This window comes from Silene latifolia, chromosome 3 (genome assembly GCF_048544455.1).
Source record: "Silene latifolia isolate original U9 population chromosome 3, ASM4854445v1, whole genome shotgun sequence".
Classification (NCBI taxonomy): domain Eukaryota; kingdom Viridiplantae; phylum Streptophyta; class Magnoliopsida; order Caryophyllales; family Caryophyllaceae; genus Silene; species Silene latifolia.
The window spans coordinates 121,827,640-121,899,728 of record NC_133528.1 but is presented as its reverse complement, the minus strand read 5'-3'; the positions used below and the strand labels follow the sequence as shown (position 1 = coordinate 121,899,728).

The following is a 72,089-nucleotide window of genomic DNA, read 5'->3' as shown; positions in this document are numbered from 1 at the left end:
TCATACAGCCCATTGTAGAACTGGTTAGACAGAAACCACGAATCAAAACCATGGTGGGGAATAGACCTCACCAACTTCTTGAAACGGGACCACGCTTCATATAACGTTTCATCAGGTGCTTGCTTGAAAGTTGTGATCTTTGCCCTCAGCTGATTGGTGCGCTGTGGAGGGAAATATCTCTTGTAAAAAGCAAGAGCAAGGGTCTCCCAGTTGGTAACCCCTGCGGCCGCGCGGTCCAAATCAGTCAGCCACTCCCTGGCTGAGTCAGTCAAAGAAAAAGGGAACAAAACCTCCTTAATCTTGTCTTGAGTTACCCCCTTTGTGGCGGGGATAGTAGAACAGTAGTCCGTAAAGACCTCCATGTGCTTCCTCGGGTCTTCACCTGCCACAACTCTATATAGATTTCTCTCCACCAGATTGATATAGGAAGGACGGATGTCAAATGTATTCCCATCCTCAGTCTGGAGATTGAAACCCTTTGGAATTGAAGCTGTTTTAGGCTCCGAGTGACTAGCAATGTTCGGCATCTTTACAAGTTGGTTTACAGAACTGAAAGTGTCTTCTTAAAAAGATGGATTTTCTGCAAATAGAAAATGTTGAAGCTCTAGTTCGAAAGTACTCAAGTCTTCCTTTCGTGATTCTCTTTGCACACGAAGTCTATGCCTAAATAGTCTCTCTGGCTCTGAATCAGCTGCAACTAACTCAAACCTATCTGACCTGGGCATACACAACACTGAAAGAAAATAAACAAGAACTGCCTCAAGGAATAAAAATTCCCTGAGACGGATAAAATAAACGAAACAAAGACAAATAGGGCAATTGCCTCCCCGGCAACGGCGCCAAAATTTGACAGGGCTGTCGTATACCTATCAAAAATAACTAACTAAACTAACTATATAGCTAGGGAAGTTAGGTCGATCTCCTCAGGGAGGCAAGATATCTGTAAGAGTCCGTCTATTTGGTCACAAAATGGGGGGTGTTTAAATTGGTTTTCTAAACTAAAAGGTTTAAAGGAAGAGAAGCAGAGAAAAGAGCAATAAAGGCAGAAAATAAGTTTAAACTATCAATAGAGAGGGGACATGTCAGGATTTCGGTTCACTACGGTAGTCCAGTGACTCAACTGTAAACAACATAGATAAATTACTGTGAGATGGATATGGAAAGGTCCTTCCGGTCCGCTTTCTATCCTAAACTTCCACTAACTTAACTTTCGTCCTCGTCAGGGTAGTCTACTGTTCTTAGCAGGTCTATTTAGTCCAATCTTCCGATCCAGGATTAAATTTAACCAGATTAAAAAGGTGACTCAGAAGCGTGCACTCAACTAAGCCGATAAATACAGTTATATTGCTATGGTGACAGAATCTCACAATTAATTCATCTAACTTATTCACTACATCGTCACATTTCTACCGTAGATACCCTAATCCCAACATGAAACAAGTTTAGCTACTCATATCGCTATTTATATCAAAACTAATAACAAACGATGAACTAACAATAAACATAATGAAACAATAAATAAATTGCATAAAAGTGAATTAGGGCAGAAATTAAATAAAGCAAAACAGTGAATTAAAGTAAACGAAAGAGAGATTATTATTAATAAAGGAGAAAGAAATTACAATCGTGAGAATCCGGCGTAAAGAACGACAAAATCCGAGCGAAATAACCCCGAAAGCAAAGTTACAGTAGAGAAGGGAAAAGCAACGTAATGTTTTTTACTGTGAATGCTAAAAATGATAGATGATAAGATCGCTAATGACCTATTAAAGTTGCGTTTAAATAGAAAATAAACTAAGTCCAAAAGCTAAAACAAGCTTACGGGCTAATTAAAGCCCACGCCAGACCAAACCACTCGATCGAGTAGAATAAATCCACTCGATCGACTAGAATAGCTACTCGATCGAGTAACCTCTCTTTCCAGCACTTCTTGATCGAGTATAAAAGTACTCGATCGATCAACCAATGACGTACAAACCATTCGATCGAGTAATAAAACCACTCGATCGAATGTTCTTCCTTCAAATCAGCTTAAACTCGTTTCCGACTGCCTCGTAAACCGTGCCTTCACGCATCCCAATGCAGAAACTCACTCCGAAAAATCCCGTCTCCTCAAAATGCATGCAAAAAGGACGAAGAATGGTACGATTCCATTACTTTCGCGTTCATTTCTACAAAACGGACAAAACGAACCAAAGTAGCCAATTCGGGGGCAAAATGCAATATAAACAGTATGAAAGTGCATATAAATACGTGCTAAAATAGGCTAAAAAGACTATATAAAATGCACGTATCACTCTTCTTGTTGGCCCGCCTAGCTTGGACTTCTTCACCGGAACGGATCCTCAACGGATCTACAATGGCGACGGCCTCCGGTCTTTTACAAGACCACATACTCGGCCCAAGTCAAGCCCAAACACGGCCCACTACCTCTTTGGGACCCGAGCTTCTCCTCTTCGGTGGCCTCATTACATCTGGGCTAACATCATCGGAAAAATCGTCAAAAAAGGCACGGTTGGCCTTGCCAACTTCTCTATTCTTCAAGTCGACAACTTCGTCCTTACGGAACTTGGACCTTTCTTCCAAGGTTTGAGCTCCTGACCACTTGACATAAGTGGGAGTCACCCATGTCATGGCAACGGGGTTTGGTACCTCCCAAATCGACCGAGTGGCCCACCACATTTCGAACACCTCCACAAGCTCGGATTTCCGGAAAACGATCTCTTGGACAAGAGTATCTTGAGCGGGCACCTTTTGTTGACACCCCATTTGCCTCATAAGCCTTTCGGGATAAATGAAGGAAGCAACTTTCAAGCCCACCACCATCAAAGAACAAGAACTAGCGGCCGAAGCGGGCAACCCCGTGAAGGGCCTCAAGTGGCACCACGACACCACTCAACGGATATGAGGACCACCATCCTCCACCAATATCGAGATCCAATAGGGCTCGGTGGATGCAAAACTATCCGAAGAAGAAGAATCGGCCGGAGGCTCTACATACCTTAGCCTCTCCAAGAGCCACACTTGAAGGATCCTTGGAGATCCAAACGAAGGAGCTTCTCCACAAGAGCCCTTCTTATCCAAAGCTTGGATGATCTCGCCAAGCACCAACCATGATGGATCACAACTGTGTTCCATTTCCTCAACTATGTGCACATGGATCATACTACCGTACCACTTTGATCCCTCCTTCTTCAAGGCATCGACAAGGAGGTATGCATGCACTAGGCAAAAGGCTAGGGCCCTTCTCCTAGACACCTCCGAGACATTGACATCCAACCAGTTTGAGAAGATGTCGATGAGAGCCACCATATCCACACCATGGGGAGCAAGGAGAAAGTTCACTTGGCTCGTTGACAAGCCCAACATTGAACGAAACTTCTTTTTGTAACACAACCGAGTCGGAGGAAGCACCGGAGTACAACCCGGCCACCCTCCAATGGCACCCACTTCTTCGGCAAGAGGGCAAATTTCACCTTTCGGGAAAACGAAAACATGATGTGTCGACTCCCAAAACCGAGAGCATGCTTCAAGAAACGAGGATTGCACCTTCACTTGACGAAGCACCAACAATTGACCAACTCCCATTACAACGAGTTGATACTTCTCGAGAGGCGATAAATCCCGACACCAATGTCGCCACCTATTTTCGAAAGCATCCATGATTTATTTTTGTGGAAGAAGAAGAAGAAAGGTTTTCGTAGACATGTTTTTCGTGTTTCAGATGATGAAACAATGAAGCACAAGCGTCCCTATTTATACAAAACAATCAGCGCTTTTTTCCGAAAAAGGGGGACGCTCATTTCCATCGTCTATGGCCTCGCGCCTCTTTAGGCTGGTCCTCAGGATCCGCACCTTGATTTGTCCCTATCAAGTTGTGTTTCTTCTTGACACCTGGAATTTCTCGCCTCAAGGCTCGCGCCTCTTCGTGCCTATCCGGGAATTTTTGTGTTTTCTCACACTCACATTTCCTTGTTTTCGCGTTTTATGAAATCCGACATGGTTTCCATGACGCAGCAAAATTCGGTGCAATTTAATTCAAACACGAATTAATTTCTCAAAATTTCAAATCAATTTCTTTTGGAAAATCCAAACGTGACGACTTGTCACGGAATTTTCAAAATTTCTTTTCGATTTCATTTTAACTTCGAGCCATCATGGTTATTTTTGTTTTCATCAAAAGCTTTTACGTGTTTACGTGTGTACGTATGTGCTACCTGTTGCCTGTTTTCTACACTAACAATGCAGGAACAAATGCCAAAGCAAAAAGGGGAAGCAGCCGCAGACCGTGCTTCTCCGAAACACAACACAAAAAAGCCAAACAAAATAAACTACAAACCAAAAACACATACATACAAACCGCCTCACGCAAAATACATCGACACACGTTTGATACGAACGACTGACCATACAAACGGGATCCGGTACAAGTATTTATCATACAGACACAGGCCTAAAACAATGAATTGGGGGCTATCCGCCACCTACCGAACTAAGCACTCCCTATCCTTCTAACCAGAAAAGAAAGGGAACAACATGGAAAATAAAGGAGTAACCGCGGAAGCAGAAATGGTTACCATGACGGTAATACCTCATTCCTACTCCGAAACAAAAAGGGGAAAGATGCCTGGCAGATTTCGGACGACGTGACAATCAGAAATTGTGACTCTGTGCATCGCCCCAACGTTAACCCCCAATCGTCGGAATTCAGCGATGAAAAGGAGCCATAACATAGGGTGCCACCCCGATGTTGAAATCCAATCATCAGAATTCAACGACGAAAGAAAGCGGCAACGTAGAACGACGCACTGGTGTTAACCCCAAACCATCAGACGTCCAAATTTCTGCAGACAACAGCCAATGATCAACACGTGATCAAAGGCCGGACAAAGGCCACCAGGGAGAAACACAACTCGACAGGGACAAGGCAACAACTGTCTCTCCTCCTCCTGGATCATCCTCCTCTAAAGCCTCAGCAACGGACCCAGTGAGCCCAGAACACTCACCTGCAATCAAGACAAAACAAAAAAAGTCAGCCGAAATTTCGGCATTACGACGGCACAAAATGGACAAAATCCAAATACAAACCACCAGCAAAAAGAACAAAACAAGGGCAACCCGCCCACACTCATCCAGCAAAAACGCTTCAAAAAATTCACAAAAAACGACTCGCCCTTCTTTTCAAGCAAAAGACGAGTCAAAACAACGACAAAAATCACAAAAACCACCCGGCACCTCAAGGCCCACAAAAGGTCCATCAAATAAACAACAAAAATTCCCGACACAACTGGGTATTTCTCACAGCTCAAAAAGGCAATTTTACGCCAATTCAGGCGCAAACATGTCAAAAATTCAAAATACGACCACAACAAAACAACATGATTTAATCACGTATCAAAGTTACCTAAACTACCGTTAAGGTCTATTTCAAAATCAAGCGGCTCAGTTTGAGCCCAAAAAGACGCTTATTTCATCAGCATAAGACCGTCTCACAAGGGCAAAAATCCAAATTTTGCCCACAACTCCCAACGAAGGTTCAATATAGCAAAGACGGTCTTCCCCGACTACAATGAGACCTAGCGGGGCACACAACTCAAGCAAACAAACACGGCATTGTGAAATAAGACGAATGTCCGTCTCATTCACGTTTTTCGAGCCTAGGGAGTGGGAACGGGGACCAAAATGCAAACTAAAAGCACCCCTATACTCTTAAACAGGTTTCTAACCTATGCAATCATCAATTTCACTCGAAAATGGGCTAAACAAAAACGCCCAAATTGATTTTCGAAAGGTTAGGGTTTCGCCCTAATTCAATCAACAAAAAGATAAATAAATTAAAGTGGAATTAATAGGATTTACATACCTTGAGATGACATAATGGATTTGGCAGAACCACAAACAAGAAAGCACGGCCGAAAATGGCGATTTTGTGGAGTTATAGTGTTTAGAGGAAGAAGACGAAGAAAATGAGGAGCTTGGCTGTCTCGCGTCTTTTTACAGAAAAAAGGGGAGCCTCCTTCCCTCGCAGGAAGGCTCGCGCCTCTTTGAGGTGCTCCCTGCTCTTTCAGCGAAACTTTGTGCTTTGGCCTAATTTCCACCATATTTTCATAAAATTTCCAATGACGGAATTAAAAACCGTTATTTCTTCAAAATATAAACAAATAGTGAAATTCAAATTCGCTATTTTCACAAATTTCAAACGACGGAACTAAAATCGTCATTTTCTCAAACAAACACAAAATAGTGAAGTTCAAATTCACTATTTCCACAAATTTCACAAACTCAAAACAACGACATTAAAAAACCGTCATTTTTCAAATACAAAAACAAAATAGTGAAATTCAAATTCGCTATTTTCATGAATTTCAAAATTCAAAACAACGGCATTAAAAACCGTCACACCTTCGAACAAGATAGCGAAATTCAAATTCACTACTCCTCACAAATTTCAAATCACGAGAAGACGGAACTAAAGTCGTTATCTCCCCGAACAAACATTGGATGGCGGAATTCACAACCGCTATTTCGACAGATTTAAACAAACGGCAATAAAAGCCGTTACCTCTCTTCAAAATTCGAAATCACCGCCGACCACGGGAGTCGAGCTCACAAGCCTATCCCTTTCCACCACCACAAACATCCAATATAAACACAGAAATTCCCCAGCGGGATATCGGAGACCTCCTCACGGAGCCCACTAACTCAACGACCTCTCAAAATAGGCCCGTCCCACACAGCAATTTGCTACTGTCAATCACATTCAACATGGCTGGTGAGCCTCAAAACGCACCTTCAACATGGCTGGCGAGCCTCACAACACACCTTGAACATGGCTGGTGAGCCTCACAACACACATTCAACATAGCTGGCGAGCCTCACAACGCACATTCAACATGACTGGCGAGCCTCACAAAGCACATCCAACATGACTGGCGAGCCTCACAACGCACATTCAACGCGGCTGGCGAGCCTCATCATATCTGCAACACGGCTGGCGAGCCTTTGCCCGCGAATAAGAAACAATTCAAGGACATATCCCGAAGATGCCTCAGGTATGACTCCTTCCTATGGCTGGCGAGCCTTCGTAAGTAGTCTAACGGACTTTAAATGACCCACACGGACAGTCGACAGACTCTAAACTGTTCCCGATGACAAGTCCTTGACTCGTTCCCCGAGTCGCCTTGGCGTCGCCCTTCTCGACGGCAGGTCCATGGCCCGAACCTTTTCGAGCCGCCTCGACGTCGCTTCGGTCTCCAGGTTTTGTAATCTTCGATTGACCTGGGGTTTATACTTTGAATTTCGCCATGTCCAAGCCTTAGTCAAAGTGGGGGCTCTATAGATACCCAGTATCTGTCGAGTCTCCAACAAACACCCGACGATTATCGGACTACAACATGCTTAGGAATCGCAGCGTTTAGTCGACAGTTTTGTACAACTATACGTCGGAAAACTCAAAACGATTTCGAAAACAAAACATTTTAAAACTTTTCAAAAGTACCAGGAGTGTTTAATGCGCGACAACGGGGTCGCAATGACACTAATTAAAGTCAAAACCGACACAGGACCAAAAACCGACTCAAAACTCAAATCCCGACTTCAAATCGAGTCAAACACAAAAAAACAAACTTCTCAAAGCTTCCATGTTAAGTATTCCCGAAAATACTTGAATGGTCAAGTACAAATCATGCCATCCAAAACATAGGATAGAACAAATCATGATTTCAATTGTGTGATAGTGACAAGACAGCTTGAAGACCCACGAAATGGCTCGCGCCTCTTCGAGTAGCCCATGCGGCCACGTCGCTCAAAAAGCACACGACCACCCATTTCTCTATAAATACCCCTCAAATGCCACCATTTGAAGGTACGCCAGTGTCCGCACCCTCATCTCTCCCTTAAAATTCTCGACTCGACCTCTTAAGTCACAAACTGACACGTATTTTCGACCTACCGATCGAAAATACAAGCCATACACATTTTTTGGTACCGTCATCGTGCATTAAATCACTTGACCGACCATCTCGACCAACTACACCATCACTAAACTTAACAAAACACTCTTTACATTGCTAAAACGGTTTTCAACCGAGTTTTTCGACCTAACAAGTTGTTACACTTTCGTCGATTTCTCGTCTCAAGCCTAGCATGTAAGTATGAGGGTGTAAAAATCCTCTTCTTTCATGTCTTTTATCTGTTTTATGACTGCTAAAACATGCGTAACATGGTCCAAAATACGGATCGAATGAGCCAAAATAGAGTTTTGACCAAAACTGAAGGCCCTAAACACCACTAGGTGCCTCGCGCCTCAATGAGGTGCCCAGGTCAGAACTCAAACGTGTTTAAGTTCATTCTTTCCATTTTACAACCGGTTTTTACCATTTCAAATCATTTTTATGATAAACCTTTTAACCATAAAACATTTTCACCCTTGGTTCCTTATACCATGGCGGTCTAATCCGTGTTTCAGTGATAATATTTGGTTAATTACATTTTAAAAGGTATTTTAAAACTTTTTATTTCATTTCTTTACATTTCAAAACCAACATATTAGTCATAAATGCAAAGTCATCCTTGGTTCCACATACCATGTCGGTTTAAACCCGAGTACGTTGATAAACATTGACTAATTACAAACAAATGAACTTAAAACAATTAGTTCATACTCATTTTTCAAAACTATTCATGTCAAACCGAACCTGACATCGAATATCATCAATACAGTGGTGATTATTCAAGTCTCGCTCCTCACATTAACACAAAGTGGTCTAGACGACCTTGTCAAACAAAGACGGGTTCAAACACCCTCTTTACAAACCATTTTGCAAACGTTTTAACAGTCAGAAGACGTCTCTTGGACAATCTGCTGACTCGCGCCTAAACAGGCCAACTGTTTTCCAATTTTCAAACTAGGACAGGCCTGCTTGCATCGCCTGATGGCTCGCGCCTCAATAGGCTGCCTGATGCAGACCCTTCCTCCCTTCCAGCACTTGTCTAGAACGATCCCGGCTTCGGTTAACCCGAATACAGGACGGATCAGATGACAAATCTGCCCCTTTTATTTTGTATTTGCAAACGCCTTTCTAAGACAAATGGATCACTTATACACCATGAACCTAACTCGGTAAATGGATGTTTAATTTCCGTCTTGCATGCAAATCAACATTAAATCCAACTTGACATCAATTACTTGATTATTTGGATAAACAACCGACATAGAAAGCTCACATGTTAGTTTAAACTTGTGGATGCGCATTCATGCATTTACCCGTTTTATCAATTTTTGCATTTAACCAACCAAGATCGATCAGTAGAGGCCGCTACCGCGGGCGGGATTAGGTGTCCGATTAAAGGGCTTCCCAATACGTACCTTCGCCTCTTACTCAGAAACTTTGGATAGTGGACGACCTTATCCAGGGCGTACGAGAGTCATTCTAGAGATAGAATGCTAAAGAGGGATGACTCCTTATCTTTAGTACCTATGTCAAACACCGCTTTTTGCTTTGGTTGACCTAGGTATAAAGTGGATTCGAACGGGTTCCAAGCATCCCACAAATGCTTGGTGGCGACTCCGAACATCTCTTGCATCGTTTCGAGACCCTTGCCGAGACGAAACCGACCAATCTAAAACGATCTGGTCGAAAGTATTTTTACGCCACCGAGCGTGGCTTTCCGACTGCTGCATGTCCACAGATTGGCTGGGCGTTGCAGGTGGCCTATGTCCACACCATCACACCACCAAGACGATCGAACCACAACATCTCCTCTCGCAAACCACTTGCCATTCCTACCGGCCAGAGCACCCCTTCATGTACAACCCGCACCACCCAAGTGGATATTTGGATCTAATGATAAAATATTTCCATACCCATGTTTGTTTTATACGCTTCTCTAACACAGATGATTAGGCTTAAGACGTACGAGTTGTTAGCGTTTTTGAAGATGGACTTGCCTTTGTCACACGTACCTTAATCATTTGAAAGTTCAATACAAACGAGTAATTGTAAACTATACCCACAAAAAATGTAGCCTTCATTCATTTATGTCGTATGACACACATTTTTTGTCCAAATAAGAAACCTTAATTTATGATACAATTTTCATGGATGATAGGTGTTAATTAGAGCTGATCAAATGGCCCAAGCCCATTGGCCCTACCCGGCCCGGCCCGGTTTTTTGAAAGGCTTGGGCCTTTAGTTTTGGCCCAAAAAAGCCCATGGGCCGGCCTAAAAAGGCCCAAAATATTTTGGGGCCGGGTTTGGGCCAAGCGTTTGGCCCGGCCCGGCCCATATTTATTAATAATGAATATTTTTCTAATAAAACCTATTAAAGTAGCGTTAAAGTTATACTCAACTCTTTACAAACTCAAGTATATTTTTTTAGATTTATAAAACAAAGTATACATAACATAAATCATATATAAGAATGCATGATTAAGCATTCTAAAGTGGTGATTTTTGTCATTATTTTATTTTAGAGAGCAATTAATATGCATTTCATCATATTTTGTGCAATTTTATACACTATGTATGTTTTAAAAGTTGTAATTGAAGGTCTTACGCTAATTATTTCCTAGGGTAAGTCGTAAATTTTAGGGCCCGAAAAAGCCCATTTAGGCCCAAAAGCCCGCATTAGCCCATAAGGGCCGGGTTTGGGCTTGCTAAATAAGCCCACACATCTGGGCCGACCCGGCCCGGCCCACACAAATGGGCCGCTTTTATTAGAAGGGCCCGGCCCAAGCCCGCATTGGACCGGCCCATGATCACCTCTAGTGTTAATGTTCTGCCACTTTAATTCAATATTTTTTCATGAAATTTGTTCCGGTTTCTTTAACCCATTGTCTCTTCGAACTTCTATGTTGCTTGTCTTTACCCCAATTCTCCCAAGCTTTATCATTGACAATAATTTTTTCAAACCCTAGTTTCATTAGTTTAAATTAATTTAATCTCCCTAATTTGATATAGCATAGTTAATAAAGGTAATAAATTATGATTGTTATTTGATCGACATGATAACTAGCATCCATGATTGAGAAATTGATGGATTTGATTAATTTTGTTAAGGAGAATTAGAGAGGTTTGTTTATTTTGGTTTTTGAGAAAGGGTAAGGTATGGAAAATTAACGGAATTACTTTTTCAAATACGGACTTTACTCTTTCACATACAATTTTTCATTAACTTTTCATATCGTACCCTTTTCCTAAACCTAGACAAATTAGATCTTATACATACCTTTTTTTCCCCTAAAATCGAATCTAATTATTTTAAAATTTTGAATAATGAATTTTAATTCTCCATTTAATGACGTAATATGTTTTATTGAAATTATTAGGATTTAACAATTGTTTACCCATTATCTGATTGGCAATACTATAAATACATTTTGAGTATTGATTGACAATGCAATACACTTGCTACTGGTACAATTCTCCATATCAATGTTGCAAGCACTACGCCACTGCGTACCGCCAATCAAATGATTGATTTTTTATTGAAAAATGTTGCAGTTTGGGGAAGAGGAGTGACGGAGATGTTGGGAAATTTACGCCAATTACCCACACGCAACGGAAGCACAATCGACAATATAAAACCAAAAGTAGTAACTGTAAACAACAATAAGACGAGACAGAAATATAGGGTAAATACCCAGGGCAAAACCCTCCAAATCCGGAGGTAAAACCCACAGCCAATCGAGCAATCCACTATAATAATAGTACCAAGATCAATCCCGCCGTCCCGAATAATACACCAATTCGGAACCACAATGATTTAGGAAAAAACCAAATCTAAACCCTAGAACAATTGACAAATTCCACCAACTGACTAGTAAGACGGTCTAGATTAAACCACCTAAATAATGTGTAAATCCGTATACAAGACCGTATACAAAGAACTATACTGACCTCGATTAACTGAACCCGAGATAAGAATCTCGACCACAAAATCACCTTGCTCCTGCCACCCAACCACACACTAACCCAAGACAAGAACCGTCTTGTATCAAACCGTGTGTGAGAAGACCCAAGAATTCAGACCCGTTTCTTGTGAGAAGTTGTGGTACCAATTTGAGCTCACGCTCAAATATGCCTGCAAGTGTATATTTTGTGTGGTGTGCTCTGCTTGTTGTGTACGCCTGCCAAACAAAGGACTCACCTTTTATTTGTATCAAACTTCCCAGCCAAATTTCCCTTGGCTTACAAAACAAGCCGTGGACTTGGTCCACTAAACAAGTCAACCTTATGTTTTATTTCATAAGACCAAGTTCTAACAAAAGAACTTTTGGGCTGGACACATATTGGGTTACGACCCAACAAATCTCCCCCTCCAGCCCAAGGGTAACCGAGGAATCAACCATTGACCTGCCGTACTTACCAGCTGCACACCCGAGTTAGTAACCTCACCCTAACTCACAACCACGGCCAATGCACCGTGTACAGCCGTACCAAGTTAGTAGCATCACTTGAATTTGGAGAGGAGCCTCTCCCCCTCACTCTTACCACCCTTGCCCCCGTCTGCAACCTGGAAACTAACATGTCGACGCCTTTCGTTTTTCCAGCCAACATGTGAGCTCTTCAGACGGTATAACCCACGATGCAACTCCCCCTTCATAAGGACCATTGAACCCTTAGTCACCTTCACCACTCCCCCATGAGCTTTGAACCCATAACCTTGAGAGTCTAATTGACTAAGTGAAATTAGATTCCGTCTCAACTTTGGAGCATAAGCAACCCGATCCAAAGTGTTCACCACCCCATTAGAAGTCTTGAATTTCACCACCCCAATACCCATGACATCCACCGTTGAATTATCCGCCAAACTCAACTTCTTAGTCACACCCAATTGGAGCTCTTCAAAACATTCTTTCCGGAAGCAAACATGATTGACACTACCCGAATCTAAAATCCATTCCTCCTTAGAAGAAGTATCGTGCCCATTTGAGACCGCAAGTAATTCATCACCATCGGTTAAGAAGCAGCTACTACTCCCTTCACTTCCTTCACCGATAACCAAGTTGGTGTCACTCTTGCCTTTCCCGCTTTTATTAGGACAAAACCTCCTAATATGCCCAAGTTCACCACACTTGTAACATTTCACATCCTTGCTTGTAGAAGCATTCCTGGATTGAGACCGGCCATGCTTTGACCCATCACCCCTGTTTAATGATCGACCTCTCCCACCATGAGCAACGGCAGCCGTATCTCCACTGCCACTTTGCACCCCAGCCTTGTCCTTCTTCCTCGCATCAAAAGACAATAGAGCTGCTTGCGCTTGATCCATAGTAATGGTATCCTTCCCGCACAAGATAGTATCCACATAATTTTCATATGTATCCGGGAGAGAGTTAAGGAGTAACAATGCTTTGTCTTCCTCCTCCAACTTTACCTCGATTTTGTTCAACTCATCTAAGAGTCCATTAAACATGTTCATATGCCCAATGAGATTTCCATCCTCATCCATCCTCAACCGATACAACCGCCGCTTCAAAAGCAACTTATTGGTCAAGCTTTTAGCCATATACAGCTTTTCCAATTTTTCCCATATCGCCGATGGAGAGTCTTCATCAAGAACGCAATTAATGACTGAATCTGAAATACACAACCTGATGGTACTAGCACACTTAGTACACATCTCTTCCCAGTCATCATCACTCATCTTTTCCGGTTTACCACTAACCCCCTTCAAGGCTCTAGCCAAGCCAAGATGAACCAAGAGGTCTTTCATCCTCCTTTGCCAGAGGGTGAAGCTACTTTTTCCGTCAAACTTCGGTACACCAAACTGAGACCCCATATTTGACGTCATTGTCAATTAAACCGCCACCTGGACCGAGCCCAAGTGGCTCTGATACCAAATGTTGGGAAATTTACGCCAATTACCCACACGCAACGGAAGCACAATCGACAATATAAAACCAAAAGTAGTAACTGTAAACAACAATAAGACGAGACAAAATATAGGGTAAATACCAGGCAAAACCCTCCAAATCCGGAGGTAAAACCCACAAACCAATCGAGCAATCCACTATAATAATAGTACCAAGATACTGATCCGCCGTCCCGAATAATACACCAATTCGGAACCACAATGATTTAGGAAAAAACCAAATCTAAACCCTAGAACAATTGACAAATTCCACCAACTGACTAGTAAGACGGTCTAGATTAAACCACCTAAATAATGTGTAAATCCGTATACAAGACCGTATACAAAGAACTATACTGACCTCGATTAACTGAACCCGAGATAAGAATCTCGACCACAAAATCACCTTGCTCCTGCCACCCAACCACACACTAACCCAAGACAAGAACCGTCTTGTATCAAACCGTGTGTGAGAAGACCCAAGAATTCAGACCCGTTTCTTGTGAGAAGTTGTGGTACCAATTTGAGCTCACGCTCAAATATGCCTGCAAGTGTATATTTTGTGTGGTGTGCTCTGCTTGTTGTGTACGCCTGCCAAACAAAGGACTCACCTTTTATTTGTATCAAACTTCCCAGCCAAATTTCCCTTGGCTTACAAAACAAGCCGTGGACTTGGTCCACTAAACAAGTCAACCTTATGTTTTATTTCATAAGACCAAGTTCTAACAAAAGAACTTTTGGGCTGGACACATATTGGGTTACGACCCAACAGAGGAAGGGGAAGTGCAGGGCAGGGGGACGCCGAGGTCGGATGGCTGGCAAAGTCGGCCAATATTAGGTTTATCGGCGACAATATTGGCCGGATTTTGTGAACGGAGTAGGCGGTGTGGGTTGGTATTAGTGACTTGCTCGTGAAGGAGATGAATGAAGAGTGAAAAAAAAATTAATTTGGTGAGTGATGAAAAAATGACAAGGGTAATATGGTAAAAGACGTATGTGAAAGAGTAAAATTCGTATGTGAAAAAGCACGTCCCAAAGTTAATGGCAAAAAGCCCATGGAAGAGTAATCTTCGTCCATGAAAGAGCAACTACGAAATAATTATGTGAAATTATACAAATATCTCATTATTATGAATATGTCAATTACGTGAGTAAAATTAAAATAAATACCAAAATATATCAAATATGATCTCTACTTGTAGAGAAATAAAAATTATGGATAATGGTATATCTTTTATTATTTTCTAATTTATGAAATTTATGATTTATTTATTATAAAAAAAATTTATTTATTATAAAAAAAGTTTACCGTTATTTAAGATTAACGATTGGGTTACATAGGCCTGATGATAGATGCTAAGCCCATCTAACAATGCATCCTGGCTGTACAAAAGAATCGAATTGTTTTGGGCCCAATAAAATGAAAATGTGCTAACCGTTTTGGTGGGTTGATTTGTTCAGCAGATCCGTGTTCGAAAGTAAAGAGGTGGCAATCAGGTCAATTTAGTCGGGTCAAGTCGGGTTCAAGTCATTTGGGTCAGATCGGGTCAGCTTACCCTTTTGGTCAGGTTGTTATTGGGTCGGGTTATTTCGGGTCAAATGATGTATTGGTAGGGATGTCAGTGGGGCGGGTTTTGGCGGGTCTCGCCCCGCACCCGCCCCACTTGGGGCGGGCGCGGATAATGATTTGACGGGTCATGGGGCGGGGATGGGTTTCAAAAGTATCATTCGTCGCTGGTCGTGGGGCGGGGATGGGTAAGAATGCTAACGGAGCTTTAGATGATTTGAGGGAACAATGAGTGAAGCTCTGTTAATTTGATCAAGCAGCTTTGTTTACTTTGGACAGCGTTTCATACTTTCATTATTTGTAAAACTCTTTCATGGTTTGAAAAACTTGTGTACTAGTTAATTGAATGTATATTTTGCGAAAACTTATTTGTATAAGTAGTACGACTACTCGACTAATATGTTTTAGATTTTAGATTTATATTTTTAAAAATTGTTTATGAGGAGATAGGTAATTTGGCGGGTCAACGGGTCCCCGCGGGGCGGGGACGGATTTTAAAAATTCAACCCGCCGCGGGTCGCGGGGCGGGTGTGGGTACGCATTATAGACTCGCGGGGCGGGTACGGGTTACCCCTCCTTCGCACCCACCCCGCCCCATTGACATCCCTATGTATTGGGTTAGGTCGGGGTTTGTGTCGGGTCATTATCGGATCTGGTTACTTGTCGCATTACTTCAATTTTTGACCATTAAATTTAGTTTTTAACTATTGTTGGGTTTAATTACTTCATTATTAAGTCAAACATATCAATCTAAACACTAAATCACTTTCATTTTGTTCAATATTGAGCTTAATAGTTGTAGGGTCATCAATTTAATGTGTCAATATCGGGTCGGGTCAAAATCGGGTCAAGTTCGAGTCACTGATTATCAGGTCGTGTCGGGTTACGGGTTATCATCGGATAGGGTCGTTTTATGGTTGCAAAATTTTCGAGTTGGGTCAAGTTTGCTCGGATTCGGTCTAGTCAGACTTGACACTGGAACCAAACTACTTTCGAAGAAAAGGGTCATGCTACGGCTATGTTTGGTAAAATTGACTGAAAAGGTAGCTGAAAACTAAAAAGCTAAATGAAACTTAAAAAGATAACTAATAAGGTAACTGGAAATTAACAGCTAATAAAGTAATTGTTTATATAAAATATGTTTGACAAATTAGTTGAAAAGGTAGTTTATTTTTGGTAAAATGACGTAAAATGATATGATAATTATTTAATATTAGAGATTGAAAGGGTAAGAAATGGAAGATAATTTATTTCAGGTGCATGAAATCTAAAATGCTACCTAGAGTATCATTTCATTTCAGGTAGCTTATATGGACAAATAAGCTACTTGTCAAACGTTTCCAAAAAAAAATCAGCTGAAGTTTTGATCAAATAAGCTACTTTAGTTAAATAAGCTACATAAAGTGTCATGTTAAACAGAGTCTACGTCTAAAGGTAGTGTTTGGTAAACAGCGGATTGATAAATTTTCAGCATATTCAAGCCTATTAGCATGTTTGACTTACCAATCTACTATTTTATGTGTTTGGTAAATGACATATTGAAACAGTAGATTGAGCTCCAATCTACTATTTTCCAATATGCTGCACCCCCCAGCATATCCAGTTTCGTAGATTGCTAATAATGAATCCGTCCGTCATTTACACATACATACAACAATCTATTAACTTAAATCCGCTAATTACCAAACACTTCTACTAAATCTGCAAACCTATCAACCCAATCTATCATCTAGGTTGCACGAAAACAGACACGGACACGACACACGACACCCTAGAATAAGAAATTAGGGAAAATTGATTTTGAATAAGAAATAAGAAATTAGGGGGAAATGATTATCCTGGAATGTGGTGTCGACGACGAGATGTCGGCGGCGATGGTGATGAGGTCTTGTGTCGGCGACAAAGGGAGGCTGTTGGGGGTCGTACTGTTGTCCAATTGGGTTTTGTTGTTTTAAAAAGGCATAAATGTTGCACAAATTCTTGTTTGTGACGGCACATATCCGTCACTCTTGAGTGACGGATACCATTTTACCTCACAAAGTACCCACTTTTTCTCTCTCTGCAACACTATTCATGTGGTCCCCTTTCTCCACTAACCCATTTTGTTACCATTTTATCTCACAAAATATCCGTCACAAATGGTAACCCGTCACAAGGGAGACCAATTGTAAATGTTGTGTCCACCAAATACGGGCCGTGTCCAATTGTTATAGACCGTGTCCGACACGCCGTGAAATAAAATAAAACCGACAACACGGTTTTTGAGGTGTCGGACACATTTTGAGCCGTGTCATAGGCGTGTCCGTATCGGACACGCGGAGGCCATAAATGAGCCGTGTCCGTGAACCCAGACTGTCACTTATAATCTGCTAGACAAATCTGCTTCTGCTAACTACCAAACAGGGCATAAATGTCTAATCCATAAACTTACTATGTCTAACATATTCAAATACGAGTACTTGTTAATAACTTCAACTATTGGAAAGCAATTGGTCTCCCTTGTGACGAGTTACCATTTGTGACGGATATTTTGTGAGATAAAATGGTAACAAAATGGGTTAGTGGAGAAAGGGAACCACATGAATAGTGTTGCAGAGAGAGAAAAAGTGGGTATATTGTGAGGTAAAATGGTATCCGTCTTCACCTTGTGACGGATATGTCATGTCTTCAATGAGAATTTGTGATTGGAAAGTATGTAAAGACTAATATGATGATTTGGATGGAAAACGTGACACATTTTGTGTCTTTCAACTTTCCTCTCATTAGTGAAGAATTAAAGAAGGCAATTTCTTTCTTTTTTTTTTTTTTTTGGGAATGAGAGAATTCGCAGCCGCTATTTTCGGTGTAAACTCTCGGGTGTACGAGATAACCTGCAAATTACGTATACCAGGTAAGTCAACCGAGGGTGACAGACTCGAAGTCTATTAGGGATGGACTCAGACCAAGAATGCTCCACAAAATTTTGCTTTTGAGGAGGCTTGAACTGAGTATCACCCAAGTTTTAACCACTAAAAAACAAAAAAAGATAAAATTTGGTCATGCTTCATTCAATGCGAATTAGAATCCTCTCCGTTAAAAAAATGTTGGGTCGATTTCCTTCTCACAAAACAATTTTATATAGTTTCTCTCATTCCATGTCCCTTTAGCCTTTATTTTTTGTGATTTAAGGTTAAATTATTTTATCGTCGTCAAATCGTCGTGAAATAAAATTTACACCACCCTTCATTTTTAAAAGAAATGAAAAAAATCCTAATTGATTCGATGCTTTATTGATTGAAGGAAGTTAGGAAGAGGTAAACTTTGATTCTACTAAGCAACAATAATACAAAGGGTTTAATTTCATTTTCCCTTCACTTGATTAATGGTGTTACATTAAATGCAACTAACAAAAAAAAAAAGGAACGTATCCAATCTTCAAAATGGTACACGAAGAACTTTAGGTAAGGCTTCATGGGTTGATATAGGCATTGTCTCAAGCTTGCAATCAAGGTTCAAAAATTGAGCCATACTATTTCCATCTTCCTTACAGATAATGTCTTGGATTGTAGACAATAAAACTTGCTCAAGCTCGGCACCATCGGTCCACTCATGGATCTCGGCTCTGATTAGGCTTGGATTTTCCGAGATTAAGTCCCAAACCGGAAAGTTTTTTCTTGGCATCATATGATCACCATCCCTTAGTTTTAAGGACGGGCAATAATCTCCTTTTCCGTCTCCTAAGTAGATGATTTTCTTGTTCTCCTCCTCGGACAATATCCTTTTAATCACGTGGCTCTACGTTTTTATGCAACAAAGTTTATTAGTTTTAAGATTACATCCAATCTTAATCATAGTAGCGAAAAAATGTACTAAAAAATAAAAAATGTTGTAAAATAATACTCCCTCCAATTTCCTTATATCTTCCCTCTTTCCTTTTTCACACAAGTTTGATTATCTTCTCTCTTTCCTTTTTGGTAAGTTTCATTCATTTTTTATTAATTTCTCTCTCCTAAAAAATCAACAACTCTCATTACTTTATCTATTCTTTATTCATCATTCATTCTTTATTATTTTCTCTCACCTATAAATTTCACCATTCACAGTACTTTATTCTACTTTATTTCTTCTTTCTTCCCCTTTCTTAATTTTTGTGCCCAAAAGAAAGGGAAGATATAAGAAAATAGGAGGGAGTACTATATTGGAAATCATGTATTACCTTGCACATATTTGGAGGACATAGATTACACCCATGAGAGGACTTGGTAAAATCATGGTAAGGAAGAATCCTCAATCTCCCTTCTTCATCCACATAACCCGGATTCGTGTTAATCTCGGAGAAATACTCTCTTAATCCAAGATGATTCAATATAGTTTCAATGAAGATAAAATTTGCATCACTTACTACCCTCAAATCACACCTGAAATAAGAAAAAATAATATCCAAATTCCAACGTTAAATTTCGTTTTAAATCAATAATAACCAATAATAAAAATGAAAATGAAAATATTAGAATGTTATAAATACCCCATGGCATGAGCAGTTTTGATAGCAGGAACAACGCGCGGATGAATCGGAACTCGGGTTAAAACCTCCACAATTTGATCAATGGTAATTCCTTGAGAATGCATTTCTCTCATCGTTGTATCCTATTAAATTTACAATTAAATATTAACAATAAACTAAAAATTAATGCATGAAACAGAGGAAAACAGAGGAATGCAGGAGGGTAAGGAAAATTATGTGGTTAAAATTACCATAAGTATGTTCCATGGCATGGTAGGAAGAAGTTTGTCAAATAGCTCAGTAAAACCCAACTCATCAACCACCCAATTATCACTATCGACATCGATAATCGTTTTGTCGAAGTCGAAAATCACAACTATTCCCTCCATTGATTATGTTTTACAAAGAAAAAAAGACTTAAATTTTTTAATGGGATTGTTTGTGTTTGTTGCTTGTGTGTTTTGGTTGATACTAAGTTTGGGGGTGTAGATTAAGGTATATATAGATATGAAAAGATGAGAAGGCTAATATGCGAATGTACATTGAATATGTTTTGATGCCAAAAGAATATTACCAAGACATTCATTCCATGCCTAGTACGTTTACATTACTAGCCAATTAAGACCATGCCTTGTTGTTTTTTAGGTACATAATTTATATAAAACACGTTTATTGTTGGGCTAAAACATAGATCCTTTAATTCCAAGGGTTCAAGAAATAGGGTTGTGTATCTAGGGCTAAGCAAAACCGTATATTTTATTGGATATTCGGTTTTCAAAATCTCATTTTAACTATCCTTCTCCGAGATGGATTTTCCGTATATTCGGTTTTTCCGTATATCCGGAAACCGTATATACCGTATCAGGTTTTCGATTCAATTTATGTATTTTTATTTTTATTTTTATTTATTTTTGGTGATTTTATGATTTTTCTTAATAATTTAAAACAGTATTAAATATTATAAAAGTAAATAACTTAAAAACGTATAAGAATAGTAAGACTGAGTCATGAATATATACTCGATGCTTCGTGGTTTTATGATTTTATTTCAATATTTTATATTTAAAGAAGGAACCATATCGGAAATCATATATCCGGTTTCAAATTTTGCCGATACGGTTTGTACATAACCGTATCGTATATACGGAAATTCATATCGGATATACGAAAATCCGTAATTGAAATTGTGTACCGTATTTTATCATCATGATTATATCGTTGTTCTCCATATCAAATATACTCATTGATTTGTCTAATATTTTTATATAAAACCTTCGAATCCCAAGTTATTAAAAAACATCGAACGAAAAAACGGTAATTTAACAATTATATATACAGAGTATATGCTAAAGTTAAGCTTGAGTTTGGCTCGAGCACGGGTTGAAGCTCACAAACTTCATAATGAGCTCAATTTTTTCAAGTTCTGGTGACCTCGAGATCAAATCGAGCTTGAGTTTTATTCGGCCATTTAAGATACACTTAAAACCCATGTGATTCATACAAGAACTTTTTAATGACAAAAACGTATTATTATTATTATTATTATTATTATTATTATTATTATTATTATTATTATTATTATTATTATTATGCCACAAATCTGCCACTTCCACATGTGCAATTTGCAAGATTGAATTTACTACAAATAGAAATGATATTATTGATTAATACATCAAAAAATGGAAAATGATAACTATTGACCGGAACAAAGAGTAATCATTTGTCAATAATATGTTTTAAGATACCGAATGTTTGTCCATTTCGCTTTGCTAACATTATTTTTAGGGGAAAAATCCGGAACATGAAAAATGTTTTTAAAATTGAAGATAATTTCTTGAAAAGAAATTGGTCCCCTAGAACTAAAAAGTCTACGTCCACCATTTTTTTTATAAATAGCTAAGTTTTATGTAAAAAGTGATGCAGAATACGACAATTATAACACAAGTATATACTTATAGTGCAAATCGATATATATCATAAATTAAAACCTCGAAACTAAAACATGAATTTTATGAGAAAAGTGATGCAGGATAGTAAAATTTGTTTTTTATTAGCCGAACAATCATTTAAATTATGTTTCAAAGGAAAGTTTAATGGGGATTAAGATGGGAATACTGTGTATGTGACAAGGAGAATTTGTACCCTCGAATTAATATTGTAGCCGTCGCACTCAACAGTTACTAGAAGCTGGGGGATCTGTAGAAGTTGTATAGGATGACAAGAGAATATACTGTTTTTAATGCAAAGGCTATTCGATTCTCCACAAGGTTTTTGTCTTTTTATTGTCGCCTGTGGTTGGAGTTGAACCTACTACTACTACTACTACAGATTACGTGTTTTCATTGTACAAAGGATTGTCTTATTATCTTTGGAATGTGTTGGCTGGTACAAATCCTCTCTTAAGTTAAAGAGTATATTCTGATTTTATCCAATGTAAGAGACTATAGAATAACAAAGCCATCACGGCATTACGGGTTACGACTTGAGCACCATTCTAGCCATAATTTAGTGCCCCATGCGTGCATGCCTCCTTGAAATACCGAGTGAGTAATCACATAGGTAATCAACACAACTCGACATTTGACAACTAAGAAGAGATTTGGTTGTCAAAAAAACCAAGAAAAGAGATTTGACTCCAAATTGTTTGTGATGCAGCTCATCCAAACAACTAACCATTTCTGCCAATATACAACGTTGATGCCGTACATATATATATTGTACTTGTATGACAAATTTCGTAATTAAGATGTATTGATATTATCTTTACGCAGAGCGGTTTCTGTCCTCATTTGAAAGCACTTAAATGGTATGGCAAACCTACAGATGGAACGTCTTACCTATCTAATGAAACAAAAATTGCCAGCACCTTCGGCAACTATATTTTCCGCCAACAAAATTACCTGTAACTAAATCTCCGGAGTTTTACAGTTGTGATGACATATAACTACAGCTCCAACTCTTCTGCCTACGATAATTACGTAGAATCAAAAGAATAACTCTAGACGGCAAACGGCAGGCACAAACAGCGAAAATGCAAGAAAGCCGTCATCTCCTGGAAACGTACACTGTATTAATCAAGAAACGGCCAATAATGCGAACTGATTAAACTGGGACTGCTGACTTGGTCAAGAGAAATAGCATACACATCTATGGTAATAGAGTGCTTAGTTGAGTCTTGAAAAGCTCGCCAAGTGCTCCACGAACATCCATCTAATTAGCCCCAAAACACAAAAAAGCAAATCTAGGTTATTGGCTTATTGCACGACTTCAGGAGCACTGCTTAGAATAGAATATGCAATGACACTGTGACTGGGACCAAATGTTAAAGCCCACCTACGATAGGTAGGCGGGTAGCAAATCAAATATTCAAATGATCTGAGACCAGTTGCTAAAAGGAGACTACGCTAAAGGTAAGGAGGAGCTGCTGCAGTAAAGGCATTATGGAGAGATACTCATGACCTGGTCCAGAACCTATCGCATCCTACTAGATTTCAACAACAACAACAACAACATTACCCCAGTGCCTCAATGGCTCCCGCAAATTGCGGGGTAAGGGGGGGTCGGATGTACGCAGCCTTACCCTTGTGTTAGAAACACAAAGAGGCTGTTTCCGAATGACCCAAGATGAAAATTGCGTCGGGAACTGCATCGAAGGACTGCTACTTCACAAGAGAAAGAAGCAGAGCCACTTTAGTGAGCCATTTTGCTTTACTCCATCATAATCCAGAACCAAAGAGTAATGAGTCTTTGGCTCCATTGGAAATCCTACTAGATTTCCTTTCAACAAAATAAAATAAAATAAAGAGCAAAGTACACAAGGACGTAGGTGAGGGGGCTAGAGCATGGTATTAAATCTGGGCGACGACACAACATCGTGATTGCTTTGTACAGGTTATGAACGTTATTGAAATTTTGAAGCACCATCGGCCACATTTATAACAATGACCGAGATCCAGGCAGAATCACTGACACGTGATCAATATTAAAAAGATATTTATACCATGGGCTAGAGAAACATTTTTAAGGTAAACGGCATACATGACCCAGTTAGATGGATAGGTTCAACTTTTATAACAGGGAGAGATTTTAATATTGGGAGGGGACTCTATAAATATATATACTCCGTACCAAACAATAGGCATGTAAACTCACCTGATCACAGCACACCAGTTTAGTAAGCAATGGGTAGAAGTCTCGGAGATGTTTCCTGAAAATATAACTGTTCATAGCGGCCATGCCTTTTATAACCTGCAAAAATAAGCGCAAAAAGACATTCCTCAGCTCAGCATGCAAGCTTAAAGTTGAAGTTTGGCCAATTGATTACATTACCTATAAGGCTATAAGGTTGTTCAGTATATCAAATAAAAAACTTCAGAATAAAAAACTACAGTAGATAGGAAATAACGTTCACAAATACAGTCACATATGTTGCAGGTCACAAACCAGAAAAAGAGTCTGATATGAAAAACTTTCATGTTCCAACATACTCTCTATCAGATATCTAAGCCAGATGTTTACATTTCCTCCCGAGATAAGCATTTGTGATGTGAAACGGCTTAATTGCTGCTTCTTTTTTCTACCAACAACCCATGTGGGGCGTCTGTAATATTTTTGCACGTGTAACTTTGTTTCTATACTTCGGTTTTCAAAATCGTTTTAATCTTTATTCTCGATTTAAATTTTAAGTTTTTATAAATAAAATCCGGAACTCGATTTTAAAACCTATAAGTTTACCTTGACTTTGTATTATGTTTCGCTCCTTTTTTCGCATTTTGAGGTGTGCGTTCACCCATGGACGGTTCTAAAGGATGATTCATGTCAGCCGACCCCAAATCATTTTGGGATTAAGGCTCTGTTGTTGTTGTTGGTGGTGTGTAACTTTGTTTCTTCGAATTAAAGTCTCAGAACACTCTTTCTCCTTTCGTTGGTCTCTGAGCCAAAATCAGACGTAACAATTGATTGGGGATGGAGGGAGATCTAAAGATAGCCGGCAGTTATGGAATAGGTAGCTTTGGGAGCTAGGGAAAGATATGTGGCTTCCCCGAAAAGAAGCACTCGAATCACAAAATTACTTTTATTAACCACATGAACAAGCTTAATTAATGGAACAAAGAAGGCTTCCAAGTAGAAAATCAATAACCATACCTTTACAATTATAGGAGAACGCAACTCGAGTACACGATGAATCTCCATGTTATTGGTCCCTCCAACGGCCAACTGAAGTTCAGACGCCTCTTTAAGCACGTGTCCACAAAATGACACCAGTTTCTCTTCTGCTACCCGGTGAAGCTGCTCTTCTTCATTAGAGTAGGAAACCAGGCTCTCATGATTGTTTGTTGTATTTTGTGAATCTGGACTGTCACTTACTTCTTCACTGTTTTCTTTGCTAGTTTCAAGCTCAGACGTTGTTCTCTGTAATATGTCCAGGTATACACAAGTGCCTGCCAGCTCCTGGCGCAACAGATTTAATGGAGGCCTGCAAAAGGTCATTTGTCTTAGTGCAACTACTAGCATCAGGAACCTTCATCCCATTTATATTTTTCCTTTTTAACTCAAGTGATTAACCAATGTCAACTTGAACCATGTGACCAGATTCGCTATGAATACGCCGTTACCGATTCGCTCTTATAGAATGTGTGTTATGTGTATTTTTATTAAGCAACAGGATAGAATTCGCTCTTAACGATTCGCTATTTGTGGGGTCCCTAGTGAATCCGGTAACCCTAACTTGAACCATTAATTTCCCAATATATATGTAAAAACAAAATATAAGATAACTTATCGAAAGTCAAAACAACTATTTTCACATCAACATTTTTTATAAGTTAACTACATTGTATACAATGTGAAAACCTCGACCAAACATCACATACGTTGACTATGGACGATATAAATGGGATGAAAATCTAATATGAAAGGGTTAATTCCTGAGAGACAAGACATAAATGATAGAGGTCAGAACGACATGAAATGATGGTTAAAAGTGTACTGAATTTTATTGGGGTTAAAAGTGTACAGGACTTTATCTTTCTCCAAACAGAGGACACAGCAACATTTTTCATCGTTCTAGTAATCACGTCAATTAACAAACCAAAATAATGTTGTATTTTGCTTAAATTAAGTGGGACTACTTTTACATCCATAAGAGTTGGGAGCTATGGACCTACTGATGTCAAAGTTCCTGGATAAATCTGACTTTAAGTGTCAGACACAAGGGGGATTGTGCCGAGTCCAATCACCATAGGGACTGCTCGTAATACTAATTATAAGAGGAAATGTGTTTTATTCCTAATGTCAAATACAGGGGGTTCAACAATATATAGCTAATTTAATGAATAAATTAACAGCTACTTATAGACCATTTTGATGTAGAGGCAATATATCAAAAAAGAAAACGCAATGAACAATCATAAAGATCTTATATCTTTACCTATCTGCTGGAATGTGGTTCATGCGCAGTCGGAGGTTATTGTAGGAATTATAAGAAGCGGCAAAATCCAATATAGATAACAATATTTCCATTATAGCGACCTTTTGTTGTGCTCTCAACTTTGACCAATACTTCTTCTGTGGGTAACAATGAAAGAAAAGCTAGTTGTCACATGAGTATAAAAGACTTGTGAACGCAATCAGCAGTACGACATGTCCACATGCATATTTGAAAGGTGTCTAATAAGCAAAATAACAACAAAATATGTCAGATATGCATCAAAAGCTAAACAGAAGAAACGGCAGTTACAACTCTTTTTAGACACTTAGTGTATCTTTCATCTTGCAAACGCAAACTTAAGTCTTAGGAAGAACTCAGTAGGAGACGAAAAGGACAATAAAATCACACACAGACAGCATACAATAAGCTAAACAGAGATTTTTGCTTGTATCATCACGACCCTCGATTTAATTTATCATTATTATTGACCATTCAAAAAATAGCCTCTTTGTCTTGAACATAGGGTAATCTTACGCACAATTCTCTTTTTTACCTTCATTTGTGTTCATTGTTTAACCTCAAGTGATAACTCAAATTAGCCGATCACAAATGATTTTGGGACTAAGGCTTTGTTAGTTTGTTGTTGTTGGATATGCTAAATTGCTAACCAACATGACCACTTAGACACAAGCAACAAAACTCAACTATGCCTGGTAGAACAAGTTCTGGCACAAAGCTCAAATCATACCTGAATACTATCTATTGCGCCCAAAAGCAACAGCTGAGTGACGCATTTGCCCCTAACAATCGTGAGTAGCTGGCTTTCAGCTTCCTCTTTCAGATCAAACTCCACAGATTCAGGAGCCTAAAACAAGAATAAGTATTGGTGAAAATAAAAGTGAAAAAAATAGCAAGAGTACTAAAAGCTAGATAGTTAGGGTAGCGGGAGCAAAGGAACCATGCAAATGACATAAAATTATAAAGCTACACTGAGAGCAATTGAGCAAACAAAAAGCTATTCAAAGAGCTCATTTATAAGTTAACAGGTAAGATCACATTTCAGTAAACCGGAGACCTAAAGCGACAGCAGCTTAATAAAAATTACTTGCATACAAAAGTAAATTGACAACAGCTCAGCCCCACATAGATTTATCCTCAAAAAGCTTTCTCATATTTAAAAAGAAGTGATATCACTAGCTAAATAGCCATCACTTTAAGATAAATGCTACACAGACCTTTTTGACAAAGTACAGAGAATAGAAGGATAACAAAATTTGACGCAGTTGTGACAACTGACCCATGATACCAGAACCTATGGTTCTAAAACCATAGAAATTCCACAAAAAAGCGCTAACGAACTCTGGCTAACTTTTGGCTGAATTGCTATACATCCGTAACTAACAGCCGTAGGGGTCATCGTCTTCAGGAGAATTTTCCAGTACAAAGTCCTCCACTTTCACAGAGAGGAAGTCAACACCCTCCAACAAGGCTTTAAACCATCCATATTTTAATGGCCGCATTACGGAATTACTTTTTCACATACGGAGTTTACTCTTTCACATACACTTTTTCATTAGTTTTCCATCTAATACCCTTCTTACCTAAACCCTAAGCAAATTAACTCTTACATCAACCTTTTTTTTCTAAAATCCAAGCTAATTGCTCAAACGACTTGGACTATGGATCTTAATTTTCTAATTAATGCAGTAATTTACTTGTTTATCAATTATTAATATTACTAGTATGGGTGCCCGGCTTCGCCCGGGCTACCTGTATTTAGCATTAAAATATATTTTCAATTAACTAAAACTATTTTAAAGTTGCATAACTCATAAATATCATTAATATATATTTTTCTATTATACGGAGTATATATATTAAAATTACAGTGAAATAAATTATGAGATAAATTCACTGCTCCCGCTATTAATATTTTACTTAAATCGATTGTTTAGCTAATTTTTCATATATACTTTCTTTTGTTCTTAGAATTGTTAACTTTTATTACATTCGTTATTATTACTTTTACTTTCACTACTCCCGCCGTAATTATTGTTAATTATTGTTATTTTCACTACTTGTACATTAATATTGATAATTTCACTACTCCCGTTGTTATTTCTGTTATTTTCACTAATCCCGCTCGTTGCTAATATTGTTACTTTGACTATTCAAATGAGTGATTATTATCATATTACTATATCCAATGTTACTACAATTCTTTTCACTACTAACAAAATTACTTTTACTCTTTAAGTATCCAATGAGTGATTACTATATCCAATTAAGGCTACTTTTATTACTCTCACTACTCGAAATAAATATATTATATATGTGCATTAAATATATTACATATATGCATTAAATTAATTAAGTCGAAATAATTATGGAATATTATATTTCTTGGAAATCTAGCTTGATTTATTTACTTTTTAGTAGTTTTCAAAATATAATATACTTATATTATATTTGTTTATGTTAAAATAATTAACATCTTTATACTAATTAATAACATAAGTGAGGCATGTTTATTTTAAAGAAAATTACCATATTCCGTGTTCTCTAAATTTATACTTCAACCAAAACTATATAATATTTACATTGAAGTCTGTTGTTCGGATCCATCGCACAGTGCTATTGATTTAAAACTATATAGTATAATTAATTTGTATAAATTTATTTAATTACATTGAAGTCCCTTGGTTTCTGGAATTAATATATAGTATTGATTTGTTAGGAGTTTTATTTATTAATCAGCTTTTATTTGTTTGTGAAAGGATGAAACTAGGGTTGGTTGAGTTTTATTTAAGTAATCAAATTACGGTCGGTGGTGGTGGTTTGCGGTGGCTGGCGCGGTGGGTGGTGATGATGCGAGTTTGGGGTGGCTGATAAACCATTCAGGCGTTCGCTTTAAACATAGTCCTCTCTATTCCCAGCTGACAATATTATTCGCAATAAATCAGTTATCAAAGATTCTGTTTGCTGGAAAACATCAGCAGCATCAATGGTTATTATGGATTGAGATCCACGTCTTCCACAAAATCTAGCCACAAAGAACCAAAGCATTAAAACAAATTCATCAAGTTATCCAGTAACATCTTATTTGGGGTGGAAGTACCAATAAATAAGGACGGATTTTTTATTTGATACGCTAATCGGGGGAGGCCAGGACAAAGACATCGGAGCAGAGAGGGTAAGCCGGAGGTGGGGTAGGCCGGTGGGTGGGGAATAACGGAATGGATAATTGGTTTTTGAGTGACGGAGATGAAAAAAAGTGACAAGGATAAAATCGTAAAAAGTGTATGTGAAAGAGTAAAATGTGTATGTGAAAAAGCACAACCCTTTATCTATAGCCAATTGGTGTCAGCCTACCCTAGATTAGTTCCACAGAAATGTTGGGAGATAATACCCGTGATAGATAGATAGCCCACGAAGCGAACAGACTTGTAAAGGCAATTTTTTTTCGAGGGTTTTGCGTCGTGGGAATCAAGTGATTTTAAAAGCTCCTTAACTAAATGGGTCACGCAATTCTCGGTGTTTAACATTTGCTCTTCTCAGCAAGTAAAATCGAAAGAAGCCCTCTGCCAATTCTTTGATAGCCAATCTTCTTTACCCATATGAGATCAAAAAAAGGGAAAACAACTAACAAATACAAACTCTAGAGCTTCCGTTGGTTTCCATAAGCATTTCCTCAATTCTCAGAGGTAGGAAACTTTAGCAAATAGTATAAGAGTTCCAAATCCAACATAGACTCGTACTCTGTTTAATTACCTGAGCTTGAGATTGCACTGGGACATCAAGTTCTTGATATTTAGCTTTGGAGGTAAAACTTCTAAGGAAAACATTGCCCATTATTCTTTGACCTAAGCTTTGATTTCTTTGAAGGTCTCCAGAGTCGGTAGGCTTCTGAGAGGGAGATGGTAATCCTGCATAACAGACAGTTGTTACCATTATTCTGGTGCGACAATGTTATTATATTTCATCTACATTAGAAGCAGTCATTTGCAATTTGGGCCGCGACATGCTGGCCATATATCCATCTAGCTAATGTGACATTTTTCCCTGTAGGCAATAAACAAATATGATATTTTTGCCCACCGGCAAATAGACTCTACATCATCAGTACTAACTTGTAGACAGCACCTTTTCCGCCCCTAGGCAATAAATCATATTGATAAATGTAACTAACCATCGTATCTTTCATAATTTTGGTGATCCCCATGGTACGTAGTAAGATCTTCACTGCCGTCGAATTGCCGACTATTCACGGACTCGTGGTCAGGAGAATCTGAATAATCTCCATCCCCAACATCAGCCTTTGAATCAACAGGACTTCTGGGAGTATTAGAATGCTGGAAACCCAAATCATTCAGCAGTTCAAGCGGCTGAGTAGTGTATGAAGCATCTCTGAAAGCCAGAACAATAACTTGTCATGACTCTCAAGTCTCATGTTATATAAATGACAAAGCAAATAGGGCACAAACCTTATGCTTTTCAACAAGGTATCCCAATCAATCTCACTGAACTGATGTCCACCAACTTCTATGAGGTGCACTAATGCACCAAGCGCTATAGACACCACTGATTGATCAGTCTTTTTAGCACAATCCAGTAGCAAACTAAGCAATGGTGGTAGCATAAAACATACTTCCTGAAATTAACAAGATAGAGAAAAAATTCATGAAATTTTCAAAGCAACACTTTAACCACAACAACATAGCCTTAATCCCAAAATGATTTAATTAGTTAATAGTGAGTAACGGCACAAATCTAAAACAGCCTAAAAGACAATAAAGAAGGTGCAAGGAAGATGAGGGATAAGAAAACAGGAAATTAATAAAAGAATTGATTAAAACTAAGTGGCACTAAAGGCACTTAGCAAGATCTTTTATATACTCCCATGGAATTTAAATATCAGTTCTATCTTCTAAATATGCTAAATGGATGTATCAGGAATGTTCTAAGTATATGATATGTCATTTTCAAAGGTTTTTGTTCTTATCCAACAGTAACCGTTCAAGCCACTCCATTATTTATTCACTTCTCAGAAAAAATTCTACTCACGTCTTTGATGTTTCAACCAGTTGCTTCACTAAAACAGCTTTTCAAACGAACTCATTGAGTATATGGCTGAGAAAAATAGCCAGCCTTATTTTGAAGCATTGAAAATTCTGATGATCTGCCTGTTTGATCATCGATTCTAGGTAGGCCCATTAGCCAGGATTAAGATTCAAAATAATCTTTACTAACTAGGAGCATTTGAACATGGCTCAATTAATTGCCAAGGCCCTTTAACAAATAACAAATGTCGTATAATAGTATTTCAGCCAAAGATTTCAAGTTTCGCCTTTTGAAGCTTTTATATATTTGGAGCCATATACTCCATCCTAATCGAGATTTGAATTTTTTATTTTTTGAAGATACGATTATGCATGATAGTTTGAGAGTCTAATTTTGTACCTCTCATTTTGTTTATGGGCGTAGCTCTCAGGGTGTATTTTTGTATATGGTCGTCATATCATGACGATTTTGTAGATGGGAGCCACGTCTATTATATCTTTTGTACATAGATAACACCCCTGGTGTCGATTAATTAATATTATATCTTACTTGTCATAAAATAGTATTTCAGCCAAAGATGATGGGTATAGGTTCATTCTCATTTGTGATTGCATAGAGAAATGCTCTAATGGAAACAGAAATTTCTGCCAAGTATGTAGCTGAATCCAAGTGAGATTATATAGTAATTAAGGTTACTCCAGAGTCCAGACTGACAGGAAAAACACTGTACAGTATTATAGATGTGGCATCTAGACACTTATGTAACAAACTTGGAGAAAACTCGGTAGTAATGGGACGAGTGGCGAACTGGCAAAATGCTGAAAAACTAATTAGTGAAATGACAAAATGAATAAAGTACACTTTAATACTTTAATAGTGATTCTGACTAGCAGAAGGTGAAGATTTGTCAGCAGCTCTCAATAAAGGGCATAACGACACTGGTCAACATGAAGGAGGAAGAATATTTTCGTGTCCAATCCTATTCATGCCGGAACTCACTGTCAAAATCACCAAGTGACTGGACTTGGAAAAACTAGATTTCCCACCAACACAGTGGATAGATACAAAGTTAAGGACTAACAAAGCCAAGAAGGCATGTGCATTGGCCATTGGGCAATAAAATATGATGTAAAGGCTATAGCAGTATGGGATATCGGAATGGAAATAGCATAGCAGCACCAGAACAGGGAAAGACAGAAGAATAAACAAAGAAATAAAGCATCTTTCCCAAATTCAGATAACAAACCAATGTACAGAGCAACATCTAAGACCAATATACTATTAATGGTTCCTCCATCAATGCAATTCAAAGGGAAAGGTAAAAACACGGCATACCTTGTAGAAAGTGTTAAAGAGATTACACAGCAACTGTAGTGAGTGAATACAGGTCTCATGGAGCCACTCATCATCGGAAACAAGTGAGGTCTCCTTTCCAGCATGTCTTACATGGTCAAAGATAGGGAATAGGACTCGGCGGAAAATACTCTCCCAGAAGGTCGGAGAAAACTTGCTACCTCTCTCATTCAACAGATCAAAAAGTACTTCCAAGGCACAGTTTCTGACCTCGACCCTTGAATCTGATGTCAGGTCTGACAAACCCGCTAGCATTGGGAACCAGTAATGCTCAGTCACGTCATAATTTTCATCCAGACTTACATCAATAGGCTTCAGAGCACCACCAGGTACAAGACCCTGACAGTTCACAAAAATCAAACCTCTTTCAGCAAAAAGAAAAAAAAAAAAAAAAAAAAAAAAAAAAAAAAAAAAAAAAGCAAAGGCAAAAATATCAAAGACAGTTGTCATAACTAAAGAACTATTTTCGAGTGTTGGCATAGTTATCACCATAAGCAATATCATCAAACATTGAGAAAAAAGAGATCCATTTTTAATATCATTTTAATCTCACTCTCTGTTCACTGTGTTTGCTTGTTACTCCTAGTTGCAATGTCTCAACTCCCAATATATTGTATTTTCTTTTACAAATTACTCAAACAATCACTAATGAGTATTTATTTGTAAAACTCTCCTCGTTATATGTAAAAATGATGTGTTCACACGTAGGAACATAGCAGAAAACCAGGAATTACAAGTTTTAAGGAAAATAATTAGACAGATTTAGATAAGTAAATAATTACTGAGATAGTTTAACTTCTTGCCACCTAAACCTTAAAATTTGTATGCAACATCATTTGTTCACATGTAGCATGGTAGAAAAACAAGAATGTAGAGATTCCATGGCCATTCATTAATGAAATAATCAAAAAGGGTTCCAGAGTTTCGGAAGTATCAGTGTTTGGTGTCAACATCTAAAGAATGAAAAAACTTCTTTGATCCTTAGTAATTAAAAGAAAGAAATAAGAATGACACTACAGTCAGCTACCATGGGAGAGTGGAGACACAACAATATTACACAACCTAGGCATTCAAGATGCACAAAATGTTAACAAAAAAGACAAACCTCAGCAAGTCGGTCTTCACAAATACGCAATAATGCAATAGCCTTCAGACTTATACGATGAGAACTCTTGTTGTTGGCGAACCCAATAAGGCAGTTGACACAATCCATAAAGCAGTCACCAGCAACTTGATCAAAATGTTCAAGGATCACTGTGAATCACATGAATGCCACATAACAATCAATTTCATGTCTTAATGCGTGTAAAAAAGATAACAGAATACATATAGAGGAAATAACACCCCGTCTCACCCTGCTCCACATTCTCAAATGCGCTTTCGACGATTGCCTCTGATTCATCAACTGCAGCGGCCGTGAAAATCATGAATACACTTCGCCATCCAGACTTTATACTTCCCACCTTGGATTTTATCATCTGCAATATGACTTGCACGCTATAATTGTAGTAGTTTATCGAAAGAAAAAAAAGGGCGTGCTAGTCCAAGTTATTGCCAATAATGAAAAATTGAAAATAATGGTGGGAGGAAAACTAGAAAATGTAGAATAATAAACCTGAACTATACAATCGACTATGAGCCTTCTGGTGGATTCGCTTCGACTATTTCGCATGAGGACAACAAATGGTTTCAGAATGTCGTTTTGGAACGTAAAATTGGCAAGTTCAGCGCGCTCCAAGTACTTCATACCCAGTTGCCTCAATGAATCAATAGCATACATAGCCACCTTCTCATCATGATGACTTCCAGCAAAAATAAAGTGGTTGGCCAAAACAGACCAGATTCTAGCCCACACCTGAAAGCAATTTGAAATCCCATTATATGAAGGAAAAGGTGGGTATGTCAAAAACTTGTAAGGCTTATACTGTAAAGTGTGATCCCAATGAGAAGTACTTATTACAAAACTAGTACAATCGGAAATCGCCCTGCCATTTCAATGGACCCAATGACTCACTTTTTCTCGTTCTGGATTATGGTGGAGCAAAGCAAAATGACTTACCAAACTAGCTGTGCATTGTGCATTTTGTACTAGTGGAATAAAATCATTTGATGCAATTTTCAACGTAATTTACACGAGTCATTCGGAATAAATCTTTTATGTGTTGTTAACACAGGTGTAACGCTGCGTGCATCCAACCCCCTTGGCTCGTCATTAACGGGAGCCCTTGAGAAATTGGGGTAATTTGTTGTTGTACAATCTCCTTCAAGTACCAATCGGTTAAAGAAAACAAAAAGTATCTCGTCTAAAGAGGCATTACCATGCGTATACGTGCCATGTTGTAATAACTAATTTCAACAAGTTTCTGTAGGCTATAAACACGAGCAGGATTTTGTTTCAGTTCTTCTGCTGAGACGCCACAAAGAGCAGTGAAGAACTCAACCACAGCATCACTGGGCAGCCTCACACTATTTAAAAACACTTGATCTGTAGGTTTCCCAGCCAATTCTCTTAAGGATTGAAGAAGCGCATCCCTGGAGATCTGATTTGATGCCTGCATCACAGTTGCAGCAACAGCAGGAGTTGAGGTGATGAATTCTAGGCGAGAAATGCATTCCAAAACAGCATTCCACGTGTCCTCAAGAGCATCAGCATCAGACTCCCCTAAAGCTAACAAAGTCCGTAGGGCTTCAACATTTTTACTGCGCATTTCCTTCGGAGCATGCAAGAAAGTAAATCTGTGAAAAATGGAACACTCATAATTATTAAGCAGTCATTGGTTAAGCGCCAGACTAGAATCACACAGCACCCAGGAACAAAATTGTATTTTTCGCTTTGATGATTAGAGTAAAAATAAAGGGTGAGGTTTTGCCCGATGATCACTAGGCATAAACCATTTGTCCGATATTTAAAATTAAAGGGACAAGCGTTCCAGTTTTACAGATAATTTTTTATACATTCCAACAATCAAGCAACAGATATATTAATGTCAACCAACATTATTTCAACATCTTTCTAGAGAGTATCATAAGACTAGCAACATCACCCAGTGCCATGAAATAAGACAAGGTAAGGGGATCCTATGTCTTGTCTTCCCACTGTTGAAAACATGAACAGGCTGTTTCCGGGAGACCCACAATGAAAATTGCATTGAGAAATAAGCCGATTAACTAAATAGTGAGCTATTTTTCTTTATTCCATATTTCCATCATATCATACTTCAACAAAGAAAAAATTGTGAATCTTTAAATCTGATGGGAACTCAAAAGAAAATTAGAGTGACAAAAGGAGCAAGTAGAAAAACCGACTAATTTAATCAAAAAAATCTAAGAGAATGAAAAAACATGAGAAGAAAAAAAGCAGTACACGAGAAAGTGGCAGAGCAAATAGATGTTGGGGAGCTTGTTTTTACACAACGCACAGAACTAAACAGCATAATGAGATACTTAATCGAGAGAAGTTCCCATATTCTTTTATGAATAATGGCTTCACATCACAAATTACCTGACTAATGATGTTAAGAAGGCATAACGCATTGTATCCATTCCTAAAACATGTGTGATGTGAATTCCTGCTTTAAATCCCTCCATACAATGTTGAACCCTTGATTTATTATCTCCTTCCTCCATAATAACAGAAAATGTGGCTAGCAAAGGCCATCCAACTGCTTCAATCATCGGCCTTATGAGTTCCACTCTTTGCGAAGTATAAAATACCCCTCTCTTTCTTCCTCTATTACGGAAAATAGATTGTGTTTGCTTAATAATAGCATCACTCTCAGATTTAGTTTCTGTTGACGACTTGCTTCTGGGAAGAGCCAAATTAAGGATGCTAACAAGGCGCCCTTTTTCTTCAGTTTCTGGCTTTTGTCGACTCGTTTTTCCAATGATAACCCGATCATCTTTCATTTTTATTTCTTCCTTCACAATAGAATCATAAATCTCCTCTAGAAGTTCTGTAGGTGGGGTCTCTTCAGCATCTGTCATAGAATTCAAACGTACGAAATCGGCCTTGGACATTTTAGCTGAAACCATAGGATTGTGAGCATCAGTATTCAGCATAATGACCGCATATGCAAGGACATAAGCAGTATCTGCATTCTTAAACAGAGCTGGATTATCTGCACAATATCTGCAGAGAAGAGATACAGCATCAGTGACAAGTTCACAGCCAGCAACAGAAGAAAAAATCTTTAAAAAAAAAAAAAAAAACCAAAACAAAAAAAAACTTTGTATTAAATCACAGTATGGGTTGTGATCAAGATAATTGATATGAATCACGGTTGCGTACTGTTAAATCATGAAAAACGGGTCTGGTTTAACCTGGTTTAACATGGTATCCAGAGCCCAAGGTTCGGGTTTGATGAGTTTAAACTGGGCCCAAATCATGCTACTGGAGCAGGGCCTCTTTCAGGGTTTGTTAATTTCCACTCTGGTGCGCTCCCACGGTTTCGCCCTGGGTTTCGAAGAGACCTCACATGTGAGGGAGTGTTAAGAGCTCCTATTTGTGGAATCTCCCACATGTGAGCGTCCCACATTGGTAAAATGAGGAGGGAGTTCACTACTTTATAAACCAAATTGGTTTTAGTATGGAACCTCCTTGAGCTAATGAAGTGGGCTCTCTCTCCTACCTATGGGTGCGGCCCAAACCCGTTTTGCATGGTTTAGCACGTACAATGACATGCTGAGTCATTGCTTGGTTAACCGCAGCTTTTTTTTTCGCCTTCATATAATCCGCATATGTCTAGTATTGGTCGTACTGTCAACCCCATATATAATACAATGAACAGTAATCTACCAGACCTTAATAGTGAAAGGAACTAGGCTAGGAAGGGATCAATCTAATCCCTCTCAGTCCCAATGAGTTGATCAACCAAGGGAGAAAATCAAGAAACTCTTTCCATATTGGTATTTTGAATAACATCCCCCATCAGGAATTAAAAGTCACCTCCTCTCCTAATAAAACACCTTAGAAATGCCTTAGGAGGAAGATCAGCATAGAACTAGTAAAACTGCTGTTGTGAAAACTCAAAAAGTAACTGAAGCACTTGACTTAGGAATTGATTATCGCTATAAAGCAGTAAGAGACAAAAAATGTAAGATATTCTCTGTAATATGAGAAACCTACCAACTTATCATGGGCTTTCAGATACGACATTGAGAGATTCGATCCTAAAGTAGACCCACACACCCCGCCATATCTACATCTCACCTATGCGATTAGAAGAACTAGTAACTAATACCTCTATACCCAGGCAATCAAAAATGCAATGACAAATGATTCCACACAAATGAGTAACTGGAGTAATGAATTACGAACAGAGATTCTAGTGTAACAACACAAATACCCACCGTTCCGCAAATTTCTCCATAATACGGTCAATCTTTTGGGCTTCTCCAGGAAGTCTAAACCCACTCAGAAATTCACGTATTGCAGCAGCAAAAGTCATTCCAGAAAAATTCATAGAATCAACATAAGCATGCATGACAGACAAAGGAAATTCTTCATGTTGTCCTAAGAAATCGCCAATCATAGTCTGCATAACAATTGACAATAAAATATTAAAAAAACATCAAATTCTTCCAAAATGCAACTTAAAGTTTTATAAAGTCCTTTAATTATCTTGCCTTGTCCAAATTGGAGGTATTCTTTAGAAACTCGGCTACAGAAGCAGGTGTATTCTCCACCAACTTGTTAGTAATTAGATACTCCACACCCTTGCTAGGATGGCGATTAAACTGTGGCAGCATAGAATAGAACCAAAACATACACATGAATCTGAAATCTCAGGAAAATAAATATTATAGGATGATGATAGTTATAGATCTTCCTACTTGTCATCATTACTATTAGACCACGAAAATAAAACGATGAAAGGCAGTCGTCGGAACCATTTGCTTTTTAACTACACCCCACAAGATATGCTCTATAAGAACCTCTAAAGAAAGCCGTAAAATGTGCAAAGAAAACAAAAAAAAAGTTTGTCAACCATATAACTCTTCTCAAGTAAATTTAACCAGCTGCACCCGCATCTTCAAAAGGTCAATTATGTTCTTTTTGTCTGTGGTTGTCGCCCCCCCCCTGGTGTCCTTTAATCCATATCTAACATTACTAATCAACCCCCCTCAATTACATCATCGCCGCCTGCCCACCTAAATTGAGTCAATTTAACACATTCTGGTACTTATCATACAAAGATTCAGCTCTGTTAAAGTGGAATTGTATGATCACACATATTTTTAGAAGTAAACAACTATCCCCATTCAGTATTTTATAAAGAGATCAAGACTTTAAGACAAGTGTTCAATTTCAACACGTTTACCTGAGCTATTGCAGCTTCCACAGTTGACTTGTGAGCCTTTGCCTTCTCAAAATCGCTGGATGTGTCGTCTATCTGTTCAATTTCAACAGTGTCTTTACTAGAACGTGCATCCAGTGAATTTCCATCCTTCATCTTCTGTTCTGAATCTTTATGTGACTTCTCCCAGTCGACGAGTGATTTGAAGACATTTACAAGGCACTGCAGAGTTATGAAGAAGTGATAGTTTCATAAATTGGAAAGAACATAATGATATTTTAGCTAGCTGACTCCTAGTTTACATATAAACATCTCATGGGCCCAAACTACATTCCAAAGCAAAACATGACGACAACATTAAACAAAGCACGGTAAATAAAATGGACAGAAAACACAGAAATACCACGATAACAACATTATCCCAATGCCTTAAAAAGGCTCCCACCCTCGTGTGGTAAGGGATTTCGGATGTGTGCAGCCTTACTCAGGAATACTACAACAACAACAACAACATCAGAGCCTTAATCCCAAAATGATTTGGGGTCGGCTGACATGAATCATCCTTTAGAGCTGTTCATGGGTGAACGCACACCTCAAAATGCGAATAGAAAAGGGAAAATGAAAAACAAAAGGGAGAGCGGAAATGTAATGCAAAGTCAAGGTAAACTTACAGATTTTAAAATCGAATTCCGGATCTCTTTTATAAAAACTTAAAATTTAAATCGAGAGAAAAGAGCCTATTTTCAACTTCTACTTTCAGTACATAAGCGCAAACAATTTTAGTGAGCCATTTACATCATGTAGTAGACCAAAGTTTAACGAGCATTTGGCTTGGCTGCGAATGGATATTAACAAAACAGTCCCACCGTCATAGTTAGAGCAAGCAAGATCATCCAAAGCTATACAGGTCAATGTCAAACAACTTACCTGAAGTGAGGAACCCTTGACTGATACACTTTGAGAGGCAGCAACAGAATTGGGATCTGAAGCTAGAGTCCCTTGAGCAATTCTCGACAAAGTAGTCACCTACCAAAAGTGAATAAATGTCAGGACATTAAAAAACAACACATAAATTTCATTATGGGGCTCCAAGAAACAGTTACTACCATGCGTTCAAAAAGATTTGGTGCATCAAGATCACAGTCGTAGTTAACAAATATGTCCACAAGCATCTGTGGGTCCTTGCAAACCTTCTCAAGCATCCTACAAAAAGTGCTAACCTTTGAGAAGGCTATAAAAACAAGATAAATCCACCACGGAACGACAAGGCAAAGAGATTAAAAAATATGACTATAAAAATTCGTACCTCAGCACACTTAACCTTTGGTTAGGAGGGCACTCCGCATTATCCAAATACCTTAACACTATCAATGGAAAGAAGATTCCAATCTCACCCTTGAAGAACACAATAAAAACATTGATAAGAAGTTAAGAACACAAAAATCAAGCTCCTAAATCTGAATTAAATAGAACTGAAGTACCTTCAGAGACTCTCTAAATCGGAGCAAAAGCACGGCAAATATTCCAGCAGCATGCTATCAGTATAAAGAAAAATATGAACCCATTAGTTATTAGAATAATGAACCAATGGAAAACTAACATCCAAATGGGCGAAGGCATGGTTTCAAATCTGGATCGTGCCAAAACATTGCAACAGCGTACGTTTTGAAGGTTTCTTTAGACGGCATTTTGATGCAGCACCGGCCACATTAATGAATCATGGCCCAAGGACCAAGATCAGATTGCAACAATCGATTCTGAGATCAAGATTTAATACCATGGACGTAGGGTCAAATAATGCAAATAGATCTACCTGAAATATTATAGTAGATGAAGAAACAGATGCCCTCAACAAAGTGTAGGAAAGATATGCTTTCACTGAGTCAATAAAATGGAAGTTTTTAGTAAATGCATGGCTGACACCTTCCAGTAAACCCTGCCACCAAAAGTAATACTACTAGATTAGATTCCATATAGGCATTTTTAGTATACATACACACGTTACATACAAACAGCAGAAGCTTAGACGAAATTCAATATGACCAAAACCCAAATCAGCCCAGACAACTATCAACACAAGCATACAGTACAGAAACAATTTAGTCTCAAATTAAGTTAATAAAAGGCCCGCATAACCTCATGCCTCATTGTCACCTTTCAAAATTTATCAGTTAATATTCCACCAAATTTAAATAAAGTACAAAAGTAACAACAATACAGCCCCAAATAACCCCAAATAATTGGGGGAGTACAAAGACTGCAAACACCCTCAAAGGAACAGCTTTAAAGTAGTTTAGGACCCAAAAAACTGATAGATATAGAGAAAAATGCAAGAGCAGAAAGACAATGAGAATAAAGAGAAATCCAGTTTAAAAAAACGTTAGAAATTTAAAATATAACAGGGGATCAAATAACCAAGCAAAAGCATCTAAACAAGCAGACCAGATGACCGCCAATAAAACATAAGAGCCATATAAAAAAAAAATTAACAATAACCTGCAGAAGTTCCAGAGACAGAATACGTGTCTTTGTCGCAATTTCATCATTGTCTTCCTTCATACCCATCTGCAAACAATCAATCATAAGTGAACCAAGAAACAAGCAAATTGTATATTAACAAGGAAGTCATTTATGATACAGACCTTGCAAAGAGTGCGGAACAGCAGAAGAGCATCACGATGACTGGTACTCATTCTCTCAAGATCCAGCCCACTTGTTCATAAAAAGGTTGATATTACATTACCAACAAGAAACAATACTTGAACAAAGGACTTCCACTTGAGAAGAATAAAGAGTAAAATATTGTAAAAAAAAAACCACTGCAAAATTACACTTACTGTTTTATCTTATCTCCGTTTTCAAGGTGTACTGCCTTGTCCAGCATGGCCTCCAGACCCTGCAAATTGAATGTTATCTGTCAAGTCTGACGTAGTTTAATTCCTTCAGACAGGATTCCTTCAAATGTAGGGTCAAGGAAAGGAAAAGGTCTCAGGTAGAAGTAGTAAAATACACAAAAGGAACTGGAGTATGTTATTGAATCGATTAAAATATGCACCTTTATATCAGCACCACCTGCAAGATTCTGAAGTTCCTCTACAGATGCAAGAGATGCATCATTTGCCGGGGTTTGAGAAAGTGCATCTCCAAGTGTCATCTCTTTCTCACTTTGACCTTCCACAAGGCTAACTTCTGCATTTAATGTTGGGCCACTGGTGGGGGTATCTTCTGTATGAGAGGAACATTGATCCTGGAACTCTTTCGACTCATGAGTGACATTCTAAAACAAAATTACAGTACACAATTAATATCAATACAAAAAAATCTCACTCATAGCTTGTAATATTGATAATGTTCAGTACTTCACTTCTTTACCCTATGTTTGGGTATAAGTATAGGAGATAAGAGGAGGAGAGGAGGATATAAGGGAGGAAAGCGGATTATTTCCTTCAAATCTTGGTTTTTTTGAGAGGATATTTAACTTCCCTAGTAAAAGGAGAATGGATCCCTCAATTTCATTCCAACTAAACAATGGAAACTGCCTGTCCCTTTTCCTACCCTTCCTTTCCCTCCAAATCCTTTCATCCAAACAAGGCCTTACAGAAAGAGGGATAGTGCCCTCCATGATTAATCAAGAACAAAAAAAACAGGATTTTGAGTTCCACGTGTTCCATACCGGATCAGATTCCATTCTCCGAAATATGATGCTAATCATTTGAGTCAACATAGCCTTTGATGTCGCTTGATTGATAGGACTCTTGCTGGCAGCGCCATAACATCATGCCATACACCATCATCATGTCAGTACAATTGCACAAACATATTCGTAATCTAGAGCTATGGGCCAACTACCACATGATTAAACGGAATTATAAGAACAATGTATGTTGATGTGGCAATATCGAGATACGAAGTACTCATCGGTGGAAAGGCGCTAAATGCCAGCCTCTCACAAGCCCTGAAGGGTGTTGTCAAGCTAAACCTGCCAAGAAGGGTGCCCCTATGGTGACAGCATTTAAGGGTCTCCAACATAGATGCTTGGTCATACCAGTTCAGTCACTAGGTGGTTATAAATTATAATGATTAAATCTGGCAGCAAACAAATCATTCACTCTTTTCCATCTTGCTAAAAATCATATAAATCCAAAGAATCATAAAGATTACCTGTTTAGGGCTATGTTGTAACATACTCTGACGACTCCAAGCAAAGGTTCTCCATGCACTGCATTTGAAGCAGACATAAATAATGCAGGACTGTTACTTGGTCCGTGTAAGTTTGAAAAAAAAGGAAAGAAATAAAAACCAATTCAAACATACAGGAAACAAAAAGTTAAGCAGTTCCTGCAAAATTTGTAGTTTGAAGGACTCCTTGTCCTACAAGTGTTATATGATTTGTGGAAAAAAAAAATCGAAGAGGAGCAGAAGTGCTTTTTGTGAAAAAAATAGTAGTGAGCATCATAACAGATCATTCAAAATTTCAAATACTAAGAATGATAAAAGAAGAAAATTGAAGTAAAATTTTTTTTGTGAAAAATAATCCACATAATATAATTATAATAATTAATACATAAGAAGCAAACTCAATCCTCGACACTATCCTCTCCAACCATATTTTCTCCATCCCAAGTGGAATCAACCAAAAAATACAATTTCCCGCACATTACATAGTTTTTCTAAATTCGTCAATTTCAATCCTTCTGAGATAGAACAACCTCAACAGGTAACATAAAAAACACCAGGATGAACAAAGCCTTCTATAGTAAGTCTCGTGGTATACAATTATATAAGTATATTCATACATCTACAGTAAGCCCACCCTAATTTTTCACAAGAACTCTCAAGTCGGTTAAAAACACAGGCTTCTAATATCGATTGTTGGTATAATATTCAAAAATATCAAAACAATAAGGTGTCAAAATAGTCTCTCTCGTACCTCTGAACTTCATTGATGCCACTGCTGTCAGAAGTACTTTTAGTACTTGCAAAACAGTACTGCAATCACACACACATAGAGTTAGTAAACATGAGAAATTAGTCCGAAGAAATTGTCCAAGTGCTTAGATTGCAAAATGCTACATGCCTGTCAGAGGAAGAATTGTCCACACAACTGCAAATGATGCTCAGAATGTCGGCAAATAAAGCCGCATTTTTTCCACCCTCTAACCCAGGATCACCCTCCAAATGGTCATACGCAATGAGTTTCTAGCTCAATTAAATAAATAAGGCAATACGTTAGCAAGCTGAAAAAAATGAAATGATGTAAATGCTCTTAACCAACAAATTGACAAATTTCCAAGAAAAGAATATACTCCCTCCATTTTTTAATATATGACGTTTTGTTTTTTCGAGGCGAGCCTTTTACTTTAATATTTACAAAAATATATTTGGTAAAAAATTATAAAAATTCCTTATTAGAAATTCTTTCATATGAGTATACATATCATTATATTTAATCATATAATTTGAGAGATATTGAAGAGAGAAGTGTGTGTCTCGAAATGTGAGAAAGTCATATATAGAAAAATAGAGGGAGTACTATATTTTGAGTTGACTAAATGACTGATTGATTTCATATAACTAAAATCATTAAAAATTAAGGAAAAAACACATACATGAAGACAATCCAATGCTAGTTCCACAATTTTCATATTTTTAGTCTCAAATGCGAGTCGAAGTGGGCTAAGAACAAGCTCTGTTTCAGCTTCTTCTAATGTGTGGCCCGCCTTGGATAAGGCTGCCACAATGGAGATCTTGGGTTGAACTATTTCAGAAGGCTTTGTCTCCACAGAGTCCTGAGACTTGTCAGACTCCACCTCTTCCTTGTTAACAGTCTCATCAGAGTTAGATTCACTGCATTAAATGATAGAGGATGTGCATAAGCACAAGGTCAGGCGAGGCTCGGAGCAACTGAAATTAGAATAGAAATGTTCTACGAAACTATCATTAAATTTAAGACTGACAGCTCTCCAAACTTGAAAAACGTTGGGGGGGGGGGGCTGCTTTGTTCATTCAAGCACCCAACCACACAACATCCCAACAACTCATTCTGCTAAACTAAATAACTTATCCAAATTCAGCGCAAATACTCCCTCCATTTCATTTAACATTTGCTTTCAGAATGGAGTTTTTGGTGTAAATTCAAGTGGACGAATGATATCTTTTGTAATTGCATTACTTTTACACCCTCGTGAATAATGTGGGACTACTTGTTCACACAGGTTGGTCAAGCATCAAATTGTCTCCACCCCCCATCCCTTAAAAGTACAAACAAAAAGAACAACAAACCATTGTACTCCCTCCACATTTTACTGGTTCTCCCATATGCTTTATACACGGTTATTAAGAAAATTGGTTAGTGAGCTCCTTATTATCACAAATCTTTTTGTATTAAAGTACATGTCACAAGAAGCAACCACCACACTCGCAATAAGCGATTGCCCTTCACACAACTGCCACCACCACCAATCTCGGCTGACCACCCAAAATTCGCCCGACCACACCACCATTACGAACTAAAAGGACAACGAACCATTGATTTCCCTCCACATTGTATTGTTTCTTTCATATGCTTTATACACGGTTCTTAAGCAAATAGGTTGGTGAGGTCCTTATTAGCACAAATCCTTTTTGTACTGGAGTCACAAGAAGCAACCGCCCCTCTCACAATAAGCCACTGCCCTCAACCAAACTGCCACCACCCTCCCACCAAGCTGCCACCACTACCACACTCTATCACACCACCATCAAACTCGCCTGACCACCACACCACCACCCACAACCACACTAGCAACACCGTTGTCGCATCAAACACCACATCAACATAAATGATAACTGCCATTTGAAGCGTATGTGATTGGAGAACGCTACAGAGGTGATAGATTTTAAAAATTACATTTGAATCCTTGTAGATTTGAGTTCTGAGGTCCAAATTGGTTCATGGAAGTGCTGACTTTGTTGTTCGTGGTGGTGGGCCAACCGCTGCCACCATCTCCACCTTGTAGTCTAGGTTTGCCGCCCTCCCCTTCCTCATAGTGCGTCCCCCCTTCCCTATTGTGAGTCTGGTATTTTTGGTGGTGGAAGAAGGTTTTGTAGTGTTTACTTTTAGTGTTTAATTGGGGTGGTTATGAGGTGCATTGGGGGTTTCATTGAGGAAGGTGGTAGCGGTTTGGGATGGAAGCGCCAGTGACAGTGGATTGGGCCATTGGGGTGTTCGTCGACGCGGCACTGGCTGTGTGGTGGTAGAAGGTGATGGTGATGGTGGGAGGTGGTGTCTGTATGGTGGAGGAAACGCCCCGCTAGGGAAGGGTAGTGAGGCAGAGATGGAGGTAAGTGAGTGTGGAGGCTGAGGCGCTGGGCTAAGGTGGCGGTTATGAAGAGTCAAGGGTTAGTCTAATTATAAAAATTAGAATGCTAACTTAACATTGTTTTGCTAATATGTATGGCTTAGGGAGATAAGTTGGTATTTTAGTCCCGTAACATTGGCCAGGTAAAGAAAGTTCTTAAATGAAAAGAACAAATTTAAGAACAAAAAGATGTGGACGAAAATGGAATATGGGAGAAACAATAAGATGTGGAAGGAGTCTCTGTCAAAAAAATTTACAGCTTGACTAGAATTTATTTGGCAAGTAATATTGGATATTGATTCAAGGCAAGTCCTTTTGTTGAAACCAAAAGCGTATATCCTAATTAGCACCTAACCTGGATTAACTCAACCTCTTACAGTTACGAGTTGGCTTGAGAGTATTCTACCAATGCACATGCTGAAATCTAATTCTCATACACTCCGATGCTCTATTAAGAGGGTATTCTATTCAGATATGATATGTATTTATATTGAATTACGCAAACATGGTTAACACTAAAGAGCCGAAAAGATTTAAATACTTATTCTTCCATAAATTTAACACCACGAGCTTCAAATTATATTGCCAAGTACATAAAATCACCTTTTGTAGAAAGAAGAGACACTTCTGAAAGATGCAATTGCATATGGCGCCACTACCAAATGCCATCAAACCCGCTCTTCTTTCTACCAAATAAGGCCTTATTTTTTTGGTCTGAAACTTTCTGAACTAAACTGACCTTATAGGCATTAAACTTAACTTATAGAACCTGACTTGAACTGAAAGTGTAGTGAAGAACAGAAATGAACTAAGAGAACCTGAACTGAAATGAACTTATAGAACACGAACTTGACTTAACTTAACTTATAGGATTTGAATAGAAATGAAGTGAAGTGAAATTAAGTCCAAAAGAACAAGTCCTAAGTACCTCTAAGAAGTTACTGATGTATATGAATGATAGTGATCCTCGAGCAATTGGCAAGCTAAACTAGTAAAGTCATGAGAGGCGGTAAATTATGACCTTAGTTAAATCCCTCAACATCAAAAAAAATGTTAATTCCTAAAGTTCAACTGGCATATGAATTGTCGCTTCTGAGAGAGGATCGATATATTTATCACAACAAATAATTCAGAGGTAATCAATGTTGCAGTCATTTTGCACTTCCAATTTAGGGACTTGGGTAGCACAAAATAATATCTATAGATCTCTCAGAAAGTGAGAAACAGTCTACTATTAGGGTTAAGGTTGTGTACATCCACACAACATTATACCCTACACAGCATAATAATACCGGGTTCGTCTTACATTTTCTTCTTGTTGTAAGCGATCAGTCAATCCAAGGGGCATATAGGAAAGTCGCACTATCTAAGTTTAATTGCTCGCCTTTCTTCTAGATACCATACATTTAGCCAGCAAACAATTACTGTTCACTAAAAGAGCTCAATTTAGTGGCCCTGTCAGAATAAGGTAGTTCCAACCATTTCGAGATTTCCTTCACGGCCTACGACAATTCCCTTGTTTGATCACAAAATGCCAGGACTATCTTACAAATGGCGCCTAGATCTTTACCTCCAACCACGTCAAACACACTAAACAACCCCAAAACTGAGCTTATTTTCTACACTCCATTTAGATAAAACTAACCCAATTCACTCCATAATTAACCAATTCCGAAACTACAATAAAACAAACAACAATCTGAGCATGGATCTAACCTCTTCGGCACTTCGGCCACAGGTGCTGAAGCTGCTTGCTCTTTCTCCTCTTTAATGCCATCTATAACAACACAATCACCCCCCAACAATTAAGCATAAAACCACACAATAAACCAAATAATCATAACAAATAGAGTGAAACTAAACCCTAAAATGAAAAAGTGAGACAAACCCAGATAAGATTGGATAGCAGATTGAAGGGAAGTGAATTTTTTAGCAGAAGATTCTTTGAGCATAGACTCAAATGCCCTTGTCACAAACCCACCAGCAGCACCCGCCATTGTTGTTGGATTTAACTTCTTCTTTGATCTATAAACTAATTACAGAAATCTTCAAGTACCATAAAATGTTGTTGTTTGTTATAATCTTGTAAAAATGAGGTGAAATTAAAGGATACCCAGTTGAGATCAGGGGATTATCAACTTAGAAAATTGGAAGATCCAATTAGATTTGGGGAATTTGATCTTCAAACCCAAGTATGTTGGGTGATGAAGGTGGGAGATTCCAATACGGAGAGAGAGCGCAAAAGGGAAGCTATGTTCAGATTTACGACCCAGATCGACTGTTAACATTCAGCTCAGCAAACTAGTCTATTTTTTTTTTTTCCTTTTTACAAACGACGGTGGCGTAAAATAAAGTATTTTTTTTTTTTACAAAGAACAAATAAAGATAAACTTACAAATGAAGCCTTCCCGAAGCAAGATTATGAGTTATCCTATTCACTCCCTGGACAAAAGCTAAGAGAGCAACAAAGTGAAAATGAGACGCAATAGACTTAAAATCCCTGGATAATGCAAGTAATAGACGCACAGCTTATCCGCTTCGCCACCTGCATAACCAAGACAAGGCAATCCGTAACCAATCTAACATGAAGATACCCTTCATCCAAGGCCCATTTTAGCGCCTTGATAGCAGCCTGACCTTCAGCTTGCAGGGCAGAAGAGGCATACGAGCGAGCATGCGCAGTGTTCCTTAAAATCCCATCACCATCCAACAAGCACCACCCCATGCCAGCACTTCTATCATCCCTCCAAGCAGCATCACACTTAACAGTGCAAACATTTTCGCACACAGGTCCACCAAAACAATCCAATAGGGAAATGAGTTTCTAATTCTCTTTGCTAGTTCAAAATCAGAAGAGAAGTCCAACAAAGGCGCTTGAAGGAGGCAAGCATCCTTATTGCACACAACCTCATTCATACACTGAATGTCTCCAAGAATAGAACTGAGGGCACTCATAGGCCAAGGGCGACGACTCCTGAAGACCATATCATTCCTACAACACCAAAATCTCCAAAGGGTAGCGATAAGGGGAAAAAGGAGGGAGGTAGGATCTGGGCCACTTAAGAAATACTTGACCCAGTTTATGACCCAAATCCTAACATCAATATCCCCCCCCCGTGATTCTAATTCCTAAAGGGCAGCCAAACCAAAGAGCTTTTGCAAAGCAACAATCTCTGAAGAGGTGAGAAATAGATTCCACACAAGTAGGTAAGCCATCGCAGAGAGTACAAGAGGAGCGCGAACTCATCTTGCGTTCGAGAAATTCAGAACCCACGGGAAGGGCATTAGCCATAAATTTCCATAAAAACACCCTTAGTTTGTTAGAAATAGGCAACTTCCGAGCTTGATGATTTGCGAAAAAGCCACAATGGTTGGAGACATTCTAGAGCGATCAGCACTCGTGGTAGGTCCATCAGATAAGGCCTTAGCAACATAATAACCCGACTTGACAGTGTAGACACCATGTTTAGAAAATTTCCAATAGAAGGAGTCATCCGAAGGTTGACACAGAATATAAGTTGCGAGGATTTTCCTTGTAACTTCCTCGCCCGGATCGAAACCAAGAGAGGAAATATCCCATCTTCTGTGATTATCGTAAAGGTCACCTACCAAGAGCGTGGAGTCAGTAGAAACATCCAGAGAATCCCCGCAAATATCATGAAGACTATAACCCTCTATCCATTTACTCTTCCAAGCATTAAGACGAGATGAAGATCCAATTGACCAAGCAATATTGTTGGAGATAAGATCGGAACCCCAGACAAGGCTTTTGAGAGCTCATGACGACGCATGGGGAGCCTTCCAGCGATTCTGGAAAAAAAATATCATCTTGGATACTAAGCTTGGGACCAATCACCATACTAATAAGACTTCCCGGATCACATAAGATTCTCCAAGCAGATTTTGCAAGGAGGGCTTGATTAAAGCAACCAATATTGCGAAGACCAAGGCCCCCTTCTCCCACAGGCCTACTAAGAAAGTCTTTACTACACCAATATATAGACTTATTAGTTTTAGTTCCACTCCACCAAAAATGCACCATCAAAGACTGAAGTTTTGATGTTACACTTACCGGTATGCGAAATACCGATAGAGAGAAAAGGGATAGTGAAGAGAGAACAGAACGAATAAGAGTCGGTTACCACCAAGAAAGAAGAATATTATTCCAGGAGGATAGCCTTCGCTTCGTTTTTTCGACAAGAAATTTAAATAGCTCCCTCTTAGAAGACCCAATACTCGTTGGTAAGCCAAGATAGTTACCAAGATCATGCTTAGAAGTAAATTTAAAGTCAGTCAAGCACTTTTTGACCATCATGAGTGAGCAATTTGGACTGAAAAGAATAGAGGACTTATCTTTATTAAAGCATTGTCCAGAGGCAGCACAATATTCATCGATAAGGTTCATAAGAAAGTCCATATCTCCATAGTCACCACGTAAGAAGAAGAGTGAATCATCTCGCAAACAAAGAAGTGGGAGATTTCCGGACCATTCTTACATATCTTAATACCCTTAATGAGATTAGAATCCTGGGCATAGAGAATCATTTGGGATAGTACTTCCGTACACAACGCGAAAATATATGGGGATAAAGGATCACCTTGCCTAATCCCACAGCAAGGTTCAACATTTTCCATAGGAGCACCATTAATTAGGATTTCATAGGAAACAGTTTCAATAGTACTCATAATAAGATGAATCATAGAGTCTGGCAAATTCAAGTAAGAAAGCACCCCTCTTATGAAATTCCAGTTCAGTCTATCATAAGCTTTACTCATATCAGCCTTTAAAGCCATCATACTCTTCTTACCATAGCTCCTATGGTTGATGACATAAAGAATTTCTTGGGCAATAACAATATTATCCGCAATACTTCTATTTGGAACAAAGGCACTTTGAAATGGACTAACCAGATCATCCATAACCCCTTTTAATCTGTTAGCAATACACTTAGTGACAATTTTCATAATAACATTGCAGAGGCTAATCGGCCGAAAATCCCCAACTCTCTCAGGACAATCATTTTTTGGAATAAGGACAATAAAGGTTTTATTAAAGTCCTTAAGGACAGTACCCGGATTGAGAATATTGAGAGCTCCACGAATAACATCATCCTTAACAATAGCCCAATACTTCTGGTAAAAGGCCGCAGGAATCCCGTTAGGACCCGGAGATTTTAGGGGTCCCAATTGAAAAACAGCTTGACGAACTTCATTTTTCGAGTATAAACGGCCCAACTTGGCTCTCTCCTCCATACCCACTTTACGCTTAAGATTATCAAATAAATAACCGTAATTATTTTCCTACTGGAAGAATTTACACTCTCTGATGAATATTCCCTTCAAGGGACCTAGATTCACTTGGTGTAATAATAGGGAGAATCCTTAGCGTAAAATAAAGTAAGGACAATCTAATCGAAGAAAACCCAAGGATATCTTCCTGTGAAACAGCTCGTAATACGGTTGGTGGATTATCGACGGTAGTGATGGACGTGGAGGAGCTCCTTAACTAGATTTCATGTCCGGGCGTTGTTTGGGTCATATCTTGACAGTATTTCAACGTAATTTTTTTTTTGGCAGCTATAAAAGTAGATGTACCTAACTAACTAATCATAGCCTTACACGCAAGGCTATGTGCTACATTATTAAACGATCTAGGAATATAACTAATAGTTAAACAATGAAAGAAAGAAAAGTAAGAGTTGATGTCAGCCAGTATCGCCTGTAGTTGATGGTTGGGACGCTCAACGCCTGCCAATTGACTAACAAGGCAAAAGCAATTAGTCGAAATCTGCAAGTGTCGAATTCCTTGTTCCTGTGCCCACCGGAGAACCAAACGCACACCCAAACTTTCCTCTTGTGCAACAGACTCAGCTTTAATCCTTTTTTCAGCCGTCATAAGTTGTTCTCCTTTTGCATATAGAGTGACCCAGCCAACTCCCGCGATATATCCTTCCCTCTCCAACCTGCATCTACCATCACCCAAACATAATCACAATGTCTAATCTCACCTACAAGACAGACAGGTTTACTTTCACGAATCCATAAATGACTCTCCAGCTGCGGCGAGGTGGTAGTGGCACCACCCATTTCAGTTTCCTTTTGATTCCCCTCAATAATACGATCAGCTGTACACACAATTTGTGTCCATAAATTATAAAATATAATGGGATGAAACTCCATTTCTTGAAATAGAACCCGGTTTCGAATGCTCCATAGACACCATAACATAGCCAAAAACCGGACTAGTCATTTTTCCGCTTCCTCCATTTTCTTCAAATATGAAACCCAGCCAATAATCCATTTTTCAATACTCAGATGTGAATCCATATTAGTGCGAATACCAATCTCCGAGCTAGCCCACAATCGACGGGACACAGGACAGTCCCGAAACAGGTGTTCCATTGTTTCCATGACCAGAACATCCATCTTACACAACTTGCATTTTGGGTCCAGCGCAATATTCCTTTGCATAAAATTATAACCAACCGACAAAGTATCCGTTAGAATTCTCCATAAAAGAATTTTCCATGATTGTGGTCCAGGAAGACCCCACAAAGTCTTATTACAGAAGTTACGCGCATCCTCTGAAATCCTCACCTTATCTTTATGTGTTCTTCTACGGTCCATATAGTCCGCAAAAATAACCCCATAACCACTCTTGACACTATATTGTCCATCCTGAGTATGTAGCCAATAAACTACATCCTTTGTCTGTGTCTTGTAAATAGGCTTTGCTAAAATACTCATTGCAAACTCATCCACAAAAATTTGATGAACCAAATCATCATTCCAAATAACGTCACCCCCATAATGACTCCGTGTTGTAAGCTCATGTATCCGTAAATTTCTCAATTCCACTGATTCCAAACCTAGAAGACTTTGTTTAGGTTCCGGATACTCACCCCTACCCATCTACTTGTCCAAACATTGAGCTTCGACCCTATGCCCGGCTTCCATCCCATATGTTGCCTCAGAAAGTTCAACACATGTAAGACACTTTTCGCCCCCCATGATAAATTATGTCGTTCCACAAGCTCAAAGTTTTTCCCCACTTGTCCTCGTGGAAGAAGCTTTTTCCGGTAAACTTTAGTGAAGAAAGTGCCATCTCCATATATTATATCCTCCATCCATGCTTTGCCAACATTGCTTGGTTTAAACATTCAATATTACGAATCCCAAGACCACCCTTAGTTTTTGGTAAACTAAGAAACCGCTGACTACACCAATGAATAGGTTTCCCTTGTCTTTTACCCGACCACCAAAAATGTGATAATAAGGAATTAACCTTATTCGTCACACTTACCGGTATTTTAAATACCGATAGAAAGTAAATAGAAAGATTTGATAGGAAGGAAGAAATTAAAGTAAGCCTTCCTGCAGGTGATAAGAAAATTCCATTCCAAGAAGAGATCCATTTCATCACATTCTCCACCATACCCTTAAATAATTCCCTCTTTGATCCCTGAATATCAGTGGGTAAACCAAGATACTTTCCTAGTCCCTTATTGCCTTTAATTTCCAGATGTTTCAATCCACACCTCGCCTTTGCAAGTGTTGTACTTGGACTGAATTGAATCCCTGATTTATCTTCATTCATAACTTGCCCCGAAATCTTACAATAATTATCAATAATGTCCCTTAAAGACTTTGTAGAATTTTTTATGTCCTTAAGGAAAAAAACCGCATCATCCGCAAAGAAGAGATGAGTAAGTGGCTCCTCCCCTCGACACAAACTGATGCCCTTAATAATTCCACTATTCTGGGCCCGGGTAAGCTTCCATGAAAGAACCTCCATGCATAGAACAAATAAATAAGGTGATAAAGGGTCCCCTTGTCTAAGTCCACATTTAGGTTTGAAAAGATTTAATGGCCCTCCATTGAAAAGTACCTGGTACAAGACCGTGGTTACACAATTCATGATCAACTTTATGATACGACTTGGCAACCCAATTTTATTTAGAACCTCCCTTAAAAAATCCCATCGTACGCGGTCATACGCCTTACCCATATCAGCATTGAAAGCATAGCAATTATTCCGCCCTGCTTTATGGGAATTGATCTTGTGAAGTGCCTCATGCGCCAGTAGAATATTATCCGAAATCAGTCGTCCCAAAATGAAAGCATTTTGAAATTCTCCTACCAAGTACCTCATCACTCCAGCTAGTCTATTCGTGATACATTTTGAAACAATACGCATAAAGACATTTTTCAACGTAATTATTATGAAGCTAACCTTAAAAAAAAAATTAGCGAAATGGTCATATATAAAGTCTTAGTCGAGTATGATTATTTTCAAGCAGTCTCAAAGCTTAAAATTAATTCACTTGATTCGACATTGTAAAATAAGTTCTTTTAGATTCTGCTCATCGTAATTGGTCTCATTATCATTAAAAAAATGGGGAATTAAATCCAAATCAAAAAAATGATCGATTAAAGTACATAGTTATAGCTAATATGTAACTTATAACTCTACGCTTTTGGAATTATGTTTATACCTTAATTTTGTGCTTCTAGTTGTCTCATGCTATATACTCAGTATTGATCGTGTTGAGAAATATGTTTCCAATTCCTCTATAGTTACCTATATCTACCTCCCAAAAATATTCATAAATTCAATTAAATTTAAAACGATTGTACAATGCTATTATTACAACCGTTGGTTTAATTTTTTTTTTTCCGTCTTAAGGAATATTAATCACACCGAAAAAGGAGCTCATAAACTTTACCATATAAATCATAAATTTTTCACTTAAACTATTGACTTTTGATATTTTATATAACTTGGACTTGGAAACTATGCCATAGTCTACCTACTAATAATCACTTCACCTAGATTGATTGGTACTCCCTGCATTATTAGTGTCATGAGAAAAATGGCTTTGTTCGGCCATGTGTTCGATCTCTTTGATAGTGCTTAATTAAGTTATTTGCATCTTACTTAAATTATACTCCGTAAATAATAAATTATTAGTTACTATAGTAGCGTAGAAAATAAATTATTAGAATTCTGCTTACACATTGATTATCTTCGGAAAGTCACAATAAAAATTACACCATTATATCTATTACTAAAAATTACAAAATCGTGAGAATTTTATTAAAAAAGTCTACTCAACCAGAAATCCATAACTTTGTATACAAATTCTAGAATAGGACGGTCTCACATGTAAGTCTGTTTCTCACATGTAAGAAACCCATTAATTTAGTTTTATTAATAAATGAGTGTTCTCATATAAAACTTATTACTGAAATTTGTAAAGCAAAAGGACATAAATTGATGCTCATAATCATCTTTGATCGTAGTTAATCCTCAACCAAAGTACCAGACAAATTAACAAAAGCCAGTTAAGTACGTAGTTGGAAAATCATTGATTTACATAACAAAAAGATTAGATCGTATAAGAATTTCTAAAATAACAATATAAAGATTTTCTATTGATTAGATCGTATCAGAGATTCAAAAGTACTGTAATTTTCAAGAGTACTCTTACATCCCAAGTAGCCAAGCTTCATGAGTTGCACTTATTGTCGATCGTTCCCCTAAAAAAGAATTTCATAGCAAAACATATAGTAGTTAGTATACGGTTACGTAGTATAATAATGATCAAACTCATTATCAGAAACAAATATAAAATGGAAACAATATGAAGAAATAATGGTGGTGCAAATATATATACGTTATGAATTTATGATTCTAATTAGTTGTAAATAGCTTTTATGTTATGAATTTATGATCCTAATTAGTTGTAAACTAGTTTGGAGCCGTGAAAATCACGGAATCGTTAATAATTTATTGTTTTAATCAGCTTAAAGATTATGGACTGTGAATGTTTATCTTCCAACAAATATTTAGGCGTTATTTTAAGTTCTCTTTATTGATTGAATGAATTAGAGTGTTTAGACTGACAAAATAAAATCTCAAAGGTGTTTAAGGTAGACAAGTAGAGATATTGTGATAACACAAGAGATGATAATCGTAGACAAAAATATGGCAATGTGTATAGGTAGTATAAATGAGAAGGGAAGCCAAAAATTCATCATTTAAGAAAAAACGTTAGATGTTAAATTAGTAGAATGTATCAATTATTAATAGGTATAAAGATGAGAGGAAACTAAAAAGTTTATTACATTTACATTTTTTTTTCACATTAAAATTTGTCATTTTAGGTACCATTTAATTAAATTGTATAGATTTACTTATAGATGAGTGAATGAAATCAATGCCATGTAACTATAAATTGATAATCCACGTCACATTAAAATTTCCATGTTACATTTAATTAAATTTGTCATTTTAAATACCCCTTTAATTAGATTGTATAGATTATAGATGAGGTTTTAGAGCCGGCGCATTAAATTTCATAGTGAAAAGAGTTGCATATTCAACTAATAAACAGTTGCTTAAGGTAACAGTTGTTTTGATATGTGAGTATGTATCATCCTCCTGCAATTTGAAAACACAAAAATAATTAAAAATAAGATTCTAATTAATTCAATATACAATAAAGAAAAAAAGTAAAAAAAATATTCTAGTTATCTATGTAAACTTTACATACCAATTTTTGGAATAAAATGGAAATTTTGATTGTTATATAATGGTGAGGGCCCTGAGGGGAAAGCAAAAAGATCATCACTAAATAAAAGTAATAAAGTTAAATAAATAGGGTAAATAAATAAATTGATGACTAAAGTTATGAGAGGGAGATAAAAAGTTTGAATCAATTTTTTTAATTTATTTTGTATGTTTGAGACTTTATATTTTTTAAATTTTTTTTACTAATAAGCATGTGACACATGATAATAAAAAATGAATTATTTTTATCACACATGGCTTAGTGAGATGACTTAGTGAAATATTTAGTCTTATATTTTTATAATATTGTACTTTACATACCAATTTTTTGAATAACATGGAAATTATGATTATTATTATATAATAGCGAGGAAAAAGCAAAAAGATCAACATTAAGAAGATTATAAAGTTAAATAAATAGGGTAAATTGATAACCAAAGTTATGGGAGTAAAAGGTTTGCATCAATTTACCTTTTTTTTTTTTGCAACGTATATTTTTTAATTTTTTTTTTTAAATTTATGAATGAGGTGAAATATAAGGTTTTGTTTGTCATGTTGAACTCAAAGCCGGTAAGAATAGAAACTATACATATATGAAAATTAAAGGGTTAAACAGATTAAAAAAATGGAAAAATAAAACAATAGGCGAAAGTAGTAACTTACAACATAACAATAAAGCGTTCACATCAATGAAGATCATGACATTGAATCCTATAAAACACAACAAAACAAAGAGGTTAGACTTAATTTACTAATAGAAATAATAAAAAACCATTAAAAAAACAATACCAATATATACACAAAAGATATGTAATTTCACTTAAGAGATGGAGTATATATATATATATATATATATATATATATATATATATATATATATATATATATATATATATATATATATATATATATATATATATATATAAATTAGGATCCCGTACGAACTAAATTATGGTACGAACCGTACGAACTAAATAGAAATTGTCAGATTAAGCAAATCAACTACCCAGTACCCACGTGACTCTGACAAACACTCAAACATCCTCACAAATTAAACGCAATAACCAAACTCCCCCGCCCCTATCTAACTATTATCTATCACCACATGGAGTCACCGGCCAAAGCAACATAACGTCGTCGAGTCTCATAACTCGCCGGAGATAGGCACAACTCCATCATCGCGGCCGAATTCTTCTTCTTTCTCCCCTGCACCTTATCCCGTCACCGGCCACCTTGTCGCAACACTACTAAACTAAAATGATTTTCGGCTTAAATCAGATCTATGGGGCTCGAAAGCTTCCAATAATGTCATTAATGGAGGTTAGTTTTTCGTAAGTCTTATTCGTATTTGACAGATCTTTGATTTCAATCACAACTTTTTTTTAAAAAAAATGAGATCTATAGTGGTTGTGAGGCGCATCGGTCGAGGCAAGAATGGAATGGTAGATATTGTGCTTGATGTTTTACGTAGTTGTGGACTGTGGTGGATAAATGAGAGCGTGAGGTGGTGGATTCAAGGTAGTCGTGAGAACGACGCTGGCTTGGGGAGAGTGTGGTGGTGGGTAATCGTGTGAAACGAGTTGTGGAGGTTGGCATAGTGTTATTCAGGGGTGTTTGGTAGTCGTGGTGGTCGTGGCGGAGGTAGTAGTGTAATGTTGGTCACGGGTGGATGGTGGTGGTGCGTGATGGTGGTTCAGTTTGTCGAATGGGTGGATCTGATGGTTGGTTGTGACGGTGCTTGTGGCAGTGGTGGTAGTTGCAGCAGGGGTGGTCACAGTCAAAGGCGGCAGCAGTGGATGCCCAAAATACCACCCCCAGATACATATTTTATTACTACCGGATACACATGCTATTACTACTAGATACATGTGTATCCGGTAGTATAATATGTGTATCAGGTAGTAATACAATGTGTATCCGGAAGTATTATACTGTGTTTAGAGGGTGGTCTTTGTCATGCTCCTTGTTGGGGCAGTGGCGAAATTGGTAGTGGTTCAGTTGGGTGGTGGATTTGGTGGGTGTGTTAGTGGTGGTGGGCAGTAGTGGTTCAAGTTGTGTGGTGGATACATCAAACATGACTCCGGGTACACATATGAATATGGTTGGACACACATATTGAGGTTGTGTATCCAGGGTACTCATATGTGTATCCGAAGGGAGTAACATGTGTATCCAAGTAAGCTAGCTGCCATGGGATGCAAAGGTTACACTAGAAAGGAGAGGCTAGATGCGTGCCATACTGCCACAGTGCCATAGGAATGTATCTAGCTAATCGCCGGATGCAAATTTGCAATGGGCAATTGAGCTATGGACCGGAGTATGAGAGACTATAGGTGGAGATTATTTTCGTTCCTTGTTTTTGTAGTTTAATTTTCCTTCCTTCTTTTTGTATGCTTAATTTTCTTAGCCATATCAATTAAATTCTCATTAGTTTTAAACTCTATGAGTAACAACGATAATTCTCTGTAGCATTGTTGATGTAATCTGCTTTGCTGATGTTGGAACCTTTTGAAGTACTGCTTTCGACTTCTTTTACTTCCAATTGAATCTTTAACAAGACCGTAAATTGTACTTCCTCCATTCAAATGAATTTTATATTTTTTGTTGAATATATGTGAGGTGTATATTTTAATCAAACGTATGTAATTCATTTGAAAGGAGCGGGTATATGAACTACACCCTGGTTTAATGTTTGGGAATTTTTTTCAATTAGCTTTAATCCACTTAGCTGACTCTACTAACTCGACTCCTTCGACTTTAATTTATGTGTATTTGGTATGAAGGGCTGTGACAAATGCAATTTGGCCATAGTCGTGAGCTCTTTACTTTGTACTCCGTATTTCATTTCAGATTGATGAGAACCCGGTTCCTATGTAATTGGTTATGCCAATGGCTGATATGCCAGATGAACTATTTTTCAGGTTAACTTCGATGTTGATTTTTTTCCATTTTACTTGTTTAAGGTAAAACACCGTCTAAATCATAGATGGGTGTTCATAGCAAACAACCACCATTCGTTACTGCGGATGAAATGGAAGAAGATGAAGAGTTGGACAGTTTGAGTGATATTTCTGAGCCAGATCGGGAATCCGAATCTGATGAAGAAGGAGCCGGAGACATAAAGTTAAGTGAACCGTCAAAGAATTCTATTTACAACAAGGACGGTCTTCTTGACAAGCTTAATGAAATAAGCTGGCCTGAGGATGTGGAATGGATACATACGCTTTCCATTGAGATCAATCAGGAAAAAGAAGTTACCGTCAATGATGATCTGGCACGTGAAGCTGCTATTTACACTCAAGCCCTTCAAGGAACTCGATTGGCTTTTGCAAAGCCCGAGTCTCGTGGTCAACCCTATCTCCGCCCGTCTGATTACTATACAGAGATGGTCAAGTCAGATTCGCACATGGAAAGGGTGAAAAGGAAGCTATTGGTGGAAAAGAAGGAACTTGAAGAACAAGAGCAAGGAAGGAAAGATCGAGAGAATAAAAGGATGGCTAAACAAGTACAGGCTGAAAAACAGAAGAGCTAAAGATAAGAAAGAGCATATTGAAAGCGTTAAGAAATGGAGTAAGCAAAGGGAGAAAAGTGGGTTTGCTGATAACAAAGACAAAATGGGATTGTCATTTGAGAATGGAAGTGGGTTTGACCGAAAAAGCAAGAGACCACTTGGGGTTTCTCCTGGAGAGAGGTCTGGTGGGAAAGGGCGGCAATTTGGCGGAAAGGGCAAAAAGGGAAGCAGAACACAGCCGATACGACCAGTGATCTTAGAGGGTTTAATAGTACGTAACTCTCATTCTGGTAACAAGAAAAGAAGGATATCTTAGTTTCTCGTCTCTGATCTTCTCTGTGGTGGTATTTCAGATCATTGCCTTGGTGTTGCATTTGTAATGAAGTTACGATTTTTGGAGCACTTAATTACTATTTTCGGTTTTTGGAAAAGGAACTGGTTGCTGTACTTTTTTTTAATCCCTCGGTACCAACATTAACCTAAGGTATTGTCCAATTATTTTCTTGTAGGACTCGAAAAGTCGAAAGCATGCAAAAAAATAAAAGTGGTTGTAAACTGAGTGAACGGAACATCGGTGTACCCAAAAAAATAGTTTATTAGTATTTTTTTCCTCTTCGACTTGGCTAACAAACCCACACACTAGGAATCCAGTATTGTTCTATTAGTAGTATTATTATACACACACCGCCTTTAAACTTGATTTACATAGCATTGCAGCACAACAGAACAAACATCTTTAATTGTCGGAAGGTATGATGTTTCGTGACCAAACATCAGCCTTTAATTGCTGCTACCGCCGAAAAGGTAACCTAGAGATGATCCGCCGCCAGGAGCAGCATGGACCTTTGTTGAAGGCCGTTCCTGTCATATCACACCAAGGTTTCAGTATCATCTTATTAGTTGAGTAAATACAATTCTAATCATCTATATGCAGCAAATATGATCCAACATCCAAGAAATGTTAACAGAGCAGAGCAACTTTTCTAGTTCAAAACAGGAGCAGCTTGGTAGCACACTCATCAAATACAATTGAACTCCTGCAATAATAAAGTTGGCAGTGACACTAGCCATCAGCTAAAGGGTTCTTTCACTAACAAGAATTTCTAAAATTAGATATTTTCTATCGAACGGCATTGCAATCCCAGAAACCATGGTCGGACTTTGCTCCCAAGACAACTGACTTATAAATGCTACTCCGTATGTACTAGAGACGTGAAGGGAAACTAGATACATCTTCATTCTTGTAGATTTGTAGTCACTCGTCAAAACTATTTCTAACTGACATAGTGAACACGATCTAAATACTGAAATTAATATTACTACAGAAAAAAATCTAAGCTTTTAACAATTCTTGTCCCTAATTCACGACATCTGTTAGCATGCCCACAAGTTGGCTATCATTCTGAAACGTCTTCAAGACAAAACTTCAGCAAAAACATGTATTCTTAGTGCATGATGCAGCTTACCTTAGCAGTAGAAAGCATGAGCATGACGCAGCCTACCTTAACATGCCTCCGGGTACACATATGAATATGGTTGGATACACACATTGAGGTTGTGTATCCAGGGTACTCATATGTGTATTTGAAGGGAGTAATACGTGTATCCAAGTAGGCTAGCTACCATCGAATGTAAAGGTTACACTTCAAAGGATATGCTAGATGCGCGCCACAGTGCCATAGGATACATATACAACATTATATCATAGATCGTCGATGATATTGGAATTGAGTAGCACTAGATACATTCGTTTAAATTGCTAGATACATACCTCTAATTAGCTAGATACACTTCCTTAAATTGTTAAATACATACCTCTAACTAGCTAGATACATACCTTTAACTAACTAGATACATTCCTTTAAGTTTCCTTATACATACCTCTAATTAGCTAGATACATTCTTTTAAGTTGTTAAATACATACCTTTACTCCTCTAGTTAAGGATACACGTTTCTCAGAGGAAGTTCTACCAAGCATGCAATATAAAACGAATGCCAGAAGCAATACATCAAATGCTACTATTACAGCATGGTTGACACATGAATCCGGATGACTGACCGATAAAAACCCGTTAGTACATGCCTCATTTGAGCATTTCGAGTTTCCACAGAACAAACTCCATAGATCATCCATCACCAATTCACCAGTATTCAGCTCAGCGCCCTCCTACAAATCCTGCATGACCATATACATAAATTCAAAAGTAAAAATGACGACTAACTATCATCTAAAATTCGTAATTTTATTACGAGGAAAACCATACTGGTGAATCTTGTGTGATTTGTGGAGCCAAATGCTATAGAGGGGTACTGAATGAAAGTGAAAAGTATAAGAGAAGCTTCTGAATCGTATACTACTGGTCAAAGAATATAATTATTGATCACAAATCACATTAATAGTAATTTATTCTTCCTGGCACATAAACTACGCTGCAGAAGAGGGAAACAAGAGAAAGGCAATCGGAACTATTGGGTGACAATAGGAGCATTGAGGTTGGTCGCCGGTGGTGTGAAAGACGAATTGCGGTGGTCGTCGGAGGTACGCTGGTAACGTTGCTCGCCGGCAGCGGCATCATGTGTGTGTGATTGTATCATTGTGTGAATAATTAATGAGAGGGAGGAGAGCTTTCGATTAAAGAGGGGACAACAGGGAGGGTTGTATTAGAAATTGAATTTTATATACTAGTTCGTACGGTTTAAAATCAACACTAGTTCGCAAATACCGAACCCGCCCCTATATATATATATATATATATATATATATATATATATATATATATATATATATATATATATATATATATATATATATATATATAAGCGGGATCTCGTGAGTTTGGTTCTTACGGTGAGTTGTGAGTTTGTGTGCTCACAAATCTCAGCCATTGAATAAAGTAGAAATACACGGCTGAGATGAAAATAAAACACGCGTCATCATGAGTCTCTCTCACTCCTCTTATGTTTACCCCTCTTTTCTCCATAAACCTAACTCCCTGTAAAAAAAAATCCCCAAAAAAATTTCAGATTTCAACAATGGCGATCTAATTTAATAAACCTAACTTCTAATTTAATAAGCCTGCATGTGTTGTGATTAAGCCAAATCAAATATCGTTCCACACTAATAATGGAAATATCAATATTGTATAGCAACACAGATCTAGTCGTCCTCTTCATGCTTCATTTTCATGCATTAGTGAGAGGTATCTCAAACTCTCCTTTACTGGTGTCGACTGCATCCACCTAAAGTGACTCGCCTTGACGCCATGGAGAAGAGGAGACGGAGTTACTGACAGCATACTTCCCAAGCGGCTTCCGTCCCTCGTCGACCTCGGATCGCTCTCATGCCAGAGATTTCGCCGGAAAATCGAGTATTGATGAAGAATAATCGAGAATTGGAGTTTGATTGATGAAGAATAATCGATATCTCGCCGGCAGTGGGAACTGAAATTTCGAATAAAGAATGGGAACTGAAATTTCGAATTATGTGGAATAATCAATCGTCGGTGGTCACCGGATCTAAATAGCGGGGAGCATGAAGACCGGATCTAAATATTTAGCTTTCGTTAACAGCACCGACAGCGCCAAATTGGTCACCGGAGATGCATCATCGTTTGAGACAATCGCCGACGGTGTGCCGAGGAGCTCGCTGACAATAAACAAAAGTGGTCGGACCATTGATTGATGAACAAGAGAAGGCCAGTGTATTAGTAAGCTAATTAGGTAACTTAATATTCCTTCCATCCCATTTTATAAAGGAAGACTGATATATTATCTTCTCTACCTCTTATCAAGCAAAAGAAGTAAAGAGAGTTCAGGAACATTCACTGTGATGTAGTGGATGATGGTTAGTTATGTAGGGGTAGTAATTGATTCTCAGTTTTTACCTTGCTAAATTGAGAAAGGAGGTAATAATTTGTTCGGATTAATTTTGAGACGAGAGGAACAATGAAATAAGGTGAACATAAGGTGAACATAAGGCAACTCTTATGGTTAGTCCGGATTTGAGCCGGGTAGGACCACTAAGACGGTTATATACATTGTAAGAATAGTATTACCGGTATATCACAACATGGCACAATTTGTCGTACAAAAATGTCCTCTTTCCTGAAAATGTTGATGCATAATCCAACTGAAAAATATTCGCGTTACCTTATACTCTTAGATGGTCAACTGCTCACTTCACAATAAACATGCTACTTTCTCACCACGTAATTGTATTTTTTTGGTGGTAACAGTAGAATAACAGCACAATAACACGTGGTAAAAAAAAAAAACTCAAGGTTGTAAAAAAAATCAAAGTGGCACCGGAATAACATCACAATAACACCAGAATAACAGCACAATAACATGCGGTAAAAAACAGTGTAAAAAATCAAAGTAGTAAAAAAACATTAAAGTAGTAAAAATATCAAAGTGACACCGGAATAACATCACAATAACAACAGAATAATAGTAGAATAACAGCACAATAACACGTGGTAAAAAAAAATAGAAAAAAAAAATCAAAGTCGTAAAAAAATTCACAATAACAGCAGAATAACATCACAATAATAGCGGAATAACAATAACAGCACAATAACATATGGTAAAAAAAAAAAGAGAAAAAAAATCAAAGTCGTAAAAAAATCAAAGTAATAGCAGAATAACATCACAATAACAGCGGAATAACAATAACGGCACAATAACATGTGGTAAAAAAAAAAGAGAAAAAAATCAAAGTCGTAAAAAAAATCCAGGTAAAAAAAAGCACAATAATAGCATAATAACACGAGGTAAGAAAAATAAGAGTAAAAAAATTTCAAGTAAAAAAAAATCCGGTACAAAAAGAAAAAGAAAAAAAGGTAACATAATGAGTAAATTAAAGAAAAACATAAGAGAAAACAAAAATCAAAGTGGTAAAAAAAAGCATAATAACACAAGGTAAAAAAAAAAAGAAAAAAAAAATTAACATTAGAGAAAAAGAGAAAATAAGTAAATGACAATGGTTTTATATGACATGTAAGATTTGATCTTGGTCACTCATCTCTAATATAATCTAGTGGTTGAGATTCCCCCAACTCACAACTCACCATAAGAACCAAAATCACCAAATCCAATCTCTCTCTCTCTCTCTCTCTCTCTCTCTCTCTCTCTCTCTATATATATATATATATATATATATATATATATATATATATATATATATATATATATATATATATATATATATATATATATATATATATATATAAAAAAAATGCTATAACATTCATTAAGATTAAGAATTTAAGAGTAAGATGAAAGATTGAAATTAGGTTACGAATGGGAGAAGAGGAAAAACAAAAGTGGAGTAAATGCATAATAAAACATCTTGAATGTGTTATTATTATTATTATTATTATTATTATTATTATTATTATTATTATTATTATTATTATTATTATTATTATTATTATTATTATTATTATTATTATTATTATTATTATTATTATTATTATTATTATTATTATTATTATTATTATTATTATTATTATTATTATTATTATTATTATTATTATTATTATTATTATTATTATTATTATTATTATTATTATTATTATTATTATTATTATTATTATTATTATTATTATTATTATTATTATTATTATTATTATTATTATTATTATTATTATTATTATTATTATTATTATTATTATTATTATTATTATTATTATTATTATTATTATTATTATTATTATTATTATTATTATTATTATTATTATTATTATTATTATTATTATTATTATTATTATTATTATTATTATTATTATTATTATTATTATTATTATTATTATTATTATTATTATTATTATTATTATTATTATTATTATTATTATTATTATTATTATTATTATTATTATTATTATTATTATTATTATTATTATTATTATTATTATTATTATTATTATTATTATTATTATTATTATTATTATTATTATTATTATTATTATTATTATTATTATTATTATTATTATTATTATTATTATTATTATTATTATTATTATTATTATTATTATTATTATTATTATTATTATTAGAACTTAATTAGACATGAAATATTATAGCATATTAGGAGGTTTTTGAGAGTTGTCACATGGCAATTAAAGACTATTCAAGTTAGTCTTTTAATGGTATTTTATAAATGATTTAGCTAGTCATTTAACTATATTGTATAGATAGAAATATATTTCAACGCGGACATCGGCAATCAAAAGGCATTTTGGCAAAAAAATTGGGCAAGATGATATTTTGAAAATTGTATATGTAGTTGATTCATATGTGCGCAGAGTAAAAGAACAGGGATTACTAATCCGATTTTGTTTTTTTTTTTAAAGAAGGAAAAAAGAGTGGATTAAAAAATAATTTATTGCTAGGTGGCTTTTAGTCGATGTCTACGTGACATTTAATAGGTGTTTCAAGTGGACTTTTAATAAAATTTTATAGATTAGAGTGACACGTGCATTAAGATGTGGCATTACAAATGCATACGTGGCTTTTCCTTATCCTACGTGGCATTGTCTGCGTGGCCTTTTGAGGCTAACCTTTTAATAAGATTTTATAGATTCTATCTACGTGTTATTCTATAATTAGTTGTAAATTATATCTAAGTAATAACCAATGAAATTGTTTCAAAGCAATAGCTAATGAAATCGCTCCAAAAGTTCTCTTTTAAGTATATATATTGATTAGCGAACAAAACACTAGCTCGGATTACCACCTTACAAATATGATCGATATATACGGTCCAACTTTCGCCTTGTATTAAGGCTTTGCAGCGCTGGACTAATGGTCGAAGGCCATTGCTTATCAGTTGATCGTCTCGTAAAAAACTTACATATGTGGCATTATTTTTGGTTTATTTTTTCTCATTTCTTATTTCTCCTAATCTTTTACTATAAATACCCCTCAATTCCCCACACTAATCCTATCAAGTTGTATTACACACGTGAGATTACACCTGCACTCCCCTGCCACTTCTTTTTTCTCTCACTTCTATCCTATTGTCTTTCGCTTTAATTTGTTCATATTTTTGTTTTCAGTTTTCCAAATTCAATTTATTTTCTTATCAATCATCAAAATTAATACATTCTTATCAATACTTTCATTCTTTTTATCAAAATTTTGATAAAACCCTTGATAATTCAATTATGCAAAATTGAATCAAGTGTTAGAACTATCATTAATTGTTGTGCGACATTGTTTGCGATTCAATTAACACGATAATCATAATATACAAGGTGGTCTCGTGATAATTTGAATGCATATAGGGCATATACACTACAAGAAAAAAGCCCTTTTTGCAACCAACCCTAGCAACCATTCATTAGTTAGTTGCTAATTAGAAACCAATAAACAATTGGTTGCAAATTAGAGACCAGACTGAATTTGGTAGCAAACATTAGTTGCAAACTAGCATCTAATGGGAACTTGGTCGCTGCTTTGCAATCACATTTTCACTGATAGCTAGTATTGGTCGCTAAATGTATAAATACGAGTACTCTGTATATCACAATTCACAAGAGAGAACATGAAGTTGGGCGGTAGAATTTAGGTTCAAAATTTCATTTTCCGCCAAGCAGGAAACATGTTGCCATCTTATAAACCAAGTTTTAGGGTTTATAAAATCCCCTCTTTACACTAACCGCATTCTCTTCCTACATTGTAAAGAGATCTCATTAATTCACCATTTTATCTCTACTCCATCTTTAATCCAACTTAAGCTTCATTCTTTTTCTTCTTTCAGATCATGGTCTTTTTCATCCTTCTATCATTTCAATAAAATCTTCCCTAAAATAATTAGGTCCTACAATTTACCGCACCGTTCCAAATCAACATCAAGCTCAGAGTAAACTTTAATTAATTTCGAGTTCAATCATTCAAAAGGTTAGTATCTTTCAAATTCGATTTTTATTGGCTTCTTGCTACAGATCCGACTTTTGTCATCAATGTTTATTTCTTATTGTCGGTTTAGATGTGGTATGATTATAAACATTCTTGGTTTGATTTTTTAGAATTTTCAATGCAAATACTGGACCTATGTACCAAATAAATATTTTATGGTTTATCTTACTTTTGCAGCATAGGAACAATTGTTCTTGTGGATAAAGATCCCGAAAGTTTCAAATTTTGTTCAAGAACTCAAAGTCCAACTTTTTTCAAGACCTCAAAGAAATTGCTCACTAGTAGATTTGAACACCAGATTTCTTGTATGGTATTTCTCTTTCGTTCAATTTATATAAAGGTTGTAAATTTTAGGGATTTTAATTTTTTCTTGGCCAGGAATAGAAATTGTATTGATGAGTCATATTTATATACATTTATATGTCTCCCCTTAGATACTTTTGATAAGTGCATATTTTATACATTTTAACCCCCTATATTAACTTGATTTTACATGTCTTTAGCACTTATCTTAAGTGTTTTATATATAATATTTGCATTTCTAGTTGTTTTGGATGTTTTGACATACTTTGTAGGAAATAAGCTTTTTGGAGCTAAAATACTACAAGGTTGCTAGAAATTGCAAGCTAAGTGGAAAGAAGAGCAAATGGACTAAGAATTGGATGTTGCATGGACTTTGTACTTCAAGTTGCATGGGTTTTTGCATGGGAATTTGTTGGATTAATTAGCAAAATGCAATTGTGATCAAATATCCAAGTCAAGCCCAAATTACAAGTCAAAAGTCAAGGGGAATGTGACACCCCATACTCCAAGTGCCTTACCAGGACCACTCAGGTATAGAAACGTCACCATCCCGGTTACCCGAGGCAATGATAATCAAATGAGAATAACGAAACATAAATTAAATAGTAATAAAGTTTAAAGTGATTACATATTCCAACTCAAAACTGTAAATGAAATACAACCAATCCAAAAACTGTCTACTAATAAAACTGAAGAACTAAAGAACATCGTCTGACACAGCGGAAGACTCTTCTAACTGCAAGTGATGACTCATCCCAGCTAGCCCATACACGTCATATCATACCTGCTCAATAACTGCTCACCATCCCCGAATGGATCACCACAGTTTTTTAAAACATTTAAACGGGGTCAGTACTAATTACACAATCATACAAACAGCTCACACACAATCCCAATCTCTATCTCCAATCACCTCATAACAGACTACACACTAAAGTGTGTAGCCCTGCCAGAGTACCCATCGCAACAGATACTCCTCGCCGCCAGTGGGGGACCGCAACCGTTCCCACCTAAGTCCCGCTCATCTCCATTGAGCGATAAACCCATGTTCAGTAATGTGCACATCCCTTCTGTGGCGGGTTCCACTGAAGGCGAATCAAGGGCGTGAAGCCACTCCCACAAGTGACTCCACTCAGCCAGGGACGCACCCCGAAGAACACAGACAGATAAACAATAACCATAACACCAAAATCAACAGCCGTCTGAATCAATCAACAACATACAATCACAACCGTCTGAATCAATCAACAATCGCTAACTACAACACAATCACCACACATATCATGTAACTAATACTGAGTAGGGGAAACCTGTAACACCCCCTCATACCAAGGTGCCTTACCAGGACCACCCTACCATGAAAGTGTGTTACCATCTCGGTTTCCCGAGGTTAGTACATATCAAAAGCGTCTGAACTGAGCACATTTATTAAATGCCATAAAAGGGTTAAAGTTTACATCAACCAAAAATCCAAAAACTGATTCAACAAATACAACTCCAATGTCTGACAACTAATGAAATCAAAACTAAGACTCGGACGGTGATGCTATGACTGGTGATGACAACGCTCCCATGATCGCCCCAAGCTCACCACTAGCAATACCGTCAAGCTCTGCTCACCATCTCCGAATGGATCACCGCAGATTCCACAAACAACAACGGGGTCGATACTCAATCAATATAAGACAGACAAACGAGATACTAGCTGATCATCCTCCAACCCCAGTCTCCCGATCTCACACAATAACCGACTACACACCAAAGTGTGTAGCCCTGCCAGAGATTACCCATCGCAACAGGGTAATCCTCGCCGCCAATGGGTGACCGCAGCCGCTCCCACCTAGTCCAGCTCATCAACGAGCGACTAACAATCCCTGTCCCTTAATGTGCATATCCCCTCCCATAACGGGTTCCACGGAGGGCGAACTAGGGTGTGAAGCCACTCCCGCAAGTGACTCCACCACAATCACAATCACACAATATCACAGCCGTCACAACATCTCCACATCAACACCGTCACCACAACACCTATACTCCGATGATCAGCAGACAACAATATTTACAAAAAAAACATGTCTTAACAATGAACAGTAAACTGAGTAGGGAAACCCTACCTTAGCAATCAATAGTAGAATGAAACTCGTACAATCAGAAAGGCTCCTCTACGAAGTCTTCTCCTATACAATAATCACATAACACAATTACACATTGCACAATCCCCCATATTCCCAATTCCATATATGTATACAGTAACCCCAAAGAATACAAATAACATAGAGATAGAACTTACCAACAGTAGAATGAGGAATTATACGCAAGAACCACGAAGATTACACACACAACGATGCTATGAGATGATTAGGAAGTGATTAGGGTAATCGTAAAATGATGAAGTTTGAAATAATGTTTTAGAAACTGACGCGGGATATAAAAATAACCCTAAACATTCCCTAATCGGTCGAGTATCCACTATACTCGGCCGAGTATTCCTCGGCAGAACCGAAACAAACCATACCAACAGCACTACTCGGCCGTGTAGGCTCTACTCGGTCGAGTAGTCACTTAAGAAAATCCGTAGTATTACAGTCTTCCCCCCTTAAAAAGAACTTCGTCCCGAAGTTCACACTCCACCCTCAAACAAGACACTACACAACGCAAAAAGACTACACTAACAAGCATTTATCAACGCCAAAGAACCACACAAGACACCAGAAAACTCACTAACCCGACTCAAAATAAGACAAAACACAACCGCGACCATCTCCTACCCCCCTAAAAGACAACGGTTACGTCCCCGTAACCAAACATACCTGATAAAAAAGACTAGGAAACGTTCTCGCATGGCTTCCTCGGTTCCCATGTGGCCTCTTCCACATTATGATTAGACCAAAGGACCTTGAGTAAGACCGTCTCACCATTTCTTGTCTTACGAACCTTGCGATCAAGAATCTCTTTAGGAATCTCGGCGTAGGACAATGATTCATCAAGCTCGATGTTCTCCATCTCAAGGATATGCGATGGATCACTCACATATTTCCGGTTTGAGAAACATGGAAAACATTGTGAACTCTATCCAAAGTGGTGGCAAAGCTAATCAGAGGCTACCTCGCTTATACGGTCCAAAATCTCATAAGGACCTATGAACTTTTGGCTCGACTTACCTCTCTTCCCAAATCCCATCACACCTCGCATAGGTGACACTTTCAAAAGGACCTTGTCACCTCTGCGAACTCAATGTTCTGCGGTGTAAATCGGCATAGCTCTTCCGACGATCTTGAGTCGCTCTCATTTTTCGCCGAATTAATGGACTTGCTCAACCATATCCTGTACCACCGTGTGGCCCTAAAACCACTTTGTCTCGAACTATCATCCCAACAAATCGGACTTGGCACTT

At 37.5% G+C, this 72,089-nt stretch overlaps 3 protein-coding genes and 1 pseudogene across 3 annotated transcripts; 1 reads left to right on the top strand and 3 right to left on the bottom strand.

The window, feature by feature from the left end:
* Positions 1 to 18,707: 18,707 nt before the first annotated feature.
* LOC141647941 (inorganic pyrophosphatase 2-like) lies at positions 18,708 to 20,408 on the bottom strand. The gene is made up of 4 exons (XM_074456317.1): positions 20,159 to 20,408; positions 19,929 to 20,050; positions 19,620 to 19,821; positions 18,708 to 19,198 (listed from the first exon to the last, which is right to left on the bottom strand). The coding sequence occupies exons 1-4, from the start codon at positions 20,294 to 20,296 to the stop codon at positions 18,839 to 18,841; spliced, it is 822 nt and encodes a 273-aa protein (XP_074312418.1). The 5' UTR covers positions 20,297 to 20,408; the 3' UTR covers positions 18,708 to 18,838.
* Positions 20,409 to 22,640: 2,232 nt separating this feature from the next.
* On the bottom strand, positions 22,641 to 48,755 carry LOC141647940 (brefeldin A-inhibited guanine nucleotide-exchange protein 5). Its single transcript, XM_074456316.1, has 33 exons — positions 48,276 to 48,755; positions 48,104 to 48,164; positions 44,657 to 44,894; positions 44,125 to 44,246; positions 43,978 to 44,036; positions 43,209 to 43,266; positions 42,721 to 42,805; positions 42,103 to 42,324; positions 41,885 to 41,943; positions 41,690 to 41,759; positions 41,544 to 41,612; positions 40,861 to 40,983; positions 40,529 to 40,582; positions 40,354 to 40,442; positions 40,154 to 40,250; positions 39,975 to 40,073; positions 39,072 to 39,269; positions 38,377 to 38,487; positions 38,101 to 38,285; positions 36,254 to 36,880; positions 35,070 to 35,487; positions 34,367 to 34,606; positions 34,106 to 34,229; positions 33,857 to 34,005; positions 32,734 to 33,090; positions 30,822 to 30,988; positions 30,527 to 30,744; positions 30,109 to 30,263; positions 27,086 to 27,202; positions 26,338 to 26,474; positions 25,053 to 25,383; positions 24,060 to 24,155; positions 22,641 to 23,117 (listed from the first exon to the last, which is right to left on the bottom strand). The coding sequence occupies exons 1-33, from the start codon at positions 48,382 to 48,384 to the stop codon at positions 23,055 to 23,057; spliced, it is 5,307 nt and encodes a 1,768-aa protein (XP_074312417.1). The 5' UTR covers positions 48,385 to 48,755; the 3' UTR covers positions 22,641 to 23,054.
* Positions 48,756 to 51,986: 3,231 nt separating this feature from the next.
* On the bottom strand, positions 51,987 to 53,299 carry LOC141649608 (uncharacterized). Its single transcript, XM_074458293.1, has 3 exons — positions 52,673 to 53,299; positions 52,400 to 52,512; positions 51,987 to 52,350 (listed from the first exon to the last, which is right to left on the bottom strand). Exons 1-3 carry the CDS (start codon positions 53,297 to 53,299, stop codon positions 51,987 to 51,989), a joined length of 1,104 nt encoding a protein of 367 aa, XP_074314394.1.
* Positions 53,300 to 59,946: 6,647 nt separating this feature from the next.
* LOC141649607 (putative rRNA-processing protein EBP2 homolog) lies at positions 59,947 to 60,920 on the top strand (annotated as a pseudogene).
* Positions 60,921 to 72,089: the final 11,169 nt, after the last annotated feature.

Bases quoted from the DNA above. Each gene is read 5' to 3' on its own strand.
- LOC141647941 (XM_074456317.1), bottom strand. From the start codon at position 20,296: ATGGAGGGAATAGTTGTGATTTTCGACTTCGACAAAACGATTATCGAT. The intron at 19,822-19,928 runs GTATTTATAACA...TTCTTATTTCAG, and splicing joins AAAACTGCTCATGCCATGGG to GTGTGATTTGAGGGTAGTAA. The intron at 19,199-19,619 runs GTAATACATGAT...ATAAAAACGTAG, and splicing joins GTCCTCCAAATATGTGCAAG to AGCCACGTGATTAAAAGGAT.
- LOC141647940 (XM_074456316.1), bottom strand. From the start codon at position 48,384: ATGGCGGGTGCTGCTGGTGGGTTTGTGACAAGGGCATTTGAGTCTATG. The intron at 44,247-44,656 runs GTATGTGTTTTT...TAATTGAGCTAG, and splicing joins TAGCATTGGATTGTCTTCAT to AAACTCATTGCGTATGACCA. The intron at 41,944-42,102 runs GTGCATATTTTA...TTCAATTTGCAG, and splicing joins CAGGTGGTGCTGATATAAAG to GGTCTGGAGGCCATGCTGGA.
- LOC141649608 (XM_074458293.1), bottom strand. From the start codon at position 53,299: ATGGGTAGGGGTGAGTATCCGGAACCTAAACAAAGTCTTCTAGGTTTG. The intron at 52,513-52,672 runs GTTTCATATTTG...TTGTGTGTACAG, and splicing joins AAAAATGGATTATTGGCTGG to CTGATCGTATTATTGAGGGG. The intron at 52,351-52,399 runs GTAGGTGAGATT...TGGTAGATGCAG, and splicing joins AAAGTAAACCTGTCTGTCTT to GTTGGAGAGGGAAGGATATA.